The following is a 72,089-nucleotide window of genomic DNA, read 5'->3' on the forward strand; positions in this document are numbered from 1 at the left end:
TATCGATCTTGGTTGCAGTTCCATTAGAATTCCACTGGAGGTGATCGCGGGCGAGTGCAGACTGAATGGGAGTCTATGGGGCTAGACGGCTAAATGTGTCTCTTTCACCCGATTCCCGTTGAGAAATCTCAGATTTTATTGTAAGTTTTGCAAGTTCAACATGGGTTATAGGTCGAAAGTTGAATGAACGAGTACTTATTTCTTTTCGATTTCTTACAGGTTGAGTTGTTGTTGCCCATAACACGCTAGCATTCTGCTAATGACGTCAGCATTCTGACGTCATTGACATTTTAAAAGACTTTTTAAACCAAATAAGTGACTCTAAAAAATCTAACACCCAGCAATGTGTAATTTCTTTGCATATCCTTTCGAATACAACATTCAAATTACTAGACAAAAAATTATATCCTGAGAAAAGTGGATTTTGAGGGTTTTTCGCCATAGACCTCCATTCATTCTGCACTCGCCTGCGAGCGCCCCCGCATGGACAGAGACGTGTTACTGCAGCCAGTCCAGAAACCGGAAGTAAGCAGAGAGTGCCAATTCTCTTCCTATTAGACATTCTCTGGTAAAACCTTGTCGCAGCAGTAATGCGCCGCAGGCGTGTGCAGTGTAAATGAGGACTGGCCGCACTGTAGGGCTGTTGGAACGAATTCCGAAATTCGAATATAATTCGAATATTAAAAAAATCAATTCTATTCGAATGCTGAAGTTCCTATTCGAATATTGCTTTTTTTAATGTATATTTTTACATTTTTTGCAATCTTGCCTTTCTCGCCGCCTTGGCTTGTTTCCTGTGATGAATAAAGTTTTTGAATCGTAACATAGTTGTGCACGTTATCCACGCTGTATCATCTATCTATAAATTACAGAAGCGTCTGTCTGTGTGTGTGTGTGTGTGTGTGTGTCTGTTAACCACATATCTCACGAACCGTTAGTCCGATGGATTTCAAACTTGACAGGTGTCTCGCTACGGGCACGAGTAAGTGCAGTGCCAAGTTTGACGTTGTTTGGATGAGAAATGCTAAAGATATCATTAAATATATCATTTTTAAAAGGTTGTGGTTTAAAAATAAACATTCTGACATTAGAGGGTTGTATTCATAGATATCATATAAAGGCTAGATGCCTCGTCCGCGCTGCTGGCCAATGGAGCTCGACATCCGCACACGGCGGCCATCTTACCACAGGGTGCTCGCTCACTCATAACATGGTGCATGTACTTTTAAATAACCATAACTTGCTCAATTTTCTACCGATTTTCAAACGGTTTGGTTTGTTATAAACGTCAGAGATGTAGCTATTATACTGCATACATATGAATAATTATGTTCAAAATGTTTAAGCATTCAGAATTATAGCCACGTTAATGTTTGTAAGAAACCAAACCGTTTGTAAATCCGTCCAGATTTCAGCGAGATAAGAGGATTTGTGTGCGTGCTGCTCACTCACCTTAATTCACAGAGCCCTGTGGTAAGATGGCCACCGGTGATGCCGGAAGTGACTCCGCCTTAAGACATCTAGCCTTTATATGATATCTATGGTTGTATTGGTCAAAGAAGCCCCAAGAAGGTTGTGGTTTAAAAATAAACATTCTGACTTAAACACTCAGTCAGCTAAACTGTTAACTTATTATATTTTTGTTCCAGAACTGATAAATCCATTTTGATTAATTTAAGTAAAAATGTGTTTTCTTTACCAAGAAAGTGGCAAGATGAAAACCACTATTTTCTGTTTCAAACTTTCACATAGCATCTTTAGATTATAATTACATAAAAAAAAATCAAATCCTGATTTTGATTTTCAAAGATCTATTATAAAAACGGATTATTTTTCCCCAAAAATGCAATAAATTCATGACATTTTTTTCAAAATGCAATTAATCCATTGAATCAATATAAAAGTTCTTTTTTATCATATTGAAACTGTTGAAATCAGCCATCGCTAAGAAATATCTCCTGAACTTTTTTGACGCCGATCAGCTCACAAAAACTGATTTTGCACAGGCACTTTGCACTGCTCCCTGAATCGACACACGCTATTCATTTGTGGATGTTAACTGAATCTGTGAGTCAGCTATGCTGTTTACTTCTGAATATTATATTTCATTCTGGTGCGGGTAATGTTATCGCTGCTGTGTAATAGTAGCCTATGCTGTTCACCAACTAAACATATCCTATTCAATGCGTTCACAGTCTCTTTCACGGGCATCATTTGTAGTTGCCTATTCACAAACTGTTTGCTCAAGCATAGCGTTTTCTCAGAGTTCACTGTGTGCTTTCTACCATGCACAAATAAAAATGTCACTGAACTTTTGCTGTGTAATTGTAACAATGAGCACTCAAACACATCAAACCAACAATTACTAAAAACACACACAAAAACTGATTTTGCACGGGCACTTTGTACTGCTCCCTGAATCGACGCGCTTATTCATTTGTGGATGTTAACTGAATCTGTAAGTCAGCTATGCTGTTTACTTCTGAATATTATATTTCATTCTGGTGCGCTTAACGTTATCACTACATAATAGTAGCCTATGCTATTCACCAACTAAACATATCCTATTCAATGCGTTCACAGTCTCTTTCACGGGCACCAAACCAACAATTACTAAAAACACACACAAAAACTGATTTTGCACGGGCATTTTGCACTAGTAATGTAAACACACAGATTATAGCCTATATTTACTCCAGAAACTAACTATACAAACATGGAAAACAATGATAGATGGGTCTCTAAACCTTTATGCTGAAGAGAAAATCCAACGCAACTTTGAGGGGACCAAGCCAAACATGATTATGTTTATCTGCCCAGCCAGCAACACTGGACATCAACCACACTGCATAGGCTAATAAACTTTTTTATATACTGTCTACCTTCTATAACAGTTCTATCAAATAACATATTAAACAGTACTGTTAGACATATCACTAACTAATAAACACAGAGAATGCGAGCATTGTTTGCTCTGGCGTTCTCAGCGCCGCCAAAATAAAGGTCCGTCGCTCCGTCAAAATAAAAGTCACCGTGCTTGCGTCACTCCCTTACCCCTCCTACCAGTTCCTATGGCCACTTGGCCAGTGCGAACGCAAACAGCAAAACCGAGTTTGGGGGAGGGTAGTTCATATAACTATTTAGAAGTGGACCGTTCCTAGAACTAAGTTCCTGTAACTACTTGGTTGGAAAACGGCTGAGACGTGGTCTGGTAACCATATGTTAATTTTCTCGTATTTGAGGCGTGGTTTACGAATGCCCAGAGCCGTTTATTGGGCGCTACGAATGTCTATCAAATGCGCCTGTGTAGCTCATAGCCAATCGTTTCAATTATACCAGATGACGTATGTAGAGCGACAGAAATTCGACGATGAAGAAGACGAAATAAACTTGCGTTCTGAACACTATCTAAGGCTGCATCGAAAGGTAACTTCGGGTCTGCTGCCATGTTGGATCCATAGATATAAACAAACTGCTTCGGTGTGTCGCATAGACTTCGCCATCGTCTTGCTGCTCCCTCCCCGTTCTGTGATTGGTTCCCTTTTTTAGGGGAAAATCTGGTCCATGATGTCCAGGCTGCCTAGCAGCGTGAATAAAATCGCACTGCGATCAAGGCAGCATGGGGAAACCCAGGCTATCATTAGTATTAGGGGTGATGCGGACATGGACAATTCTGAATCGATTCACAAATATAAAATAAAAATAAAAATAAATTATAATAACGTAATATTGACGGAACGCAAAAGGCGGAACTCCTGGATTTCCACCAACTGCGGAACGGCTGCAGAACAGCTCCGCTGCGTGTCGGCTCCGTGCTCCGCTGTCCTGCACTACCCACCAGTTCTGGATTTGTTGCGGAACGGCTGCGGCCATGACTAACAGCTGAAATCATGAGGACCCACGAGATCTCGCAAATTCACGTATAGCCTCGCGATATAAGCGCTGAATTGCTGCGGTGCTTTGGCACACGTGCAAAAGACTAAATACAATTTGCCACGGGTCAGGGTGTGTCACCGGTTCTTCTCTGTTGTTTGTTTCGGTCCTGTCATTTTCTGCAGCTCATGGTCTGAGCAATTCCCAGATGTGTCTCCCCCTTGTTTTCAGCTGATCATATGCTTTGTCCCATGTCCTTCTGTTGCTTACCTGCTGGTATTTGTGTTCAGGAACCTAAGACAAGGGGTTTGTAAGCAAGGCCATCTCACTTGCTGGACCCGGGATTCGTCATTTCTATTACCTGTGGTTACTGATTACCTGTGCTAAATGCAGGGCCATTTGTAACAACTTCTTAACATTCTTTCATCGTGTGAGCGTTCACATGCAAAATGATCCATTCAGTGAAGTCAAATCTGTCAGAAATGGTATATTCCATAAATATTTATGAGTATGACATTTACTGTTTGCTAAATTGGCAAATGGCCTGCCAATGTAATGAAATAGGGATCACAATCTTATCAACTAATCAAGTTTGGAAACTATATACTGTAGTAGCCTATATGGAGTTTGCTGACAGCACAATCACCACCATTTTGAACATGGAGGAACATCACAACTTTGAACAGCAGAAGCTACATGACTACTGTAAATACATTTGTATTTTACAGTAATTTCTTTTCTAGAAATTAAATGCTTTTTCTAGTAAACTAATGCTAACTTACATGTGTAAAGTGTGTAAAAATGAACAAACAACTGAGAATTTTCATTTTACATGTAACACATTGCTGCTAAAATAAATATATGGTAAAAATACAAAGTTTTTTCTTTCTTTTAAATTTTTTTTCTTTTATTTCCCTTTTTGTGTACTACAGTGTTGACTTTTCCCAGTCATTTCTGTATTTACACAGACAAAGCTGACATTCTTTTACAGTATAGAAAGCAGATAGTCAACAAAAAACCTGAAATTTGTATATAACAAATATTTCCATGGTGAATAAGCATCTAAACATTTTGACCCGTGTGTCTCAATGATAAAAACACTTTTTATTTTGGTGGAATTGACCAGTTTTCTGACCCAATAACTAGGTTTTGAAGCATGAATTAAATGTTTTGGGCGAGTTATACGTTTTGCAGACATGCCATAGAGTTCTGATGTTCCAGCAAACAGTTGTGACAATTGAGCTTACAGTTTTGAAAATGTTAAGATGTGCCAAAGCGATTGAGAAAAACTGTAAAATACTTACAAGTTCACATGTAGTACAGATGCAGTACAAATGAGAATTGTAGTTGTGACCTAGTTGTGCACTTAAAGTTTACTACTGTTACATATAGTACACTTAAGCGTATACTTTTATATACTAAAAAGTGGGCCAATTTAGTCCCAAGCAGTATTGAAATACTTATGCTTACAAGTTTACTACTAGTACATTGGTATTAGTACACTTACTACATAAAATATACTTAAAATATACTTTAACATTACTTTAGTTTCATAAAATGAACATGAAGTATACTTCTTTTTCGTAAGGGTCACAAAAAACTATGTAAAAGTAAAAATTTAAATGATACATACAATTTAAAGAAAAACGGTAAAATAATTGGGCAAAAGCAAAGTTAATTGATCATATAAGTCAGTTTTATTTCAAGCACATAAACAATTAAGCAAAAACTGTGGCACTGCTGCTCTCATGTGGTGAGTGTGAAATATAAATGATGAGGTGAAACAAATATCCATTTCCTTCTTTAGATAGATAGATAGATAGATAGATAGATAGATAGATAGATAGATAGATAGATAGATAGATAGATAGATAGATAGATAGATAGATAATGCTTGTTTTAGCCTACTTTATGTTTTGCCCCACAATTAAAACTACTTTAATCCTAAAACTAAGCATCATCTTACTGAAATAGTTTTGGGAGATATAGATTGGCAACTGAAATTTCTAAGCATTTTATTTAAGTACTGTTATAAAAATATCAATGATTTACATTACAATATTTGTAATAACTCTGAATAAACGTTTTTATTTATTTATGTAAACTTTTAAAAAATATTTAGTATATTTAATAATCTGTTCCATTTCTTACTGTCAGTTGGTATGTCAGGATTTACAGATTTATTTTATTATCTTAAAGCTTAAAGAAAAATAGTCCGCCCTAGTGAAAAAAGCATAGTTTACTGTATTTGAAATATATTCCCATTAGCATCACAACTTTTAACACACTTTAAAATAATTGTACTATAGTATATTTTCTAAATATATATATATATTAGAAAAATATAGTTGACGAATTTATTTGCACTTTACTTAAAAAATATATTTTTAACTGTGTGCTGAAAATGATCATAGTAACAATGAATTCAAAGTATACTTTTTAAAACACATTATAGTATACAATAGTTTATTGTACAAAGTATAGCTAATATTTGTTTATTAATTAGCATTTGTTATTAAAGACAAAGTGTGCAATTTGTAGTATTTGGAATAAGCTATATTACTGAGCATATACTTTTTAGTAAGTAGGCCAAGTAAAATTTATTTGTATAGCACATTTCACAGATAAAAATCACAAAGTGCTTCACAACAAAAGGAAGAATACACTATACACAACACTTATAAATACATTACAGCACATAATCAAATTAACAGAAGTACACATAAGACCTACCCACCAAGTACACCAGCCTAACCACCCTACAGTCTAGTTAAAAGCCTCTTTAAAAAGAAGAGTTTTCAACTGGGTTTTACAATTTTCCACACAACCCAAGCAGCGTATGGAAGGAGGCAAAGCGTTCCACAACCTAGGTGCCACAATTTCAAACGAACGGTCCCCTCTAGTTTTAAAATGTGTAAGGGGGGCAACTAAAAATCTCTGGCCTGTTGATCTCAGACTATGCGTGGATGTACGCAGCTTGTAACAATTTCCCTTGCACTATCAAAGCAAGGAAAAAGTACTGCACGCAAAACATAAGGTAACGGGCGGATCTGATACCTACTGATATAAATAAAGCCAGTAACAGCTTACTTTCGTTAAATAAACACTAAAGAAAAAATATATAGAATACAATTGACATGTATGTAGACTTGAATTAATTATATATTAACGAAAAAACAATGAAACACAAGTTCAACCAAGTGTATTGAGAGATATATTACATTATAATACCCAGACGGGCAGCAATATGCGCTTATTTCACAGCTGGAGGCACGGCCGCACTCCAACACAGCAAACAAACATTCTCAAATTACCCACACACATTTAACCCTCAACACCCCAATGTCCCAAGGTCCTGGCCAGCAGACCGAAAGTTCATTCAAGCAACATAAATTGTCCGTACGGAACGACAATGTACTCCGCGAGAAGAAAAAGACACCAAACAAAAATGTAAGGCGAAGCGTGGCGAGAAGCCGCAGTCAATATATCCCCGTGGACTTACGCAATCTCGCCACAGTCTGTTTAGCCGATGGGAAGATGTAGTAGTCCAGAAAACAATTGTCACGTAATCCACAAAAATAGGGTATTAGTCCCTTTGATGAATTCTTCATGCAACTCTTACACAGAGCCCGCTAAACACAGACCGCTTTCCCCGTTTGAACTCCGGAGTCCTCTCTCGACGTCACTTCCACTTCTCCTTAAAACCATATTGCGTGACATAACAATGACGCGAGGACAAAACAAAAACAAATAAAAGTCCATATAATAGTCCGTGATTACACCACAGGCATCTGATACAACAGTTAGCTTTTTTCATGTGAAGAAAAAAAAAAACATACAACAAAGCATGTTTATCATCACCTCAAAAAGCTGTACATAAAGGCAGAAATAGGTGACTATTACATTCCCCCCCCCCAGCCAGCGGCTTATTGGGACCATAGAATGGTTTCAAGTCGACCACATTTACGTTATCCACCTTCAGTTTATCAATTAGCCAACGAACACGGTAGTTTACTGGACCTAGTTTTTTCTCTACCCTAACAGGCCCTGACCATTTGGGTGCAAACTTGGCAGAGAATTTAGCTGAGGCTTTAGACAGAGGATGTGACCTAACCCAGACCAGATCCCCAACAACAAAGTGTACATCTTTGCGTCGTGCATTATAGTACCTGGCTTGTCTGGCCTTTGCCATTCCCACATGTCGTTCGACCTCCTTCAGTAATAATGTATGTGAGTGTACTGTGTGGTATGTAGATGTATTGGGTGCAGGAGACTTGTGAATAAGGCGTTCTAACGGGCCTTTAAGGCTGCGCCCCAATGCCAGCACAGCAGGGGACACCCCAGTGGTCTCGTGCACGGCAGTGTTGATAGCCAACCGGAACTCGGGCAGCCACCGATCCCAGTCCTGATGATGTTCGCCTACAAAGGAGGCCATCATGGTCTTAAGGGTCCTGTTGACCCTCTCCGTAAGGTTTGTCTGGGGATGGTATGCTGTCGTGAGCTTTTGGGTAACACCCCATGATTCACAGAGGCTGGATAATAAGTGACTAGTGAATTGAGGCCCCCGGTCAGACACAAGGAAGGCAGGTACCCCCCAGCGTGTAAAGATGTCATTCTTCAAGATCTGGCAGACCTTTGGTGTCTTGGCATCCTTCAATGCAAACAGTTCCACCCACTTACTAAAATAGTCGACAACCACCATTAAAACTGAATTCCGGGCTTTACTGAGAGGGAATGGCCCCATAAAGTCCACTCCTATCATCTCCCCTGGTACTGTGACTTCGGTCAATTGAAGAAAACCAGCTGGCTTTTCATTCGAACCCTTGTACTGTTGACAGATATGACAAACTCGGACATGGGTCCAAACATCCTTGCGAACTGTGGGCCACCAGGCCACCTCCAGGATCTTCAGGAGGGTCTTCATCCTTCCTAGGTGACCTCCCAACGGACTGTCGTGGAAGTACGACAGAAACTCCGCAACTAGGTTAGCGGGAACAACCAGCTGGTAATTAAAGCCACCATACTTAGACAGTACACCCCGGTATAACACTCCCTGCTGCAGCTGGTAATGGATGCGATCAGGTGAGTGCTGACCAATAGTGTGAGCAAGATCTTGACACAAGGGGTCTGTCTGCTGAGCTTTTCCGATGTCCTGAAGCGACTTGGGTAGGTCAGACCAGTAAGACTTTGCGACAGCCACACATACCCTCCCATCCTGTGGTAGAGGAACTCGGGACAGAGCATCAGGAACTACATTACAGCAGCCTTTTTTATAGTGCACACGGAAGGTGAATGCCTGTAGACGCAAAGTCCATCTTGTAAGCCGTGATGACGTCTTGGGACAGTTGAATGCCCAGGCCAGTGCGCTGTGGTGTGTATACACATCAAATGCCTCTCCTTCAAGGTAATGACGCCACTTTTCCACCGCCCATACAACAGCCAAGCACTCTTTTTCTGAAGTGGAGTATCTCAGCTCAGCGCCCTGGAGGGCTCTTGAGGCAAATGCAATGGCTCTGTCTTCACCTTCAATTGTCTGCATCAAAACAGCCCCCAAACCCACATCACTGGAGTCACAGTGCACCTGAAAACCAGACTGTGGCTCTGGCTGAGCCAGCACTGGTGGGGACTGCAGCAACCCTTTAAGACGTTCAAAAGCAACCTGACACTGCCCATTCCACTCCCACTTTACTCCTTTTTTCTTGAGGTTATTAAGAGGAGCAACAATGTCTGACAGCCGAGGAATGAATTTATGGTACCAGCCCACCAACCCCAGGAATCTCTGGAGACTTTTCAGATCTGTTGGGGCTGGGTAAGCTGTAATGGCCTCCACCTTTGCCGTTTCCATCTCCACGCCTTTACCTGAGACCACATGTCCTAGGAAGGTAAGTTGAGTTTGCATGAGGTGGCATTTTGCAACATTCAGAGTTAGGCGGGCCTGATGAAGTTTTTTAAACACTGCCTCCAAGTCATCCAGGTGCTGCTCATGAGTCTTGGAGAAGACAATAATGTCATCTATGTAGACGAAACAGGTTCGGCCCTTCAACTCCCCCAGAACATTCTCCATCAAACGTTGAAAGGTGGCACCAGCATTTCTCAGCCCGAAAGGCATGACCTTAAATTGGAATAGGCCTAGGTGTGTGATCATAGCTGTTTTTTGTTTGCTTTCCTCATCCATGGCCACCTGCCAGTACCCACTCTGAAGGTCAAGCGAGCTAAAATATTGTGCTCCGTGCATGGACTCTAAGATCTCATGAATCAGTGGCATTGGGTAAGCATCATGGTGTGTTTTGGCATTAAGTCCTCTGAAGTCCACACAGAAACGGAGCGTTCCGTCCTTCTTAGGTGTCAAAACCACTGGGGAGGCCCAAGCAGAAGTGGAAGGCTCTATGACACCATTTTTTAGCATTTTCTTCATCTGTTCCTCAATAACCGCTTGCTTTTGTGGTGACACTCTATAAGCTCTCCTCCGTATTGGCAGCTCGTCGGTAGTCAAGATCTTATGTTTTATGACGTCGGTGGCACCGGTGGAATCTGTCCAAACTGTAGGCCACTTCTGCAGCAGTGGTCTAACCAGCTCAGGCTGTGCGTCAAACAGCGGAACTGGAGAAAGTTTGTTACCGACCTCATCCATCACTGCCATGTAAAAATTAATTGTAGGCTCTGCATGTCTCCACCACAGGGCCTCCCGACCCTTAGGCAAGAACCGATACTCTTTGCCGCCTGGCATCACATACTTCCTCAGGTGGGGCTTCAGAACAATTTGGCTGGCACACATGAAATCTAAACCCAGGAGTAAAGGCATGCAAAGTTGATCATCACTGAGTACATGTATGCTGACGGTGATATGGGCATCATGAAGGGAGAGGAGTAAGGTGGTTGTCCCCATAGCTTTACTCTCTTGACCATTTGCCATAATGAACCTTGGAATTTCACTTGCACTCAGTGTCTCACCTGCCTTTTTTATGTTGTTCCACAGAGTTTTACTCATTAAGGAGTACGTGCACCCTGAATCAAGGACAGCATCACCACTGGACCCTCGGATGGCTATTGGCACCACCAGGAGGGTTGGAATACCGAAAACGGTGGCCACATCCGCACTATGACCCCGGCCTTGTCCGTGTTCAGGTTTTTTGCTAGGTTTTTTAGAAGAGCGGTCTGAAGGGTGGGATTGTTGTACATGACTCCAATAATCCTTAGAGTTACTCCAATCCTTCTCAATAAGCGACCCCACCTTGACCACCTGTTCCACGGTAGACACGATACCCCGCAGACCACTGGCCAGCCTTGGATTACATGCACTAAGGATGCGCCGCACAATCTCGTCTTCCTCCATATCTGGTCTCCACTTCAGACAGAGTGCCCGATGATCGTAGGCAAAATCCCGAATGCACTGGGAGGGTGACTGCACCTGTGAGCGGAGCTGATCCTCAATCTCTGTCTGGTAATCAGTGGGAAGGAAAGCCTCAAGGAAAGCACTTTTAAATTCTTCCCAGTTGGAAATCTTGCCGCGGGAAGCCAACCACCAGCTCCGTGCAGGACCTTTAAGAACAGCATTGAGTGTGCCTATGAGCTCAAAGTCACTCAGTGGTCTGAGGGTGAGAAAGTTTTCACACTGCTCAATGAAATCAGTAACATCCGTAGACTCCCTCGACTCCCCAAACTGGGGAAACTCCATTCTAATAGGGGGCTTGTTTGTAGCTGCACCAGATGATGCAAGGGTGACATCCCCTTTAGACATATGCCGATTAGCAGATGATAACCCAGCAGGTGTGGAGAAACTAGCTGGCCTCCAAGAGGAACGATATTTATTGCGAGTCTTTTCCAGTTCTTCACCCCACTGCTTATCTCTTCGCTTTAAGCAGTCCACCAACACCTGATCAAATCTCTGCAATTTAATGTCAACATACTCTTTAGCCTCCTTAAGCATTGACTCAATAGATGCTCTGAGACCCTCCTCCCTGTTGAGTGTGCTGTCGTTTGAGTCTTTGAGACGGTTTTCCAAAGTCTCCATCTTAAACTGAAGTTCCTGGATTTGTTCCCCCATCGAGACTCCTTCAGCATCCTCAGCCTCATCCAGCGGTGGTTGTTCTTCTGCCGGTGGATCTAAATACAGAGAGTCCAACAAGGTGGTTATTTCTGTGACACCACTTTGGTTGTGTCTAGTGGTAACGTGGCGATATGGGTCAACTTTCTCAGAAGGGATGGATTCGGCATCCTCTTGGGGCCCATAATTTACCACATTAGTCCCCTGCTGGCTTGGGGCATCCATTAATGACGTGAATAATTAAGTCAACAAGGGTGTGTAAATAATGCAATGTAGCAAATATGCAAAGTAATTAACGTGCCTTGAGCGAATGTGCAAAGACTGTGCAAAAATACATATATATATTGACTGAGGTAACCTTAGTAAGCTACTATATAGGCTATTTCTCCTTTTTACACTGCCTACGCGTTTAACTCAACAGCAAATAAAAAAAAATCTCAAAAATCTGTGTATGTTTCTTTGCTATCATTATTCTCCCCTTTCCCCGCAGCATGTATCAAAAGTATTTGTAATGAAAACCCAGAGTAGACAACTTAGCAATATTTTACAGTAGGAAAAAACGGGTATACATTCACAACAATACCAAAAACAAAATCATCCAAGATCCCCGTACGGGCCACCACTCTGTAACAATTTCCCTTACACTATCAAAGCAAGGAAAAAGTACTGCACGCAAAACATAAGGTAACGGGCGGATCTGATACCTACTGATATAAATAAAGCCAGTAACAGCTTACTGGCTTTATTTATATCAGTAGGTATCAGATCCGCTAAACACAGACCGCTTTCCCCGAGAGGACTCCGGAGTTCAAACGGGGAAAGCGGTCTGTGTTTAGCGGGCTCTGTGTAATAGTTGCATGAAGAATTCATCAAAGGGACTAATACCCTATTTTTGTGGATTACGTGACAATTGTTTTCTGGACTACTACATCTTCCCATCGGCTAAACAGACTGTGGCGAGATTGCGTAAGTCCACGGGGATATATTGACTGCGGCTTCTCGCCACGCTTCGCCTTACATTTTTGTTTGGTGTCTTTTTCTTCTCGCGGAGTACATTGTCGTTCCGTACGGACAATTTATGTTGCTTGAATGAACTTTCGGTCTGCTGGCCAGGACCTTGGGACATTGGGGTGTTGAGGGTTAAATGTGTGTGGGTAATTTGAGAATGTTTGTTTGCTGTGTTGGAGTGCGGCCGTGCCTCCAGCTGTGAAATAAGCGCATATTGCTGCCCGTCTGGGTATTATAATGTAATATATCTCTCAATACACTTGGTTGAACTTGTGTTTCATTGTTTTTTCGTTAATATATAATTAATTCAAGTCTACATACATGTCAATTGTATTCTATATATTTTTTCTTTAGTGTTTATTTAACGAAAGTAAGCTGTTACTGGCTTTATTTATATCAGTAGGTATCAGATCCGCCCGTTACCTTATGTTTTGCGTGCAGTACTTTTTCCTTGCTTTGATAGTGTAAGGGAAATTGTTACAAGCTGTATCAGGTCAGAGATGTATGGGGGCGCCTGTCCTTGTAGGGCTCTAAAAGTTAGAACCAAAATTTTGAAGTGCATTCTAAATTTCACTGGTAGCCAATGAAGTGAAGCTAAAACAGGAGTAATATGTGCCCTTTTACTGGTGTGGGTTAAAAGCCAATAGCAGCAGAATTTTGGACAGTCTGGAGACGACAAAGATCCTTCAGCCTGGTCTCATTCATTGTTAATACGTAGGTATTCATACGCAATTTTCAAAGATAGAAAACATACTTTTTTGTAAGTTCGGATATGCTGACACGTATAATCACAATAATTTATTTATTGAAAAAATGTCAAAGCCGGTACCAAAAGTCGTTCACATGACGATGTGTCGCAGTCCTCTCTGGCAGTAGGCTATATAATAGTTACAGAGATAACGTTACAGAGCAGAATTTAAGTTATTAATCCATGAAAATGTAAATGCGGTTCTCTTACGAGAGTTTCTCTCGTACTTGTGTAATATCTTACGCTAGGGGAAAACCTCTTTTCCTCGAGATACTGAAGCCAAAAAATTATCCTTAATTTTGCAATAATGTAAAACGCATTGCAGCAGCATGCAGACATGGGCGAGACAGCTCGCGCGCCCATTGGCTGCTCTGCGGCAACTGCACCAGCCTATCGAGAGAGGCCCCTCATGACGTCAGAACCAATGAGGGCGCTTCGCGCCCGATTCGTCATGTCCCGCCAAAAGAGGGTGGGGCTCAGCTATAAATATAGCCTCGAAGGGCTGGTTTGACCAGTTTTTTCTCTCTTCAGCGAATCTCACGCATCGCTGGATCCCGAGAGGAAGAAGCCGCGCCGTCTGATAGAAGCACTGAGCGGGATTAGCGCCACATCTGAAGCTGCTGGACGACAACTCGCCGCCTTCAGTCGCCGTTCCTGCGCACGCTTTCCGGCGTACATATCCTTTTCTCTGCTACTGTGTTTTGTGTATGTGTGTGTTGTTCGCCGCCGCGACACACACTCCCTTTGCACTAAAAGAGCCGGTCGTCTTTATCAAGACACCCCTTTTTCCTGGTAAGGATCACGCAGCTCTCGCGCTCGCTGACGGCGCTGCCCTCAGCGAGCTAATGCCTACGGTGACTCTGAGGACTTGCCTGGCATCCTTCTCCAAGACTGCACCTCCGCAACCTCCCCCACCCCGCAAAGCTTGCCGGTGCGCCCGCCTGCTTCACCTGCTTCGCTGAGTCTCTTCCTGATGGACAGTGGCCGCCGCGTGCCGCCGCTTCCGTCGTGGATGTAGACCAAGAAGCCGCGTCTGTGGGGGATGGTATCTGTTCTCCCTCTGTTCGAGCCACGCAAACTGCGCCATTCACAGGGGATGTTAGGAGCGGACGATCACGGGCTAGCTTTCTCTCTCCCTCTGTTCGAGCCGTGCAAACTGCGCCGTTCACAAGGGAGACCGGAAGCGTACGGTCACGGGGTTAGTTTTTTCTTTACGTTATAAGAAAAGCTGCCCGCCCTAGTTGCGCCCCATTCATAATATGCCGTCAATGCTTCGCTCTGTCAGTTCCCTTAAAAGGCGACTGCAGATGTGTATTTTGCAGCCAACGAGCGCGTTGTACAACCCGCTCGCCTGCACCCATTCAAGCATGTTGACGCTGTCTTATATGGTCGTGCTAACTGAAAGCATGTGTATTCTCCCCCTGTGGCTCAGTGGCAGAATCTTAGGCTTTCGCATGAGAGAACCGTGTTCGAATCCCGGGCCTGCCGACACATAAAATTATGCCGTCAGTGCTTCGCTCTGTCAGTTCCCTTAAAAGGCGACTGCAGATGTGTATTTTGCAGCCAACAAGCGCATTGTACTACCCACTCGCCTGCACCCAAACACTGTTTCTATGGCAACACAAAGGATTCCTAGCCGCTGCGGCCGGACTCCCACCAAAACTTCTCGCTCGCTCAGTTCCAGTAATTGCGACTGTTCCAGCGTATTCTGCAGTAAACAAGTCGGCAACACAGCCCGCTTGCCTGCACACAAACGCCGTTTTTACGACGACCCAGATAAATCCCATAAAGAGTGTATTTTCTGGTATTCCGGCCACGGCCTATGGTGTTAGGAGTGTAGTAAAAATGCCCACTGCCCAGTGCCCATTCCTACACACAAACATGGCCCGCCACACACGGCCCGCACAAATAAAATCGACTCATGTCGATTGTGCACCAAATGTAGTGATTGTGCTTACGTCCCAGTGCCCGCAAACACTACACACTACATGTCTCACGGTTTCTGTAAAAACGAAACCAACGCACATACAGTCTGCACAAACAGACGGTGTTCTCAGCGTTTTGCATGGGCCCGATGTCCCGCGCCCTCATTCGCTCACAGACATAATAAACCCCATGGGGTTCGCCCCGCTCGCTCTCTCTCAGCACACCGCTGTAGGAGAACTGAGCGCGGGCAGGCTGCCCGCTCTGATCAGCGCACCCCCAGTCTCACACGCTGCAAGCGTGGCGCTCATGTTACAGCACACCGGTGCTCTCCGCTCGCCACTCGCGACCAGAGCCCAGATATCATTCTACTCTTAGCCACTCACGCGAAAGCGTGGGCAGAGCTTCCCAGGGTATCAAAGTGGGTGCTGAACACTATAGAAAGAGGCTATTCGCTACAGTTCGGTCGACGCCCGCAATGCCAAGCGGCGCGAATCGAAACTACGGTGAAAGAGGAAGTAGCACACCTACTTCGAGCCGAAATAGCGAAGTTACTGAGCAAAGGGGCTATAGAACCCTTATCACAGGCTCAGAGCGAAGGGGGCATGTACAGCAGATATTTTCTGGTACCCAAAAAAGACAGGGGTCTCAGACCCATTCTAGATCTAAGACGGCTAAACAAAGCACTTCTGAAAAGACGGTTCAGAATGCTCACGACCAGGAAAATCCTCTCGCAAATTTGCCAAGGGGACTGGTTCATGTCAATAGATCTGAAAGACGCTTATTTTCAAATACAAATAGCGTCACGTCACAGGCGATTTTTGAGATTCGCCTTCGAGGGCCAGGCATCAGTACACAGTCCTGCCGTTTGGCCTATCCCTGGCACCTCGTGCATTCACGATGTGCATGGATGCAGCGCTCGTACCCCTCAAACTCCGAGGCATACGAGTGCTGAATTATTTGGACGATTGGCTGGTTCTAGCTCGATCACAGTCAGAGCTCATAGAACACAGGACCATATTACTCGACCACCTCGAGAATTTGGGTCTCAGAGTCAATTGGGCGAAGAGTTCGCTGTCTCCCAGTCAGAAAATATCCTTTCTGGGTACAGAACTGGACTCGCTGTCTATGACAGCGCAACTGTCACTGCAGCGCAGGCTGAGTATTCGGCGCATGACAGAAACTTTTCGCCACGGCACTTTAGTCCCGCTCAAAAGGTTTCAGAAAATGCTGGGTCTCATGGCTTCAGCATCTTCAGTGCTTCAGCTGGGTCTGCTTCGCGTGCGCCCGCTGCAGTACTGGTTAAAACCACACGTTCCGCGCAGAGCGTGGACATCCGGTCTCTTGCGCCTCAAGGTCGATCAGAAATGCATCGCAGCTCTGAAACCTTGGACAGTGACCGATTGGTACCGGTCAGGTGTAAGCCTGGGGACTTCCTCGAGTGTGAAGGTGGTGTCTACGGATGCCTCAACCTCGAGATGGGGAGCGCTGCTAGAAGGCAGACCGTTCTTCGGCCTGTGGTCAGAACGGGAGAAGCTTCTACACATAAACTGTCTGGAAATGATGGCAGTCGACAACGCGCTGAGGCGTTTTTGTCCCCATATAAAAGGACACCACGTCCTGGTCCGTTCGGACAACATGTCAGTGGTGGCTTATATAAATCACCAAGGAGGTATCAGATCCAGAGCCCTTCACAGGCTGACGGAACGCCTCCTGGTTTGGGCTCAGCACAATCTGCGCTCGCTCAGAGCAGCGCAAGTGCCCGGCCACCTGAATGTGAGACCAGACAGACTGTCCAGGAACAATCTTCCGGCAGGAGAATGGTCTTTACACCCGCAGACAGTCAAACTGCTGTGGAGGACATTTGGCATAGCGAAAATAGACCTATTTGCGTCTCAAGAGAACGCTCACTGTCAGGAATTTCTCTCCAAGAGCAGGGATGCGCTGGCCCGCGTCTGGCCCCGCTGCCCGCTCTATGCGTTTCCCCCTGTCACGCTTCTGCCCCAGGTGTTAGAGTGAATCAGGGAAAGCGGGTGCTCGGTGCTACTCGTCGCCCCATTATGGACGAACCAAGCCTGGTTTCCAGTCCTGATGCAGCTGACGAGTACCGCCCCGTGGCCGATACCGGTGAGGAGGGATCTCCTCTCGCAGGCGAACGGCTCGATATGGCATCCTTGCTCGGAGCTTTGGTCCCTGCACGTGTGGGCCATCAACGGGTACCCGTTAACCTCCCAGCGGGAGTGTTAAACACGATCACGCAGGCTAGAGCTCCATCTATGAGACGGCTCTATTCCTCAAAATGGTCTGTGTTCACTAGCTGGTATACAGCGCGTGGCACTTCACCCTCACACTGTGGGGTGTCGGAGGTTCTTTCCTTTTTACAAGAGCTTCTGGATAAGGGCAGAGCCCCATCCACGCTCAAAGTTTATGTGGCGGCCATAGCAGCGTTCGCTGAACCAGCGATTGGCCAGTCATTAGGAAGGAACGTTCTGGTCATTCGCTTCCTTAGAGGAGCTAAGAGGCTGAATCCTCCCAGACCTCCCTCGGTTCCCGTTTGGGACCTTTCCACGGTTCTGGTTGACATGAAAGGTGCCCCATTCGAGCCAATACAATCAATAGACCTAAAACACTTGTCTCTCAAAACAGTGTTTCTTCTGGCTCTCGCTTCAGTGAAGCGCATAGGGGACTTGCAAGCGCTCTCAGTGAGCGCAACGTGTATGGAGTTTGGACCTAATGACTCGAGAGTCATACTCAAACCAAAGCACGGATATGTTCCTAAATCCCTCAATACACCGTTTAGGGCACAGGTGATCTCCCTGTCGGCCCTGCCCGTGTCTGAAGAGGAAGGGGACGCAGGCTTCCTTTGCCCGGTCAGGGCGTTAAGAGCCTATGTGTCCTGCTCATCCGTTTTCAGACAGACGGAGCAGCTCTTTGTTTTGTTCAGCGGACGTTCTAAGGAACTAGCCGCATCAAAACAGAGTTTATCCAGATGGATAGTTGATGCTATAGCGCTAGCTTATACATCTAAGGGCCTGCAATGCCCGTTAGGTGTCAAAGCGCACTCCACGAGAGGCATGGCTTCGTCGTGGGCTTGGTCTAGTGGGATTGCCTTGCAAGATATCTGTATGGCGGCAGGCTGGGCCTCCCCGTCTACATTTATAAGTTTTTATAACCTCGAGGTTCCCGCTTTACAAGCTAAGTTGCTCTCGGTCTAAATTTTCAGTATGGCCTGCCCGATGCTATCGGCCCAGGATGCTGAAATTACTAGAGCGTCGATCACTGATCGTCTGTATACTTCTGTGGGCAGTGTGTAAGTCCCCCATGTATATCAGTCCAGGCCGAGTTCGCCCTGGCTGTGTGGAACACTTGATATAATCTGCTCTTATTAGAGCTCTATATTACAGGAATGATGCTATTCTAGCCCCTCTTCCCGGATTCTCTGTGAGTCCCGTGTGATTAGGCACTGTATGAGCCCCGGGCACCTGCCCTTGGGACTTTAGTGTTGTATCTCAAGCACGCACGGCGTTTTACACTGTGTTCCCCTAGCGTAAGATATTACGCAAGTACGAGAGAAACTCTCGTAAGAGAACGTACTCGGTTACTAACGTAACCTCGGTTCTCTCTAGAGAGGGAACGAGTACTTGCGTATCTTGCCGTGCATGCATCACGCTCCGGTTCGCTTCGGCGATAAAAAACTGGTCAAACCAGCCCTTCGAGGCTATATTTATAGCTGAGCCCCACCCTCTTTTTGCGGGACATGACGTATTGGGCGCGAAGCGCCCTCATTGGTTCTGACGTCATGAGGGGCCTCTCTCGATAGGCTGGTGTAGTTGCCGCAGAGCAGCCAATGGGCGCGCGAGCTGTCTCGCCCATGTCTGCATGCTGCTGCAATGCGTTTTACATTATTGCAAAATTAAGGATAATTTTTTGGCTTCAGTATCTCGAGGAAAAGAGGTTTTCCCCTAGCGTAAGATATTATGCAAGTACTTGTTCCCTCTCTAGAGAGAACCGAGGTTACGTTAGTAACCGAGTACGTTTCGTTTCGCTGTTCGCTCTGTGAAGGCCATACGTGAAGGCGCGCGCGCTTCTCCATTTCAAATGTAGCCATAGGGAATGTAGCCATATAAGAATGTAGCACACCAACTTAAACACGGCATGTCACAATCTGTGACGAAGCATGCGAGAACCAATGAGCGTTTGATATCACTGCCGTAAAACATGTTGTAATGCTTCGGGCGCAATTTTTGAGTGCGAAGGTGCAACCCTGGTGATGTTTACGTATTCGTCGGAAGAGGAGCTTGTTTGAGACATAGCTGCTAGTATGCTGCAAAACTGTCAATGGAATGAGGTGAGCAGGGGCGTAGCAACCGGGGGGGGGACACTTTTAGAAAATGGTGATTCTGTCCCCCGCATTTTTTTTTTTTTGACCCAGTGCCAATAATACCGCCCGTGTTCTCTGATTTGTTACTTAGACTTGAGTGAACTAACATTCAGCCAATCACAGCGCGAATCATCTCTTGGGCATGTCTGCCATGAGCTTCAAATCTCTTGTTGCTCTTGCGAATTTTTGTTCGTTGTGTTTAGTTACTTTGCTGTTTGGCCATCTGGGTTAAAATGAACCCCAGAAAAAAGCAGAGGACGATTACATCCTTTTTTCAAACACGCACTGTAAGTATGTATGTCACGATGACATGAATCACACATAAAGTTTCCTTGTTGATTTAATCAATTGTAACGCAGAGTAAGACCGTCTATGAGTGATACGTGTAGGACAACAGAACCTGTATGGACCTTTTAATATAAAAATAAAAAATAACCAGGGAATCACCGAAAACATGAGGATGATTCTGTTTTATTTAATTTGATGTAAGTGGCGATTGATAGCCTATAGCTAGTTGATAATAATATAGGCCTAATGTGTGCTGTTGAGGCTCGCGCAGTTATAACATATTTTAGTTAAGAAACAATATATAGCCTAGGCTACACACTACCAGCTGTTTTCCTGAATGCCATCAAGATTGAAACCGTACTGGTTTCATAAAAGTTCAATAAACAAATAATTAAAATTAAGACACTTACATTTGAGACGCAATGACTGTTTTTGTTCTGTTTCAGCAGCGAAAATAGTTCCAAACAAAGATCACAGCAGAACCACCGCGCATCTCACAGCAACTCAGCCGTGTTTCATTTCTGAATGATTCAGCATTTTGAACGAATTGGTTGAGTAAAAGATTTAATTACCCATTCATAAACGGCCTCATTCTGAATAAATCAGCCATTTGAACGAATCTTTTGAATGAATGACTCAATGAGTCGCTCATTAAGACGGTCGCCTGCCGCCTCCTACTGGCGGTTTAGTTTCATAAAGTATCATTCTTTTCAACATTCCTTATTTGTATATTCAAAAATATTTAAAATAATCCAAATTAATACAGTTATATTTTTTTCAATGTAAATTATTTAATTTGATTGGTAACAGCCTACTGTCTTATTATTTTAATTGAATATATTGATTAAATTTAAGAATTTGAAATGAAAGATGCATACATTTAGGCTAATAAAATTAGGGGGTAAATGCCCTTTTTAAAGGTACAAAAATTAGTGTTTTCAAACAGTGATGTAATGAAACTGACAATTTAAGTTTGAAGGGAGTAAAGCCTCTGTTTATGCTATTAAGGAAATGCAATTTTGCCAAAAGAAGAACTTTTATTTTAAATAAATGTTCATTTGAAATCAGCCTACTTCAGTGTGATATGTTACCATATTAACATGCTTAACACTGAGAATTTGAATAATTGTAATGTGCATGATCAGATGCAGATATGTAAATCAGAGAATATCATCGGGCGGTTTGCGGGTGGATTATTTATTTTTAACAGTGACTCAAAGTGCACCAGATTAATGAATTTATCTTTAAAATGTAAAAAAAATTCTTCCGGGGGGGGGGGGGGGCATGCCCCCGGACCCCCCTAGAGGTACCGAGCTCCACCCACAAAAATAATGTGGGAAACACATATGATGATCTACAAAAAAATACACATTTGATTATCTTATTATTAAAATACATTATTAGGATTTTACCACCTCCGCCTCATTTTGAGCCAGGAAAAACCCTGTAGGCTATATGAACATCACCTTTGGGTCACATCCTATATTCACATACAGCTTTTGTCCCCCCCACTTTTATAATGGCTGCTACGCCCCTGGGTGAGACTGCTGAGTATATATACACTTCTTATCATTGATTGCTGAGTGCTCTCCACTTGTGTTAATTATCTGAACGTGCTCCTCTAATATAACATCATTTCATGTGGAAAAGGACTTTCATCATATAAAACAAAAAAGATTATATCAAACATATTAAGTAATTTTACCTTGCTGGAGAAATCAGGTTATGCCATTATGCTTTGTAGTGCTTCAGTTTTTCTGGTTGGTTGAATTCAGTAGGCCTAATACCCTAATCGTTTTTTCTAAGTTGAAGCGACAACATTTTTCCAGGGTGTGTCTGCTGAATATTTCCCCTATTATTCGTTAGAATTTGACATGCGTTTTGAAGCCATCGTCTGTGCCTGTCATGAATAAGGTATTCGGCTTCGGGGCACATCCGTAGTTCTGGCTCCCCGCAGCTTAGCCTAGGGGGAAACGAGAGGCGATTAACCTCTCCCGACCGGCAATCGGATGGTCGGATGAATTTCTGGCATGTTAGAAATTTTGGTCGCTCCTCGTGACTATATCGCACAGGTGAAGCAGAGCTACGAACCGATTGCCCTAAACTCAGTGTTTTTTCCCTCACTGCGCCTGCGCGAAAAGAGAAGTTTCATCTGCAGCAAAAATGTTTTACTTTCAAAGTTACGCACACTCATCTATGGCGCGAGCCCTCCACAGCTTTCAAGCGAAACATAACCAGGGGCACGTTCAAGTTCAAAACGTTGCGCAATGTTTTGGTTTCCGGGTTGAACATTTCTGGAAACGGCGTGCCCGGTGTGCAACGGGGTTTGAGATACGTTTTCTCTTGTTTGGTGGGTGTGTCAGAACTGCAGTCCAATCAGCAGCAACATAGGCTAAAGCACGCGGTGGGTGCAAACTCGCACAATGGGTTCAAGGAAAGTAGTTCAAGGAAAGTAATTTACAAATGTGTTCGATGCAGCTCGGTATATACGCAACAACTGAGAATAGAAGACATGTTTGTCGTAAGTTTTATTGTAAAAATATAGGATATCAACATAATGATGCAGTTGTTTATATTTTTAGCGTCATTGCAAGTGTATGACATTTGGTATAGAAGTAAACAATGGTAATTAAGTGCTTTTCCTAAAAATGAGAAAGAAAATACAGGGTATTAAAACAGTATGAACTACAAATAAAGGCAGTATGAGGCTAAATAGATGTGTTTTACTCCGAATTAGGTAAGATGTGTGCTTCCATTTCAGTTTCCACAAATCTCTTCACTCGATTGGGATGTTCTCTTTTGTTCTGGTTGGCAAGTACAGTAACTGTAACATCAGGCATATTAGTATTAAACACATATTTATACCGACTTCATCAGGCTCCGAAAATTCTTCACAAAGAACACAAAGAATGGCCTTCTCAGCTGCCATAGTTGCAACTCTTGCGTCATCAGAACAGTGTGTTCAACGCATCACCGTTTCTGTTTAAAAAACGTTGTGCAACGTTTTGTCGGGGCTGAACGCAGCCCAGTTGTGTCAAACTCTGGGCTGGGGGCGGGACTAAGTGACGACTCACCCACCACCGATAATTCACAACCCACCAATAAGAATGAACTTACTGAGCCTTTTCAACACGATCGTCTTGGAAAATTATCCGTGAAAATCTTGAAATAATACTCAGATGCCTTGAGTCTCTCCAAACAGCCACATCCCTGCCACTGGAGTCCTGCCACTCCCCTATTCACCTGCCGCTCTTCACCAGGTAACAACACCTCGGAAAATCTTTAAACATGGCTTTATTTTGACGCTTAGATTGCGTAATTTGAGGTTTTAGCGATTCATTTTGATATAGAACGTTTTATGCATAAATATATAGCCTATATAATTGAATCTTGACAGATTTAATCATGCCCAGAGTCAGCAAAACTTTATTCATCGTCATCGTTCTTTTAACGGGTTTGCTGATGTTCTTTTATTTTGACGAGAAGGTTTGGAGTAAAATTTCAGCACAGGTATTAAGGTATGTGTCACTTTATTGTCTTTCCTACATCACTCTCTGTAGCCTACCTGAAATGACCATTACAATTATTTTTGTAGCGTTCCTTATATGGGGCGCCGTCAAGGGCGTAACTTTGGGTCTACCATTGGGGGGGTTAAACTCGCTGCATATTTATTAATTTATTTATTGAATAATTTTCTTGTGTAAAAGGTAATTTGCCGTTCCTGTTTTAGAAATACATTGTGATACTTTTACTGATTTAGGCTACTTAACGTAAATGCAGTTGTTCACTTGACTATTTATGCCATAATGACACAGTGTTTAAGCACTAGCCAGCAGTGGCAGCTTCCAATTGATTTTTTGTGTGTTCAATATCTTATAAAAAAAAAAACTAAAAAAAAAAAAACTTAAAGATTAATCAAATTGCATCACTGTATTGGCACCTACATGCAGCAAATGTATTATGCACAATTCAACTCTCAATATTACAATATAGGGTGGCACACTGGAGTGCAGCTTGCACCTTTATTCTGAACAGATTTCACATATTGGTGGGCATCACCAAAACTCACCATCCACTAACAAAATCTTTAAGTTTATCTGTTAAAATGTATTTTATTAACATCACATTTTAAAAACTTAACATGAAATAACAGCATTAAAAACTTTCAAAGAGAGAAAATGAAAGTGCAATTATATTATCACTTTGCATGAAATAAGACTCAAAAGTAGATAAAAAAAATTGTGTTTGCATTTAGCCTCTGATAACATCAAATTCAGAAACTGGGAAAGTGTGGACTAGTTGTGCTTTGATTCATTTTGTCACTTTGCAAACTGCAAAAATAACAAAAAAATTATAAAAAAATAAAAATAATGATAATAATCTCAAATTGAGCCGGAAGTGGTAAATTCCTAATAATTTACGTATTTTTGTTTTTAGGTATTTTAAGATAACTTACCTAAAATACGTTGCGCATACAACTAACGCGATCGTTATAAAGGTGTTTAAACAACAAAACACATCCACTTGCACATATTTGACAATCGGAATATCAGATATATCCTGCTATAGCTAACAAATTTGTGAAATTTTGAATAAAAAGAAATAAAAGCAGATCATCAGTCATTCATTCAGCGCTATTGTGGCTGCGGTGTGACAAGCAATGAATGACGCGTCTCCATGGGAACCATAAAGTGATAGCCTAGCTACTACTTTTAAACTTACGTGTAAAAAGGTTCAGCAAGGCTTACATTTAAATGTGTCTTTGTTTTGTTTTGAGTGTATGGTCAATAAATAAAGGAATTAAAAAGATGGGCACAAAACCTGTTTGTCGCGCCCCATTTGTCATGTCTCTATTCCCCCCCAGCAGTGGGCCGCGCACGCGCCCGCGCCTCACACTTTGAGAAACGCACCTCCGTTTGGTCAGGATTTTTCCTCTTTTTGGCTGGTGTCGACCATAGACTGTAAAAAATGGTGTCGACCAACAATGAAAAATCGTTGTCTGGCTGCCTTTCAGTGTCCTTTTTCATCTTTCCATCCGTTAGCATGCACCGTCAGCTTTCTCCAACCATTCATCCCAGCGACTGCGCAATATAGTGAACAAACTTGGTAGAGAAAGCGGGTTGGGTAATACCAAGTAGTCGGCGGTGCGGTGGGCGGGAAGTACATTACAGATTATTTAAAATATGATACTATCTTTCTTGCTGGCAAATGAAATAAAGAAAACGAACAAAAGTATTCATTCGGAATATTTCATATTTATTTTAATATGGGGGGGGGGGGGTTATATTAGCTGGATCAGATTTTTGGGGGGGTCATAACCCCCGTAACCCCCGTGCAAATTACGCGCATGGGCGCCGTTTGTAAAGCGGCTCATGCTGAAAATAACAGCAACATTTTGTCACATTTAGCTTCAAACATCATTTAAAAAGCGTCACTTTTTAGCACATTTACAACAATATTTGTCAACTTAGTTATTTTAAATAGTTAAAACTAAATATTACATGTTACACCTAAATGTTAAATCTAAATGCTAAATGTTAAATCTAAATCTAAATGTTAAATCTAAATATTAAATCTAAATCTAAATGTTAAATCCAAATCTAAATGTTGAATCTAAATCCGGTTACTGGCATTTTGAATTTGCATATTAGTTAAATATTTAGTTTCACCCAAAACATTTAGATTCAACATTTAGATGTAGATTTAGATTTAACATTTAGATTCAACATTTAGATTTAACATTTAGATTTAACATTTAGATTTAACATTTAGATTTAGATTTAATATTTAGATTTAACATTAAGATTTAGATTTAACATTTAGATTTAGCATTTAGATTTATCATTTGACATTTAGGTGTAACATTTAATATTTAGATTTAACTATTTAAAATATCTCTAAGTTGATGTTGTAAATGTGCTAAAAAGTGACCGTCAAAAATTCATACCAGTTTTTTAAACATTGTTGAAGCTAAATGTGACAAAATGTTGCTGTTATTTTCACCGTGAACCGCTTTACAAACGGCGTCCCATATCCTAATGTGTTCCAATTGATTTTGTCAAATGAAATAATATTTTTGACTTCAGTTTTGACGTTATACCTCATGAAGCACATTTTAAATCAGGGATCTTAAAACGTTTTGAACGTGTCTGATATGATAATGACAATGCCCTTATATTTGGGCTACTGAAATGTTAGACAGAAATATTTTCATGTTGACCATAAAGAGCGTTTCTGTTTCCCCGCATCCCATAAAAACTACGTTGACAGTGACACTGATAAAACATTTACTGTAATAAAATATTAGAAATAGGAAAATGCAAAAGTCCTCAAAATGCAACATTTTAAATGCATTCCTCAATGTTTGAGTCTTTACGCAGCTAGTTTTCGTAAGCCTATAATCATGTCAATAAAATGCCTATTTACTGCTCCTACAGATATTGCTTTCACTTCATCAGGCTCTTAATGATTTATGTAAGAATAAGTAAAACACAGTGTAATCACCATGGGAAAATCTCAGAGTAAAACTGGAAGTTGTGAAAAATATGATACACCGGTGTTTTGCCAGATAAGTGTATTTATCATCTTTTTACTCTTAATTCACTTAATTCTGTACCATATATCTCTTTTAATTTATTTTATAACCGTTTTAATTTTCCTTGCTTTTATTTTGTGCTTATTTTAATTCCTTTCTGTAAAGCACTTTAAATTGCCATATTAGTGTATGAAATGTGCTATATAAATAAACTTGCCTTGCCTAATCTTTTTGGATATCAAAAGGCCAGGCTTTTCAAATATCAAACATCAATAGAAGAAAATCAAAGTGAAGTAGTTAAAGTTAAACTTCCCAATAAACTTGAAGTAGAAAATTCTGTCATACTGAAAAGGTTTAAATAATATAAAATACTTCATATCTGTGTATGCAAACAAGGAATTATGTTCATTATTAATTACTTGCAATTATCAATCTTTCATTTGTGGGTTATTATAAACAAACACACACACACACACACACACACACACACACACACACACACAGACACACACACACACACACACACACACACACACACACAAAAAAAAAAACATTATGTAACAAATAAATAAGATAAATCTCACTGAAGGAAGATGCCCCATTGATTCCCCTGAACAAATCTATTAACTTTCAACAGATGGTAAACATGTAGGTGAATGTATACTAAATTTTCACCATCTGTTGAAAGTGGCACCAGGAAAAACATCTCAATATCAACACAAATGAGGAATTTTGGAAAACAGTTTGCAGAAACACTTTTATCTTAAGTATATATATATATACACTCACCTAAAGGATTATTAGGAACACCTGTTCAATTTCTCATTAATACAATTATCTAATCAACCAATCACATGGCAGTTGCTTCAAGGCATTTAGGGGTGTAGTCCTGGTCAAGACAATCTCCTGAACTCCAAACTGAATGTCAGCATGGGAAAAAAAGGTGATTTAAGCAATTTTGAGCGTGGCATGGTTGTTGGTGCCAGACGGGCCGGTCTGAGTATTTCACAATCTGCTCAGTTACTGTGATTTTCACGCACAACCATTTCTAGGGTTTACAAAGAATGGTGTGAAAAGGGAAAAACATCCAGTATGCGGCAGTCCTGTGGGCGAAAATGCCTTGTTGATGCTAGAGGTCAGAGGAGAATGGGCCAACTGATTCAAGCTGATAGAAGAGCAACTTTGACTGAAATAACCACTCGTTACAACCGAGGTATGCAGCAAAGCATTTGTGAAACCTTGAGGTGGATGGGCTACAACAGCAGAGGACCCCACCGGGTACCATTCATCTTCACTACAAATAGGAAAAAGAGGCTACAATTTGCACGAGCTAACCAAAATTGGACAGTTGAAGACTGGAAAAATGTTGCCTGGTCTGATGAGTCTCGATTTCTGTTGAGACATTCAGATGGTAGAGTCAGAATTTGGCGTAAACAGAATGAGAACATGGATCCATCATGCCTTGTTACCACTGTGCAGGCTGGTGGTGGTGGTGTAATGGTGTGGGGGATGTTTTCTTGGCACACTTTAGTCCCTTTAGTGCCAATTGGGCATCGTTTAAATGCCACAGCCTACCTGAGCATTGTTTCTGACCATGTCCATCCCTTTATGACCACCATGTACCCATCCTCTGATGGCTACTCCAGCAGGATAATGCACCATGTCACAAAGCTCGAATCATTTTGAGTTCATTGTACTAAAATGGCCCCCACAGTAACCAGATCTCAACCCAATAGAGCATCTTTGGAATGTGGTGGAACGGGAGCTTCATGCCCTGGATGTGCATCCCACAAATCTCCATCAACTGCAAGATGCTATCCTATCAATATGGGCCAACATTTCTAAAGAATGCTTTCAGCACCTTGTTGAATCAATGCCACGTAGAATTAAGGCAGTTCTGAAGGCGAAAGGGGGTCAAACATAGTATTAGTATGGTGTTCCTAATTTTCCTTTAGGTGAGTGTATATATACATACATACACATATATACACACACACACACACACACACATATATATATATATATATATTATTTGTATGTATATGTATACACACACATATATATACACATATATACACACACACACACACACACACACACACACACACACACACACACACGTGTGCTAGACAGCACCCTTAGCTTCACATCAATAACATCACTCACTCAGCGTACTTCCACCTCATCATCCACCGTCTTCGCCCTGCTCTCACTCCTCTCTCCACTGCCGTTCTTGTCCATAGCCCCGTCACTTCCCGAATCGATTACTGTAACTCTCTCCTGTTTGGTCTCCCTCAAAAAACCCTCCATAAACTCCAACTTGTCCAGAATTCCAACAGCTCCATTGGCGACTGTTCTAGGCGACTGTTCTAGGTGCTGTCGGTGGGTGCGACTGACACGTACTGTCGGCATGGTCATTACAAACTTGGCTTTTTGGGTTGACTGGCCCCTCCCTTTTACCACCTTTACCACCTCATGTAAAATAAATATGTTGGATGGATGGATGAATGTCTGGGCTGGATGTGGTGTCTCTGGCTGGGGAGCTAACCGGTGCACACCAGGGTCCAAGCCACAGATTACCAAAAAAAAAAAAAAGTAGCTAATACATTTACCTTGTATTTTTATATATATGTATATTTATTTTAAAAATAAAAATAAATTAAAAAATAAATAAAGACATTTTGTCATTTTTATTCTCGCAAATTCGTGACAACCTGACAAATCCATGAATGAACCAACCTTATTACAAATAAAAATGTTATAGTTATCTCTATAGGTAACCCTAAAAGTAGCTTCATGCTGGTTTAGGAGGAAATTTGATATGATCATTCCTGCTTCAGTTTTATTTGGTTAAACTGCACTCAAATACACTTTTTTTAATCCACTCAGTTTTTCAAGTTCTCAAGGTCTCAAGGATACAGAGATTCCAGACTTTCCCAAAATAAAGTGAGTAGATTAATTTCACTTATTTGTGCAACCCAGAACCTGTATCTTCCTTGTTTTTGTTTTTTAAGGATTTTTTTTGTGTGTGTGTGTGTGTGTGTGTGCTCAGTATAGGGCCTTTTCACAATGAGAATCCAATGCCCTGTACCTGCCAAAAGACTGATCCTGCAAACAGGTTTGTGCCAAAAGATGAGCTGGATGACTTGCAGAAACGGCGGGCAGAAGAGTTCAGACAATACCAGATCAGGTTTCTCACAATTTATCTGATCTTTTCACAGCTAGAAGAAAATAAATTACTTAACATTTTACATAAGACTAAAGTGGTTGCACTTTATTTTACAGTACAAGGGTTAAGGTTAGCTTGCTGTCATTTATAAATGACTTTGTCCTATTAGGGTAAATCATTTTTGGCAAATTGTCTGAAACTTCTCACACATTCAAATTCAAAGACGTCTGAAACGAGAAGCAGAAAATTGCTTGACGGATCCATCTTTAAACTCCTCTCTGCCTGCAACTGGCAGATCTCACCCATCGGTCGAAGCCTAGAATAGTTTAAAGGGTAACTCTCGCCAAAATGCAACCTAGGATCTTTTTTTTTTTTTTACTGTGTGTGTCAAGTTTTTGCTCAAAATACCCACAGATATTTTTATAAAATGTAAGAGGGGCTGTGGAACATAAGACGAAGCTCCAGTCTCTTGTAAATGGGTTCAACATATTGATGCATGCATACACGGAAATAAGGGACTCTACAGACTTCTTTTATTTATCAGAGCTCATCTCGTGAGACACACACTGCCGTCATCCGAGCTTCACTCGCGCACACACTTTTTCTGCGCATGTCCTTTTCAACACACAACAATAACTGCGCATGTCAATGCTCAAATTCCCCATATGTATTCATAACGTCACCACTGCATCACCCATGAACAGCAAATCAAATTACCCAATTTACGTACAAAATAATCACAAAATAAAATCTCACAATAGCATGTTAAAGAGTTGGGGGTTGAGGGTTAGCAAAAACACACCGTTTTGTGTCTGGCCCTTTAATTGCAAATATGCTGCTGCTCCCGACACAGAGGGCGGAGTTTGTGTGTGTGTGTAACCAGTGGCTCGCGACACCAGTTATAAAAACACTTGTCTGTGCTGTAGAAGACGGACACGGGACAACAGGAAGAGGCCAAGAGGAAGAGGAGGATCTAAGTGGCGCCTCCCACTATGCAGGGCAGTCAGCGGCAAGAGTCAAGCGACGCAGCCGAGCGAAAGGGAGGAGAGCGGGGGCTCTCCACAGGTGGAGGAAGCGGGGGCACCGAATTTCTCTCCCTGATGTCTGCCTGTCTAACGTGCCCTCCCTCAGTAACAAAATCAACGAGCTTAATCTGCTGTTACGGACCAACATGGATTTCAGTATGAATGCGGCTTTTGTCTTCACCGAGACCTGGCTGAATGTGGACATCCCGGATTCAGCTGTGTAATTAACTGGATTTAACTTAATCAGAGCCGACCGCAACAAAGGACTGAGTGGGAAATCATCAGGTGGAGGTCTGAACATTTTGAATTACATTAATTGAAATTGGTGCACTGATGTTTCAGTATTACACAAACATTGCTGCCCCTTGTTGGAGTTCATTGCCGTGGACTGCAGGCCCTTCTATGCCCCTAGAGAGTTTGCCTCTATTATATTTGCATGTGTGTATATCCCACCCGAAGTTAACACACGGGAGGCGCAGTACGCCCTAACGGAGCTAATCATAAACATCGAGAATAAGCATCCTGACTCTGTACTTATCGTTCTGGGGTGCGTTTCTCGAAAGCATCGTTGGCCAACTATGGTCGCAAGTTCATCGCAATGCCCATTGAACTCTATTGGTAACGACGGAACTTGCGACCATAGTTGGCCAACGATGCTTTCGGGAAACGCACCCCTGGGCGACTTCAATGCCTGCCATTTGAAACATGATCTTCCCAAATACAAACAACTAGTCAGCTGTCTGACTCGTGGAGAAAATATACTGGATCATTTTTATTCTGTCCACAAAGCAGCATATCGTTCACTTCCCCATGCCCCCCTCCGGAACTCTGATCATTGTTTAATTCAGATGGTCCCCACCTACAAACAAAAACTAAAACTAGCCAAAGCAGTTCAGTATACATCTAAAAGATGGACGATAGAGGCCATTGGGATGTTACAACTCCACTGATTGGGAATCCATGCGTGCCTCTTGTGACTCCATGGACTCATATACAGATACTGTGTGTTCATATATTTCCTTTTGTGAGCAAACCTGTATTCCCACCAAACCTGTGGTGAAATATAATGACAACAAACCCTGGTTCACAAAATCCCTCAGGCTGCTCAGGAAGACCAAAGAGCAGACCTACAGGGAAGGAAATGGAGATGAATACAGGCTTGCCAGACAAAAGTTAAATAAAGCCATTAGGAAATCAAAAGCTGCCTACAAGATGAGGATGGAGGAACAATTTGGCACTAATGACTCCTCTTCAGCCTGGAGGTCACTGAAGAACTTGACAGGCTATAAAAATAAAATACAACAAGTCACTCCATCTGCTAAACTGGCCAATGAGTTCAATGTATTTTATACCCATTTTAGGAGATCTCCATGCCCTCCCCTTTCCCCTTGCCCTTCCAGGTGGGATCTGGCTCATAATCATGAAGTCCCACTCAGGGAGGAGGAGAACATTGCCCCTCAAGATCAAGTCCCCTTTGATATTGAGGAGAAGGATGTGTACTGGCTATTTAGCCGGCAGAATGTAAGGAAAGCAGGTGGCCCCGATGGGATTTCGCCTGCCACCCTGAAGCACTGCGTTAGTCATCTCGCTCCAGTTTTTACAGACATTTTTAATCAATCAATTGTCTTATGTAAGCTTTCAAGTCATCAACCATTATTCCAGTACCAAAGAAAAACAATGCCATGGGCCTGAATGACTACAGACCGGTGGCCCTTACATCAGTGGTCATGAAATGTCTTGAGAGGTTGGTTCTGTTCCATCTCAAACCCATCACAGCTCCCCATCTTGATCCACTGCAGTTTGCTTACAGGGCAAACCGCTCAGTGGATGATGCAGTCAACTTAGGCCTGCATTGTGCACTGGACCATCTCGACTCTCCTGGCTCCTATGTAAGAATGTTGTTTGTAGATTTCAGTGCCGCCTTTAATACCATTCTACCCGAGCAGCTGCTGAAGAAGCTGTCACTGATGGGGGTGGAACCGTCTATCTGCCGCTGGATTATGGATTTTCTCAGCAACAGACAACAGCATGTGCGGCTTGGCCAGCACATGTCTGATCCTTGGACCACCAACATTGGAGCACCTTGGGGTGCGTGCTGTCACCATTTCTCTACTCACTGTATACCAATGATTGCACTTCCAACAATCGTTCCATCAAGCTGATTAAATTTGCAGACGATACCACCTTGGTCGGCCTTATTAAGGGCAACGACGAGTCTGCTTATAGGCAAGAAGTGTCTCATCTGGTTGCGTGGCGTTATAAGAACAATCTGGAGCTTAACCAAAAAAAGACAGTGGGAATGTGATAGATTTTTGCCAGAGCCCCCGCCTCTCTTCCACCCCTAACCATCAAGAGCTCTGTTGTTAAGGAGGTGGAGTCATTCAAATTCCTAGGCACTTTCATCACAAGCAGCCTGAAATGGGAGGAAAACTGTACCTCCATTATTAAGAGGGCTCACAGTGGAATGTTTTTCCTAAGGCAGTTAACCAAACTGAACGTTTCCAGCTCTGTTCGGTCTAGGTTTTACAGAGCCACTCTGGAAAGCCTTCTTTCAACATCTATTACTGTATGGTTTGCCTCAGCATCGGCCCAGGCGAAGAACTCCAAATTGTGTGATTTAAAGTTGCAATTGTGAGTTATCAAGTCATAATTGCGAGTTATAAAGTCAGAATTGTGAGATATAAACTCCCGAATGTGAGTTATAAAGTCAGAATTGTGAAATATAAAGTTGCAATTTTCGAGAAAAAAATGTCAGAATTGAGAGTTATTTAAAGTCAGAATTGCAAGATGTAAACTGAACATTATTTGGCCTATTGTCTTTTAAATGCTAATTTCTTAGCATAATTTATAAATGACAATGTCCCAAAGAGAGGGTTAAGAAAAATAGTGTCATGTGTCTCCCAGGACAGGGAAAGAAAACAATGTTCTTATTCTCGCCCCTGCCAACACCCCACTCCAGTATCCAATCAGAGGATTCAGAGTGACTCCCATGAGTAAAACACTCATTCCTGGTGAGTCTGATTTCTGCTGATCCTTTATTTGATTTCAGATGATCTCAGCTTTCTCAAACACGTCAGGTTACCGAGAGACATAGACTACCAGTCAAAGTTTTTGAAAGAAGTCTCTTCTGCTCGCCAAGGCTCCATTTATTTTTGATCAAAATTACAGTAAATATTGTGAAATATTATTACAATTAAAAATTAAATTTCTTTCTATTTGAATATAATGTAATTTATTCCTGTGATCAAAGCTGAATTTTCAGCATCATTACTCCAGTCTTCAGTGTCACATGATCATTTAGAAATCATTCTAATATGATGATTTGATGATCAAGAAACATTTCTGATTATTATCAATGTTGAAAACAGTTGTGCTGCTTCATATTTTTGTGGAAACCTTGATACACTACCATTAAAAAGTTTGGAGTAATTGAGATTAAAAAAACAGAAAAGAAATTAGAAGAAATTAATACTTTTATTCAGCAAGGGATGCATGAAATTGATCAAAAGTGACGATAAACACATTTCTAATGTTACAAAAAGATTTTTATTTAAAATAAATGCTATTCTTTGAAAGTTTCTACCTGAAAAAATATCATAGTTTGAAAAAAAGAAAGAAGCACAACTGTTTTCTACATTGCTTATAATAAGATCCATGCATAATTAATATTTGAGCACTACTAATAATTAAGCATAGTTAAGCATCAAATCATCATATTAGAATGATTTCTGAAGGATCATGTGACACTGAAGACTGGAGTAATGATGCTGAAAATTCAGCTTTGATCACAGGAATAAATTACATTTTATAGAAATAAATTACGTTCTATTTTGGAATTATAATAATATTTCACGATATTACTTTTTTAATGTAATTTGATCAAATTAATGCAGCCTTTGTGAGCAGAAGAGACTTATTGAAAATCCTAAGTATTGCAAAATGTTTACCAGTAGTGTACAGAATATATAAATAAAAATGTGTGTTTATTTAGGTTTTGCTATTGTTAAATATAAAAAAGTAATATGACATTAAAGCATTTCTATCTATATTAATTAAAGAAATGTATCATTATTAAAGGTCTAGCGCTGCAAACACAAAGAAGAGCAGTTTACAAGGTTTGTTCGGCTGAAAATGTTTTTCTTTTCTGTCTAAAGGTGGTGGGTTTTTTATACCTCAGTCATTGGTTTGTTTCAGACGGTCTCTGTATGGGGGTCTACTGCGTTTTTCCTCCTTTCATTCGATGCTTTGTGCACTTTTGATCAAAATTTGTTAAATGTGGGTGGATTTTTTAAAAGAAGTCATGATGTTAAAGAGAATAAAATGAGCTCATAGGATCTGAATCGTCTCCAGGTGTCTCTAAGGGTGCAGAAAGGGCTGCTCTCAGTGCTGGATGTTCAGGAGGGTGAGCAGGTGGACCGCCAAAATGAGAAACATCTGAGCATCTCATCCAGCAACCTTCAACAGCTCAATGATCTTCTGAGCAGAGTGACCTACACCAGTACCGTCTACCACATCAAGACCCAAGACCTTGGTATGTAATCTAAAGGGATAGTTCACTTACATTTAGTTATCATACTCACATGTCATTCTAAACCTGCTTGACTTTCTTTCTTCTGCTGAACACAAAAGGAGATGTTTTGATAAATATTGGGGTCCAAAAGACATTAGACCCCATCGACTTTTATTGTATGAACAAAAAACAAAACAAAGTTTTTTAAATGACATGGAGTATAGTGCCAGAGTCATAAGGACCACTTTGAGGATACTTTTTTAAAAAGTTTTTATTTTTAACTGAATGTACTGACTGGTTCATTTCCAGTTATATGTACAAACATTAATTTTATACATGTTTTCATGTCTTTAGCGTACTTCTCTTTTGAGAACCATGAGGTTATATTCCCGATTGAGATCAGACGTCTATCAGTTCCTGTTCTGTTTGACGTGGGAAAAGGTCAGCTCAAGTGTTAACACATTATTTAATATATTCTGAACAGTTTTATTTTAGTTATTTTTTTATTTTATTTTAAGTTTTAGTCATTTTTGTCAGCTTTTGTCATTTGTATTTAAATATTTCTATTTAGCTTTCATTTATTTTTATGTTTTAGTCTTAGTCATTTTAGTGCTTCAGCTTAAACTTTAAGTTTCCAAACAACATTTCTATTTTTTCCCCCCAGGTTTTTTAAGTTTCTGTTTTTTATTTAATATTTATAATTTATTTTACTTCAGCTTTATTTCAATTAATGATTTTTAATACATTTAGTTTTAATTAACAGTAGCTATGTTTCCATCTACCTTTTGCAATATTGCATAAAGAAAACAAAAACAAAATTATCCGATAAGAAGACATGCGCATAAACCACGATGGAAACACATTTGCTGAATAAATCCCTCGAGACTCAACAAAAAACTCATACTTACTGAATGTAACCGGTGCTACTCGACCCACTCCGAGCGGGATTCGAACTGGGGTCTCTGGCATTGGAGGTGCACACTAACAAGAACGCTAAAGACCGCAGCCTCTAGCATCAGCCGCTAGTGCCTCTTGAGGCCAGGGGAGTGAGGTTTACACGCACAGCTCGTACTGGCATACATCCGTTATACTCACCCCCTAAACCTCAATCCCATCCGGATCACTGCACCAATAAACTGGTTCTACTCGACCTGCTCCAAGCTGGATTCAGCCTCTTGAGGCCAGGGGAGTAAGGTTTACATGTACAGGTCACACTGGCCTACATCCGTTACACTCACCCCCAAACCTCAATCCCATCCGGGTCACGGCACCAATAAACTGGTTCTACTCGACCCGCTCCAAGCTGGATTCAGCCTCTTAAGGCCAGGGGAGTGAGGTCTACATGCTACATTACACACCTATGATTTACACTCTGAAATGCAATACATTTATAATATATGAAAACAGTGACTTGCAGCAACTTCCATTTTTATTTCAGATTTTTTCATGCCAGTTTCCCAGAAAGTGACGATTTTGTTCTCTGGAACGCATTAGAGATGGAAATGGTACTTTATCGCAAATGTTTTATGCAATATTCCAGTTTTGCGCAGTTAAATTTGCACCTTTGGATGGAAACATAGCTTGTAACAGCACTGCTTCTGAACAAATGACAGATCTAATCACAGATTCTTTATTATGTGAACACAATTACCACACTGACCTGTAATGGGCACATAATTCTCTCTCTCTCTCTCTCTCTCTCTCTCTCTCTCTCTCTCTCTCTCTCTCTCTCTCTCTCTCTCTCTCTCTCTCTCTCTCTCTCTCTCTCTCTCTCTCTCTCTCTCTCTCTCTCTCTCTCTCTCTCTCTCTCTCTCTCTCTCTCTCTCTCTCTCTCTCTCTCTCTCTCTCTCTCTCTCTCTCTCTCTCTCTCTCTCTCTCTCTCTCTCTCTCTCTCTCTCTCTCTCTCTCTCTCTCTCTCTCTCTCTCTCTCTCTCTCTCTCTCTCTCTCTCTCTCTCTCTCTCTCTCTCTCTCTCTCTCTCTCTCTCTCTCTCTCTCTCTCTCTCTCTCTCTCTCTCTCTCTCTCTCTCTCTCTCTCTCTCTCTCTCTCTGTAGACGTAACCTCCCAGGTGACTGTACTAATTAAAGCATTTTTGAGATATAAAGAACTAAATGTCCTCATCAATAGTATCCGTCAGCTCTACCCAAAAATAAAGATCATTATTGCTGATGACAGTCTGAAACCAGAGAAGGTGGTTGGGGACAATATAGAACACTATGTAATGCCCCCTGCACAGGTACAAACATCAGGTTGTTTTAACTGAATGTTATTGTAATTTGCTTGAAGTATAAAAGTTTATCTTTATATTGTTTGGCCTTTCAGGGCTGGTTTGCAGGCAGAAATCTGGCAGTGTCACAGGTCACCACTAAGTACTTCCTGTGGGTGGATGATGACTTTTTGTTCCTGAATGAGACGCGTATTGAGAGCTTTGTGAACATTATGGAAGCCGTTCCTGAACTAGATGTGGTAATTATGTCAATTATATCATCTTGATGACCTCAAATACATATAAAAGTTGGGGTCAGTAAGATCTCTTCTGCTCACCAAGGCTGCATTCATATGATCAAAAACAGTACAGTAGTAAAACAGTAATTTTATGGAATATTTTTTTTAAGTTTTAAAGAACTGTTTTCTATTAGAATATTTTTAAAATGTAATTTATTCCTGTGATACCCAGTCATCTTTTTTGTAGTTAGGCTATTATTCATTCATTCGGTCTCTCTCCATCAGGTTGGTGGTGAGGTAAAAGGAAATCAGTTCTTCTTTAAGCTGGAATATGAGGAAGGGAGCAGCGAGGAAGGCGGCTGTATCACGCGGGTATCAAATCATAACCACGCGCCTCTGCCAGGTTTTGACGGCTGCTTCTTCGTGGATGGAGTTGTCAACTTCTTCTTGGGCCGGACGGATGCTGTGCGAAGGGTCGGCTTTGACCCGTTCCTCAAAAGAGTGGCTCACACTGGTAGGTGGACTTTTAAGTGTTGATTGAAAACATCCATCAAATTAATTCACACGATGTGTTCTGGATGAAGTCTGTTGTTTAATTATTTCCTAATAGACCTGCAAAGTGAAACTAAGTTTTGACAATAATTTACAACATATTTTATGAAGAGATTAAAGGGTTAGTTCACCCAAAAATTTAAATTATGTCATTAATTACTCCCTCATGTCGTTCATTCTCGTGTTACGCATCACATTTGAGCTTCAGCAAGAACCAATGAGGTTTGTTCTCACACGTCAAGCAGGTTCAGTTGAGCTTCAGTTTATGTTCGCTGATCAATGTTTAAATGTGAATAAAAGCCTAAATTAAATCTGTTCATCATATAAAGCAATCGAGTCTCTTCAGAATTTGGACTAAAGCACTCAATTCAAATGGATTAATTTTACAATCTCTTTATGAACTTTTTGAAGCGTCAAAATAGTAGTGGCGTAGCTGTCAATGGAGGGACTGAAATCTCTCAGATTTCATCAAAAAGATTTTCATTTGTGTTCTGAAGATGAATGAAAGTCTTACGGGTTTGGAACGACATGAGGGAGTAATTAATGACAGAATTTTCAGTTTTGGGTGAGCTATGCCTTTAATGTTTACATGGTTTAGGTCATTGGTGATTTAAAACATGGACATAGTACAAACAATGCAGGCAATCTGGATTTACTTACCAGGAACAAAACCTGTTTATGACTCAGAAATTGATGTATCTTATGTTAAATGAGAATTGAGTTCATTCATGATCCATGGTGAACAATCTATGGACAGCTGAGATAATACGCATGTGATCAACAGCACCTTTAAAAATAAATGTTGTTTTCGAAACTTCTGTGGAATGTAAAGGTTCTTTATGGAATCATCAATGCTAATAAATAACCTTTAGTTTAAGAAAACAAGAATCTGTTTTAATTATTATTATTATTTTCAATTATATGCAGAATTCTTCGTTGACGGACTTGGAGATTTATTAGTTGTCACCTGCAAAGGTCTCAGAATTGGTCACCAAAAACGCAGTCACACAGACAAGTACGGTTCCTTCAGGCATCCTCCCGAAAGTGATTCACAGGCAAAAATGAATTACCATTTTTTCAAGAACCATCTAAAATGCATTAAATACTAAGGAAATCTTCAGGTGAAATATGCTTGTCCTTTTTTTTTACTCTTTCAATCATGGACACATCTGTTTGTTCTTTATAATGAATATTTTGGTCACACTTTACAATAAGGTTCCATTAGTTAAGGTTAGTTAATGCATTTACTAATATTAACTAACACTGAGCAATACATTTGTTACAGTATTTATTAATCTTTGTTAACGTTAGTAAAATACAACTGTTCATTGTTAGTTCATGTTAGTTCAGGTCCATTAAATAATATTAACAGATTCAACTTCTGATTTTAATAATGTAGTAAATGTTGAAATGAATATCATCTCAGAAAAATTAATGCTTTAGAAGTATTTTTCATTGTTAGTTCATGTTAACAAAGGAAACCTTATTGTAAACTGTTAACACATTTTTTTTTTTTTTTTTTACATTTTATAATAATAGCAAAGTAACACAAATGTAAAAATGAAAATGATGTAGTGAATAATGATCAAAACATTCATTCAACTTCATGCATGAATTGTCATCCTGTTTTGACTTTGACTTTCCTTCAATATTACTTTAAGTAATGCGAGTTGGATCTTGTAACTAAAGAGCATTTGAAATGTAAATGAGGGTAACGGGTAATGAGCTCAGGGTAATGAGTGTAAATTTTATAGTGTTATATACAGTATATTGCTCTTCTTAGAATGTAATTCATAGGGTTTTTTCATCTACTGCATACAAACGTATGTAAGTGTACACTACAGAATGTTAAAGTTATGCTGAACGAAGGTTGTTGAAACAAGTGTAGCCAAGTCAATAGGGGGCGACGTCATGGGGTTGCGCTTTTAAACTGCCCTTGAATTCGCCACTCCAATTTTATTTAGGTACGATTTTATTTATTCAGCGTCCACCGCTCATCCAGCTCAACATGAAAGCATTTAAGCACACATCTAAAATCAACAGAACTTGTTCTCCCAGAGACCAACAACCAGCTTGACTTGGCTACACAGGTTTACAAAACTCAACATGTTTACCTGTAGGTCATAGTGTGTCACTCAAAGCTCTAGCCTGATCATAACCCATCTTTTTCCAGTAATATTCCTCTGACCTTTTCTCTTTTGTAATGTCTCTCTGCCATTTTTTGGTAAAGCAAGCTGCAGGGTACTGATAATGTATTGCAAGAAACCATATTGCAATGTATTGTTTTATCAATTATTCTTCCCACCTCAACTGAAGTGAAACAATCACTAATAATCCTTTTGGAATTGGGCTTCATTTCTTTTTTTTTTTTTGAAATAAATAATTTTAAACATCTTTTGATGTCTTGTATGCCTGATTTGCTGATAATTAAAAATGTTGACTCATATCAACAGCACTAATGAACAGCTAAATGCACTGCTGACAAACAAATCTTATGATACTTTTGAGACAAATGAACAACAAGCACACCCATAACAAAATCTTGAAGCAATGAGGGTAAAAGAACAAATGAGGATTTGTCACTCAAAAGCACCACAGCTTTACAAAAAAATAAAGAGGACATGGTCGTAAACTGGTATAGAAAACAGTAAATTAGGCGATCTCTATGCATTTGCATCTATTAGGTGACATCTTACCCATGCATTTACATTTAATAATGGAAAGTGACCACTCCAGGGTGATCTACTACTCGGTCATTCTATGGAAATGTCATTTTTTCTGTCCCTATAGCCTTTACAGAAATATTACACTTAAAGGCACTTTAGTGTTACAATTTCTTTACATTTTAAAATAAAACATTATGTTATTTGAACAATTACACCTTATTAAGCCATCAATATGGGAATATTTGATTTTTTATTAATTATATAGAATTCCAAGCACCACAGAAGTGCTCGTCCCCTCAGTCATGTCCTTTATTTTTATGTCTATAACAGGGTTTTCCACCATTTAAAATACAATAATGCATACATAACTATCAAAAATATTATGTAAATGAGATAAAAAACAAAATGCAGAATAAATATTAGAAAATTTGTAATGAAAGTAGTGGTCCCCTGAGTTGTGTCACTGGTGTTAACGTTAAACAAATATCTCTTATTTTGAAATAAAAATCACACTGATGACATCACTTGATTTCCTTCTTCCAATTTCCTGAATCTCTATGAAGAAAAGCCCATAGTAAATCCACTGTCTCTTCTCAGTTATCAGAAATCTTCTCATTTATCTCATGATTTCATGAAGCTTTTAGTTAAACTCACTGATATGACCTACTTTATTGTTAGGGAATTGTAAAACACATGTTGTCAATCATGGTATACTAACTAAATTAAGTAAGTATACCATGATTGACAACATGTGGTTTAGTTGCAGCAGCCATTTTGTAAAATGAATTTTTCATGAAAATTGTCACTGGTGTTACTGTCACTGGTGTCACCTTTCTTATGGGTAACACCAGTGACAGTGACATTTATAGATAAACTTTATTTAACGTAACAATTTAGTCTCATCAACTTAAGAAAAATGATTATTATTTTTATGATTATTATTATTATTATTGAAGAATAACGATCTTTGTATGTCATTGGTGATTCATTGTGTGTTACTGTCTTTTTTTCTGTCACATTAAACAAAATATCACATGTGACAATAATTTTACTTCCATTTAATTCTGCATACACTCAAAAGTTAAGATTTAAAGGATTGCATCATTACTTGATTTTAACTGGTTTTCAAATATTTTCATTATTATAGCAAATAATGCACAAATGAACTAACATCATTCAACATACTTTTAACAAACCTGATTAAAATAAATAAAACAATCTCCTTATTTGTTGCATTATTATTATTATTCTGTAACTGTGACTATGCTGAGAGCTGCCTTGGACTCAGGAGTCGTTGACAGGCAACTACATTTGAGCTCTTCTTAAACATTTGAATATTATGGCTTTAATATGATTTTTTGTGTTCATTATACTTTTTTATTATTTTGTATGAAACAAACTAAAATTAATCTGGGAAATAAATGAAATAGGCTATTGGCCCCGGTCCGTGTAACGCTTTGCAGTTCTTTGTTCAATTTGAAATTTAATAATCAGAAATGAGAAAACGGCCCCTTTATTCGTTTTTTCGTTTTTCAAAAAAACGAAAAAACGAGATTTCGGCTTGATTTTTCGTTTTTTGGTTCACTGGCAAAAATACGAATAAATGACTTCAAAATTCGTTTTCCACATCTGGGCGGCCTGACACGCCCCCTTCCGCCGATTGGTCAAGCAAATCTGAGCATGTGACGTCATCAGTTGTCGCTCAGGTCTGTTCAACAAAATAATAGTCCTCTACTATGGCTACAAATTCTTAAACTGTACAGGGCAGGTCAGGTCCTATTGGGCTTTCTTCTGTGCAACTTTACACGTTTCACAGAAATCTTTACATCAGAAATATTAATTATTAGTCTGCCACCAGCCTGTTTTATCTAGCTGTGTGTGGTGAAGCTGCGCTTGCAGCGCCGAGCGGGAGAGGCTCACTGACCAATGTCCAGTCAGCAGTCAGAACTTTTCTTTTAGACGCTCCGTTTTGCCACGGGATGGTGATTGCAAATACTGTAATGCCAATCGGCTGAGGGTGGGTACCGATGATGGTGAAATACATTTTTACTGAAACTGTAATCATAGCCGCGACCCGCGAGAATGAGGCAGATGATTGACAGGACGATTGCGGAGGCAATTAAAGGCGCAAGAGAACTTCTGTTAACAAAAACATAAATAAAAAAAGTGTTTAACCATTTCATGCATGAATTGTGATAACCTCAGTCAGGATTTTTTTCCTATGTGTTTTTATTGCTCTTAGGGCATGGAAAACAAGATTTTATTTTTTATTTTTCATTTTACAGATTTTTCAAAGAGATTTTCAGATGTCCACTTGAAGGTTTAAACTGAAGAGATATTGTATTAAATATAATACAATAATCAAACAGATAAAGTATGTGTATTTAACAAACTAATCAATTAAATTATATCAAATCATCTGAAAACTATAAAATATATACAAAAATATATAAATGCAAAATATTGCAAAGGCAATTGAACTCCATACGTTTTCTATGCAGTATCCTGACATTTCATCTCTTTTTGAACGTGCTATCAATTTCACCAAGAAGAGTTCCAAAATGCTTTGAAAATGTTAATTGATCCTGTTCGAGTTCATGCTTAATAGTTTGCCTTACTGTCCTCTGAATTTACACAAAGTAGTTATTAGTAAAAATGGGGAAAACTGGATCAAGTTCCTGTGGAATCAATAAATGTTCTTGATGGCATGCATTGTTTCTCGTTTTTATTGTTTGATTATACATGCAGCCAGAACTGGACTTCTGTTTGGGTTCCACCAGTAAGTGGCATACCTTTACACACATACACACACACACACACACACACACACACACACACACACACACACACACACACACACACATACACATATATAGCCTATATATTTTTTTTTTCATGGTATAATTATGTAATCTGCTTATTGTGAGCCTAAATGAGTAAATTGGTATTCAATCATTATCAGGCTGCATGACTTGCTTTTTTATATATTGAAAGTAGTGTTTCATGTTGTCACTTCACATTTAATGGCCGCTTAGAATGAAATTGCTATGCAAATTCACAGTGCCTCCTTTGAGCTGCATTAGACAGTGTGTAATGTACATCTAAAAATGCAGGGTCAGATGCTGCTTCTGTGCCACCTATACTGCAAACCTGTGTGTTTGTTCATCAGACAGCCTCTTGTTGATTTATATTTTAAACAACAATTCGACATTTGCAATGTTTTTCTTTCAAAAAACCTCATCATTCTGCAGGACAATTGTCTATTACAGTATACAACACGCTTTAAGAAAAGTTTTTTTCCATCACACTGTAAAGTGTTTTTAAATATTACATATAGATTACATATACCAAAGATTTTACATGTTAATTATAGGCCTACCATGCGAAGTAGGGGTGCTGAGCGTGGAGCATGAAGAAATATGGTTGGGGATGATGAAAGTTTTCACAAACAAAACCAAAAAACTGGTGTTTTGCCTATAGGCATACATATTACGTGTGCTTGTTTTTATTTATGCTGTATTATAAAATACCCATATTATAACAAATAAATAAAATATATTTGGAAATTGCCCTTTAAAACGAAGGCTCAGTTTGTGGTTCACGATTATTTGATTAAAAACAACAAAAACAATAAAACAAAGACAAAGTCACTTATATTAAACAGTTTTTTATTTATGTTTTTGTTAACAGAAGTTCTCTTGCGCCTTTAATTGCCTCCGCAATCGTCCTGTCAATCATCTGTCTCATTCTCGCGGGTCGCGGCTATGATTACAGTTTCAGTAAAAATGTAGCCTATTTCACCATCATCGGTACCCACCCTCAGCCGATTGGCATTACAGTATTTGCAATCACCATCCCGTGGCAAAACGGAGCGTCTAAAAGAAAAGTTCTGACTGCTGACTGGACATTGGTCAGTGAGCCTCTCCCGCTCGGCGCTGCAAGCGCAGCTTCACCACACACAGCTAAATAAAACAGGCTGGTGGCAGACTAATAATTAATATCTCTGATGTAATGATTTCTGTGAAACGTGTAAAGTTGCACAGAAGAAAGCCCAATAGGACCTGACCTGCCCTGTACAGTTTAAGAATCTGTAGCCATGGTAGAGGACTATTATTTTGTTGAACAGACCTGAGCGACAACTGATGACGTCACATGCTCAGATTTGCTTGACCAATCGGCGGAAGGGGGCGTGTCAGGCCGCCCAGATGTGGAAAACGAATTTTGAAGTCATTTATTCGTTTTTTTGCCTGTGAACCAAAAAACGAAAAATCAAGCCGAAATCTCGTATTTTCGTTTTTTTGAAAAAACGAAAAAACGAATAAAGGGGCCGTTTTCTCATTTCTGATTATTAAATTTCAAATTGAACAAAGAACTGCAAAGCGTTACACGGACCGGCCACGTTTATGTACAGTAGCTTGTTCTAAATGTAGTCTTTTAACTTAGATAAAAATAGCCTTTTAGTCTTAATTTGTCTTTTGTAAGTAAAATTGAGTTATTTATTATTTTAATGGCTGGTGTTGTGTGGCAGTGTGTGGGTTTCCACAGATCATGATGAAATTGAGCGTGTCGCAGAAGTCTGGGGTGCGAAAGTTGATCGTCGCAGTCCTGAAGTTTCCAAAGATCATTCCAGCTCTCTGGAGACTAGTGTTGGGGGTACCGAAACCCGGTTCCAATAGGGAACCGGTTCCGATGTAAACGGTAGTAATGAGACCGAATGAACGAAACTTTTGGTGCCTGACGTTTTTACCGCCCCCTATAAAACATCTTGCGGCACGAATGATCCAATAATAAAACATCTCCAGTAAATCAGCAGAGCATTCATTTAGTTCGTTTGTTAAATAAGAGACGATCTAGCGCTGAAATGTGTTTTTTTAAAACAAGTGATCAAAGTGCTCGTTGCCGCTGAGATCAGTGCGGATACAGTGTTTTCTCTTGTGGCTCGCGCACACCGCACTGTCTTCACTCGGACGCGACCTTCAATACGTTGCGGAGATCGATCTATTTATGAGGCGCCGTCTATATGATTATGTGCGCGGAGAGTTTGTGTGTGCGTGCTCGTGTCTCAGATGAGTATGTGCGCGGAGAGTTCCGCGCGTCTCGTGTGTGTAGAGTTTGCGTGTGCATGAGCATTGTGCATTTCATATGTATTAGTTTGAGTATTCAGCAGTATACATGTAGTAGGCCTATGTGTGACTACTTAGTATATGTGTATGCAAGGGTTTCACTTGTACGTGAATGAAGTTTGATTTAATCCCTAGACGGCGCCTCATATCTATTCGTTCTGGTGAAATCACAAAATATAATGGACACAAAGTGTCCCTGCTTGATATATACAACCACTGATGAGCATAATCGGTAAAAAAAAAAAAAAAAAAAAAAAAAAAACTACGAATGCGGATTAGAACCCAAAACCTCAAGTTCAGCTGCCAGTGTTCCTCTTCGGGTAAGTCTAGTATTTTAATGCCAACTGCAAATCTTGCATATCAAGTATGAAGTAGCCTATATCAATATCAAGTATATTTATATGAGGCTATAGGCTACTGTGTGTGTTAAATATTTCGGATCAGTGTCAGATATTTCTCTGTTTTGTAAAAGTCATAATATGAAAAGAAAATGTTTTGATCTTAACTCAAGTGTTTTCGGCTACATCAGTAGCCTTTTAATCGGCACAATTTTTCATTTAATCAGAAATCAGAAAATCTTTTTCACACACACACACACACACACACACACACACACACACACACACACACACACACACACACACACACACACACACACACACACACACACACACACACACACACACACACACACACACACACACACACACTCCAGTTATGAATGCAGGCGCCCCCTTGAGGAGGGGATCCTTTATTTTTATATGCAATACCGCCTCAACAACAGCAGATGGCAGTGCAACTCCGTGGATCAGGAGTCACCACCAGTCCTATGACCTTGCGTTGGCTTAGTTCCCTCACTGCGTCTCAGGGCGATGGAGAGCTACAGGTTCGCTCAGGCTCAGGTGAGTTCGGGTGTCGGTTCCCCGTCCTCTGGACTCCCTCACCGGGCGGCTCTGATTCTGGCCCGGGGTGGCAGTAAAGGAATCCCTCTGAAGAACATCAAGAATCTGGCCGGTGTTCCTCTCATCGGATGGGTGCTGAGAGCTGCCTTGGACTCAGGAGTCGTTGACAGGCAACTACATTTGAGCTCTTCTTAAATATTTGAATATTATGGCTTTAATATGATTTTTGGTGTTCATTATACTTTTTATTATTTTGTATGAAACAAACTAAAATTAATCTGGGACATAAATGACATAGGCTATTGGCCACGTTTATTTAGCTTGTTCTAAATTTAGTTTTTTAACTAAGATAAAAATAGCCTTTTAGTCTTAATTTGTCTTTTGTAAGTAAAATTGAGTAATTCATTATTTTAATGACTGATGTTGTGTGGCAGTGTGTGGGTTTCCACAGATCATGATGAAATTGAGCGTGTCGCAGAAGTCTGGGGTGCGAAAGTTCATCGTCGCAGTCCTGAAGTTTCCAAAGATCATTCCAGCTCTCTGGAGACCATCCAGGAGTTTATCCGAGACAGACCCGGTGAGACAGACCTTCAGCATCATCTTTCATTTTATGCCTAAAAAATTATCTAACTTGCTGACATATGAGGTTTTGAAATGCCATCTAACATGGAGGAAGATGCACCTTAAGAACAATGTGGATTTACTTTTAAACTGTGACATATTTAGGTATTATAAGTTTAGTATTTGCTGGAAAATGATGCCTCAGCCAACGTGTTATTATAGGTAATAAATAGAAACGTTTGCTAATTTAGTTGTTATAGCACAAAATGTAAAATAGTAAAAGAGGGGTAAGATGGCCTAAGAAGCACCCCCTAAATACACTTTGACAGAATGTATAAATTACTTTTGATATAATTCTTATTATATAAAATAAACCTATGTTTTTCTAAAAGTCTCATTAATGTAAAATACTTAATCAACTATTTTATATAAAATTTTATTTTGACAATTTAGCTGATAATTATTGAATAACCAGTGGCAGACAAAGCAGAATCTCAGTAAAAGAGATTTGTCTGAAAGGTAAAATGACTCTTTACATATATTTAATTGCCCAATTTTAATTGAAGATATGTCATAATAGAAACACTGAAATCAAATTGAATGATTTCACTCATTTAACTTAGCAAAGATGTCTGAAATGTACATCTAATTCATGGAAATATTACAAAATAATAACCCATATATAATAATAATATATATATAATGCATAATAGGCTAATAAATATTTTCAAATCATTTAAAAATAAAATGTATGCATGAAAAAAAGAAAAAAGTGTTATTTGTGACAAACGGTGCGAGACGATTTAGGTGCTGAAACTTGTACAGAAAACAGAAGCATGTGAGATAGTAATAGTAATGCTTAAGCACCACGAATAATAAAGATTTTTAAAATAATAAAAAAAAACATGAAATAATGCATGTGTGAAGAATGTATAATACAACAAATTGTATCATTTTGAAATAAAAATGTCAACTGTAAAATAATTATGGAGGGTCAAATTGCTCAAAATGAGCATTAAATAAATGTTGAAATATTATTATTAAATTATTAAATTAATAATGAATTTAATTATTAAATATATAATTTAATTATTAATAAAACAAAAATCATTCAATACATTTTTCTTTTTTTTATAATTTGAAACAACAACAAAAATGTCCCTAAGCTATAAACCTTTCAAAATTTATTTATTTGGTCTTTCTAGTTTAGGCACATTTTGCACATCACAATTATGGATGAACAAGTTAAAGAGTAAAAGATCTGTTGTTGACCTTTATGGTTGAAGTTATTAAAATGTTGTGTGCGCGTTTGTGTGTGTGTGTGTGTGTGTGTGTGTGTGTGTGTGTGTGTGTGTGTGTGTGTGTGTGTGTTGGGGCCAGTGAAAATGTTAGTGAGGCAAGTAGAAATTCATAGTTTTTGTAATTTTAACAGAAAAAGAATATTCAAATGCTTTATTAAAAAATGTTTTTTTTTTTGTTTTTTTTACGTTTTTTTTTTCATAAATATATTTAATTTTAAATATTTTTAGGAAGCAAAAAGTATGAATTATAATTTGCTTAGAAAATTATATTTAATAAAGAAACATTTTTGAAATACTGAGATATTTCATAAGGAGCATGAATTTGTGCAACTTAAAGAGGAAGAACTGAAATATAGAGCAATTACAAACAGTTAAAATATGCAAAATATTTAAGGGTTTGCCCTTATTAAAACCAGTGACAAGAAAAATGTCCCTAAGCTATAAACCTTTCAAAATTGATTGATTTGGTCTTTCTAGTTTAGGCACATTTTGCACATCGCAATTATGGATGAACAAGTTGCAGTAAAAGATCTGTTGTTGACCTGTGTGTGTGTGTGTGTGTGTGTGTGTGTGTTGTATGCTTTTGTATGTGCGTTTGTGTGTGTGTTTACAAATGGTTAAAATATGTAAAATACTTGAGGGTTTGCCCTTATTAAAACCTGTTTTGTCGCTGTGTTTTAGAGGTGGACATCGTCTGTCATATTCAGGCTACGTCTCCATGTCTGCATCCTCATCATATCAGAGAAGCCCTACAGATGATCACGGGACAGGGGTGTGATTATGTGTTTTCAGTGGTGCGCAGACACCAGTTTCGGTGGGTGGAGGTGGATGAGAAAGGTACAGGATCACGAAAACATCTCACAAACTCCAATAAGGAGACAATTATAGATTTTTGCTTTGTATGAATATAAGGCAAATAAGGACTTTCCATTTGATGTTTATGCACAATCCTTTATGATCACTGTTTTACTGCATGTTGTAAAACCAGAAGTGTCACATTAAATATACTTTGATATAATATTATAAATCTCTATGTCCCCTAACCCTGTTTCTATGAAAAGGTTTTTTGTTTAGTGACAGTCATAATAAAAGCTTGAACTACATCTGAAGGTTTATTAGAGGGTAAGAATCCGACTTCTCCGAACATTGATGTGGCGCACAGACCTCGACGCCAAGACTGGCCTGGGGAACTCTATGAAAATGGCTCTTTCTACTTTTATAAGAGAAAGGACCTGGAAAACGGCCTTAAACAGGTGGGTAGTTATCAAAATATGGTGAAAAACCTGTTCCTTGACTAAAAGTCATGGATTCCTTGTGTTTTAGCTGGGCAAGATCGCTTACTATGAAATGCTGCCTGAGCACAGCGTTGATATCGACGTGGACATCGACTGGCCTGTCGCTGAGCAGAGAGTTCTGAGGTGAGTATTTCATCAAACTCTGTTTGTGACAAAACACAATAATGCAGATATAAATGCTGCCCTGTTCTGCAGGTTTGGCTACTTCGGCCGAGAGGAGAAAGCGGCGGTCAGGCTGTTTCTGTGTAAAGTGTCTGGCTGTTTGACGAGCAGTAAGATATACATGTCGGTTTCTGGAGAGGATCTTGTGGCCATTAACGCTCGAGACGTGGCAGGCGTACAGATGCTAAAGAGAGAAGATATAGAGGTACAGTTGTGTAGCCTGGGACAAATAATGGGGCATAGTACCTTTACACTGTAAAAAAAGAAATCATTTTAGCAGTATAATACTGTAAAAATACTATGGTAAACACCTGATCATTTATTAATGGGAAGTTCCCTTACTATAGTAAAAAAACTGTAAATATAACAGGACATTTTAAGTAAAATACTGTCCAATGTACAGACTTTGATTTTCCATCCACCTATATTTATGAGTGATGTTATGCAAATTGTGGGATATGCATAAATGGGATACCATACACACACAAAAAAAAAAAAGTTCTGGCAACCACAGCTGCTGTCACACCTATGGCCATTCACAAATCATTTAATTTGTTCATATATCTATTATTGTCAGTAGCATGCAACATTAAGAGCAGAAGAATATGTATTAAGAAAGTAAACAGGGATCATTTTGATTTCATGTTTCCTAACTTTCATCAGGTGATCCTCATATCCAGCGTGAACGAGCCGCTGTCCAGGGGTCTCCTGGAGAAAGTGTCCCAGCAGGCCGGATGTGGCCTCAGGATTGGAGAACAGCAGAACGGGTTTGATGTGGAGCGGCTGATGAAAGAGAAGAAACTGCGCTGGGATGAAGTGGCCTTCATGGGTGAGTGTCATGTTCAAAATCCAGCGAAACCAGTTTTAAACAGGTCAAGTAACAGGTCAAGTTATTTATATAGCACTTTATATGCAATACAGATTGTTTCAAAGCAGCTTCACAGTAATAAACAGGGAAAAAACTGAATTAATGAGGAAGACTTCATCAAATATGAGACAAATTCAAATTGTGCTAGAAAGGCAATAGTGTCATTATTCAACTCAGTTTAATGTTGATTCAGTTCAGTTCAATGTCGATGTTGCAAAATTCATCAAAGTTATCATGAAATCAAATATACAATTCTTATTTTTATTGAATATTGCAGCATTTATTATAGTTGATTTTTAAGGCAATATTTTAACTCTCACTATATTAGATGCAACACATAATATAAAAAAAATTAAATGCATTTTACTCTGCCTTGTATTGTATGGTATAACTATGGTAATATTTACTTGTGAAATCACTAAAATAAATGGTAGCTCTTTATTAATTAATAATCTAGATTTTAATAATCTATGTATCAGGCTGTCAGTTAAAGCTTCGATCTAGAGCATTTTGCAGTGTTTTACACTGGAAGACACGGGAACGTTCAAACGAAGAGTGTAAATAAACCTGGAACCAGATACAGAATAATATTTTCTTATTGAGCGGTCTGTGATGTTTTCCCTCACAGGTTCAGAAGCTGAAGACGTAGAGATCCTGTCTCAGGTGGGGCTGAATGGCGTCCCATGTGACGCACCTGTGGCAGATCTCATCGCAGCGAAATACACCTGTCAGAGACCCGCCGGCCACGGAGCCGTTCGAGAGTTTGCCGAGTACATTCTGCACTTAAGAAAAAGCTTGTCACACGTGGACCAGGATCGCATTGACAGGGCTCATTTTTAAAGAGTATTCCAGTTTCAGTTTTAAACAGTCAGTTTGTTTAACATGACACCGGATCTAATTTGAATTAATAAAACACCTGTGCGTGACTGTGAGCAATTAAACAGTTGTTCTAATTTATCTTTTTACTTGATCTCTCTCTCTACATATTTACTTATTTCTTTAAATTCAGCATTCACTTATTGCATATCATTTTATGGTTTAATGTTTAATCTTCTGCTATGTGATAAGGAAAAATGTCCTGTCAATCTCATCAGGGAGAGTCTTGTGCAGACGTATAAGTCACTTATAAGTTATTAGTTATTATTACATGGCTTGGTTGAATTCCAATGTAGAATGCGGTGTGTTATTTCTTGATAACAGACCACTGCTAAGTATAACACACCGTTGCCATGAAAACAGAGCGTTGCTATTGACGCAGGATTCTAACCGTAGAGACGGAACGGACTATTTTCTTTAGCAGAAGCAATACAATCGTTTTTAAATCAATAAACTCCTTTTTAAATCAATATTTTGTGTCAAAATATTGATTTATTTGGTGGGTAGCCTGTAATAAGCGGGATATTGTAGAGCGAGGCAGTTGTTATAGCGAATACAACCCCTTCAGGCTGATTCAAGATTCGTTATAACAACCGCCTCGCTCTACATTACCCCTTACTTAGCTGTGTGGAATCCACGTGTACCAGATCCTGGCCGACACTATGTTCCCTGTCCCCAGCGGCTACACGACATGCAAATGTTCTACTTCTAATAAAACACACCTGATTTATCGTCTCAAACTTAGGGAAACATTCGATATTTGTACTATTGCAGTGTCACCATAGGGTGGGCAAACACTGCAGCAAAAAATGGCCCACTGTTCCGGATGTGTGTGTGTTCACTACTCACTGCGCCTTATGTGTGTTCGCTCATTTGGATGGATTAAATGCAAAGAACAATTTCTGAATATGGGTTACCACACTTGGCCTTCACATGACGTTATGAGGACTGTGAAGTAAAAGTACAAAAGAAACTGAAACTTAATTAAAACCATTAAATTTAGAATATGTAACTCAATTCTCTTACCGGTACATTTGAAACAGAAACCCTTTTAAATTCTAAAAGTAACAGATCTCCCCCTAATGATCTTGTGCAAAAACTATAATATAAAAAAATAACAAGTAATTTCTAAATTTTTACTCTCCTTACAGAGTTTTAAGCAGTGCATGCTGGGAAATAGAAATCTGTTGTAACTGTTGGAGAATTTTCCTTGATTCATGTCTAAGTATGGTGTAATGAAAATGACAAGCATGAAAAAATAGGTCTGAAAAAGATGAGAGAATGGAAAAATACCCAGACATGCAACGTGTCAAAATACTTTATGAAACAAAGCACCATTATGTGGGGTTTGACCAATAGAGAAGACATGTCTAACTGTGTCAAGGTCACCAGGGGTGACAGAGGGGAAGAGATAGATTTGAGGGCGCCCATTGGGCACCTAGCGATAAGAAAAAGTATAAGACATGAACACTGGCCATTGTAACTTTAGATGTCCGGATGGCCAGCCGGCTTCTCACTTTGTTGCTTGTCAATAAAGTGAATTCATCTGACCTGGAACCTTGACTCTGAGAAACTTCTTTGAGACCTGAACCAAAAAGAACTATGAATTTGCCACAACATAACACATTCTGTTTGAGTTATACTTAACATAATAAGTCATTGAATTTGGGTGCATAGCTCAAGTAATAATCTCATCATACTTCCCCAATTGATTGATTGCATTAAGAATTGCAAAACATTTTTGTAATACAAGCTTTCTGAAATATTACGTTTAAATGTGCAGATGTGCATTCATTTGCACTAATTTGCATACTTTCCAGAACAGAAATGTGAATGTTGGATAAAGACAGGTTCAAAATTTTGTTGATACTAAGGTCAGTAGCTATTTTTATATATCTTTTGATATCACTTCGTAAATCAGAAAATTCTGTCAACAGCCCGTAGAGAAAAAAAAATAATTTTTAATTGATAGAATGTTTAAAATTGAACAAATGATATATGAACAAACCCCTCTGGGAAAAAAAAATGAAATGGAGAAATAGGAATAAAAATGTAAGTGCTGCTGAAGTGTATTTATGGTTCAGTGCAAAAGAAAAACTCATTTAGAGAAAACGGCTTTTAAAGAAACTCTGTAAAGAAAAGTAAATAAATAAAGCAACTTTAAAATCTTTTGAGTTTCAAATACTAAGAAATGCATTTTTTAAACTACATAAAAACCTTTTTGCCTGTAGTGTTTTGTCTTAAAGTGTAAATGAACTTGTTTCATTGAATAAAAAGGAAAGACAGGTGAAGGAAAGAACACCAAATGCGGGAAAACAATTGGTAACTGACTTCTTTTCAAAGAATGTTGAGCACAAACTAGAATACGAAATATATAGTGCTAAACTGCTTGAATATCTCCGCGATTGTTAGTGCTAAAAATGAACAGAGACAACCCATTGAAAGAGCAGAACATACACTTTCAGATGATAATTTGGTTATACATGTAATCTGAGGTAAAGGCTAAATAAATAAACTGTACACTAACGATGTTGTTTGCACAACAGACCATTATTATAGCCTAATTTGAAACATGTTTAATTTTAAATCAATAGGCTATAATATCTAAAATGAACAATAATAGGCTAATCAGTCTCATAGCTTGGTAGCTCATTGGTAGCTACATATCATGTCAACATTATATTTATGTCAGATTTAGTAGAAGCAGATCTTAACATTGTGAAACACATGGCCCTCAGTTTCAGAAACTGTCACATCAGGGAGTGGAGCAACAGACCCTTCATCCTCCTCTTTGGATTTGAGGGACATGGGGGGCCCATCAGGACTGCCTGCATATAGCCCGGGATCTTGTGCTACGCCCCTGCTGAGGTGGGTATTTCATCAAACTCTGTTTGTGACAAAACACAATAATGCAGATATAAATGCTGCCCTGTTCTGCAGGTTTGGCTACTTCGGCCGAGAGGAGAAAGCGGCGGTCAGGCTGTTTCTGTGTAAAGTGTCTGGCTGTTTGACGAGCAGTAAGATATACATGTCGGTTTCTGGAGAGGATCTTGTGGCCATTAACGCTCGAGACGTGGCAGGCGTACAGATGCTAAAGAGAGAAGATATAGAGGTACAGTTGTGTAGGCTGGGACAAATAATGGGGCATAGTACCTTTACACTGTAAAAAAAGAAATCATTTTAGCAGTATAATACTGTAAAAATACTATGGTAAACACCTGATCATTTATTAATGGGAAGTTCCCTTACTATAGTAAAAAACTGTAAATATAACAGGACATTTTAAGTATAATTTTACATTAAAATACTGTCCAATGTACAGACTTTGATTTTCCATCCACCTATATTTATGAGTGATGTTATGCAAATTTTGGGATATGCATAAATGGGATACCATACAAAAAAAAAAAAAAAAAGTTCTGGCAACCACAGCTGCTGTCACACCTATGGCCATTCACAAATCATTTAATTTGTTCATCTATTATTGTCAGTAGCATGCAACATTAAGAGCAGAAGAATATGTATTAAGAAAGTAAACAGGGATCATTTTGATTTCATGTTTCCTAACTTTCATCAGGTGATCCTCATATCCAGCGTGAACGAGCCGCTGTCCAGGGGTCTCCTGGAGAAAGTGTCCCAGCAGGCCGGATGTGGCCTCAGGATTGGAGAACAGCAGAACGGGTTTGATGTGGAGCGGCTGATGAAAGAGAAGAAACTGCGCTGTAATGAAGTGGCCTTCATGGGTGAGTGTCATGTTCAAAATCCAGTGAAACCAGTTTTAAACAGGTCAAGTAACATTTATTTATATAGCACTTTATGCAATACAGATTGTTTCAAAGCAGCTTCACAGTAATAAACAGGAAAAAAACTGAATTAATGAGGAAGACTTCATCAAATATGAGACAAATTCAAATTGTGCTAGAAAGGCAATAGTGTCATTATTCAACTCAGTTTAATGTTGATTCAGTTCAGTTCAATGTCGATGTTGCAAAATTCATCAAAGTTATCATAAAATCAAATATACAATTCTTATTTTTATTGAATATTGCAGCATTTATTATAGTTGATTTTTAAGGCAATATTTTAACTCTCACTATATTAGATGCAACACCTAATATAAAAAAAATTAAATGCATTTTACTCTGCCTTGTATTGTATGGTATAACTATGGTAATATTTACTTGTGAAATCACTAAAATAAATGGTAGCTCTTTATTAATTAATAATCTGGATTTTAATAATCTATGTATCATAGGCTGTCAGTTAAAGCTTTGATCTAGAGCATTTTGCAGTGTTTTACACTGGAAGACACGGGAACGTTCAAACGAAGAGTGTAAATAAACCTGGAACCAGATACAGAATAATATTTTCTTATTGAGCGGTCTGTGATGTTTTCCCTCAGGTTCAGAAGCTGAAGACGTAGAGATCCTGTCTCAGGTGGGGCTGAATGGCGTCCCATGTGACGCACCTGTGGCAGATCTCATCGCAGCGAAATACACCTGTCAGAGACCCGCCGGCCACGGAGCCGTTCGAGAGTTTGCAGAGTACATTCTGCACTTAAGAAAAGCTTGTCACACGTGGACCAGGATCGCATTGACAGGGCTCATTTTTAAAGAGTATTCCAGTTTTAGTTTTAAACAGTCAGTTTGTTTAACATGACACCAGATCTAATTTGAATTAATAAAACACCTGTGCGTGACTGTGAGCAATTAAACAGTTGTTCTAATTTATCTTTTTACTTGATCTCTCTCTCTACATATTTACTAATTTCTTCAAATTCAGCATTCATTTACTTATTGCATATCATTTTATGGTTTAATGTTTAATCTTCTGCTATGTGATAAGGAAAAATGTCCTGTCAATCTCATCAGGGAGAGTCTTGTGCAGACGTATAAGTCACTTATAAGTTATTAGTTATTATTACATGGCTTGGTTGAATTCCAATGTAGAATGCGGTGTGTTATTTCTTGATAACAGACCACTGCTAAGTATAACACACCGTTGCCATGAAAAACAGAGCGTTGCTATTGACGCAGGATTCTAACCGTAGAGACGGAACGGACTATTTTCTTTAGCAGAAGCAATACAATCATTTTTAAATCAATAAACTCCTTTTTAAATCAATATTTTGTGTCAAAATATTGATTTATTTGGTGGGTAGCCTGTAATAAGCGGGATATTGTAGAGCGAGGCAGTTGTTATAGCGAATACAACCCCGTCAGGCTGATTCAAGATTCGTTATAACAACCGCCTCGCTCTACATTATCCCTTACTTAGCTGTGTGGAATCCACGTGTACCAGATCCTGGCCGACACTATGTTCCCTGTCCCCAGAGGCTACACGACATGCAAATGTTCTACTTCTAATCAAACACACCTGATTTATCGTCTCAAACTTAGGGAAACATTCGATATTTGTACTATTGCAGTGTCACCATAGGGTGGACAAACACTGCAGCAAAAAATGGCCCACTGTTCCGGATGTGTGTGTGTTCACTACTCACTGCGCCTTATGTGTGTTCGCTCATTTGGATGGATTAAATGCAAAGAACAATTTCTGAATATGGGTTACCACACTTGGCCTTCACATGACGTTATGAGGACTGTGAAGTAAAAGTACAAAAGAAACTGAAACTTAATTAAAACCATTAAATTTAGAATATGTAACTCAATTCTCTTACCGGTACATTTGAAACAGAAACCCTTTTAAATTCTAAAAGTAACAGATCTCCCCCTAATGATCTTGTGCAAAAACTATAATATAAAAAAATAACAAGTAATTTCTAAATTTTTACTCTCCTTACAGAGTTTTAAGCAGTGCATGCTGGGAAATAGAAATCTGTTGTAACTGTTGGAGAATTTTCCTTGATTCATGTCTAAGTATGGTGTAATGAAAATGACAAGCATGAAAAAATAGGTCTGAAAAAGATGAGAGAATGGAAAAATACCCAGACATGCAACGTGTCAAAATACTTTATGAAACAAAGCACCATTATGTGGGGTTTGACCAATAGAGAAGACATGTCTAACTGTGTCAAGGTCACCAGGGGTGACAGAGGGGAAGAGATAGATTTGAGGGTGCCCATTGGGCACCTAGCGATAAGAAAAAGTATAAGACATGAACACTGGCCATTGTAACTTTAGATGTCCGGATGGCCAGCCGGCGTCTCACTTTGTTGCTTGTCAATAAAGTGAATTCATCTGACCTGGAACCTCGACTCTGAGAAACTTCTTTGAGACCTGAACCAAAAAGAACTATGAATTTGCCACAACATAACACATTCTGTTTGAGTTATACTTAACATAATAAGTCATTGAATTTGGGTGCATAGCTCAAGTAATAATCTCATCATACTTCCCCAGTTGATTGATTGCATTAAGAATTGCAAAACATTTTTGTAATACAAGCTTTCTGAAATATTACGTTTAAATGTGCAGATGTGCATTCATTTGCACTAATTTGCATACTTTCCAGAACAGAAATGTGAATGTTGGATAAAGACAGGTTCAAAATTTTGTTGATACTAAGGTCAGTAGGTATTTTTATATATCTTTTGATATCACTTCGTAAATCAGAAAATTCTGTCAACAGCCCGTAGAGAAAAAAATTTTTTTTTTAATTGATAGAATGTTTAAAATTGAACAAATGATATATGAACAAACCCCTCTGGAAAAAAAAATGAAATGGAGAAATAGGAATAAAAATGTAAGTGCTGCTGAAGTGTATTTATGGTTCAGTGCAAAAGAAAAACTCATTTAGAGAAAACGGCTTTTAAAGAAACTCTGTAAAGAAAAGTAAATAAATAAAGCAACTTTAAAATCTTTTGAGTTTCAAATACTAAGAAATGCATTTTTTAAACTACATAAAAACCTTTTTGCCTGTAGTGTTTTGTCTTAAAGTGTAAATGAACTTGTTTCATTAAATAAAAAGGAAAGACAGGTGAAGGAAAGAACACCAAATGCAGGAAAACAATTGGTAACTGACTTCTTTTCAAAGAATGTTGAGCACAAACTAGAATACGAAATATATAGTGCTAAACTGCTTGAATATCTCCGCGATTGTTAGTGCTAAAAATGAACAGAGACAACCCATTGAAAGAGCAGAACATACACTTTCAGATGATAATTTGGTTATACATGTAATCTGAGGTAAAGGCTAAATAAATAAACTGTACACTAACGATGTTGTTTGCACAACAGACCATTATTATAGCCTAATTTGAAACATGTTTAATTTTAAATCAATAGGCTATAATATCTAAAATGAACAATAATAGGCTAATCAGTCTCATAGCTTGGTAGCTCATTGGTAGCTACATATCATGTCAACATTATATTTATGTCAGATTTAGTAGAAGCAGATCTTAACATTGTGAAACACATGGCCCTCAGTTTCAGAAACTGTCACATCAGGGAGTGGAGTAGCAACAGACCCTTCATCCTCCTCTTTGGATTTGAGGGACATGGGGGGCCCATCAGGACTGCCTGCATATAGCCCGGGATCTTGTGCTACGCCCCTGCTGAGGTGGGTATTTCATCAAACTCTGTTTGTGACAAAACACAATAATGCAGATATAAATGCTGCCCTGTTCTGCAGGTTTAGCTACTTCGGCCGAGAGGAGAAAGCGGCGGTCAGGCTGTTTCTGTGTAAAGTGTCTGGCTGTTTGACGAGCAGTAAGATATACATGTCGGTTTCTGAAGAGGATCTTGTGGCCATTAACGCTCAAGATGTGGCAGGCGTACAGATGCTAAAGAGAGAAGATATAGAGGTACAGTTGTGTAGGCTGGGACAAATAATGGGGCATAGTACCTTTACACGGTAAAAAAATAAATAATTTTAGCAGTATAATACTGTAAAAATACTATGGTAAACACCTGGGCCCGTATTCATAAAGATTCTAAGAATCCTCTCAGAAAACTCTTAATTTAGCTTAAAAACTTTTACGTAGGAGTCTTAGCTTAAGAGCAATTCGGGACTGATCTGAGAGCAACTCTGAGTAAGGAAAAGACAAAAACTTTTATCTTAGTAAGAAGGTGGGGTTGACCCCGTTGCTATGTATGACACAATCTTTTGAAGACTGTGATTGGTTGGTTGTCCAAGAAGGGGAAAAAAGTGATTTTAAGTATAGGGTCTATTCTAAGCCTTCACTTTGAAATTACATGCGTAATCGTTCTCACACACACACATTATATATATAAATCCTAATTTTATTAACCATGCTGTTGATTTCCTATAAGGTATTTGCTTGGCTTAGAATGATAAAAATTGTTCCACTCTTTCTAATTACACTGATTGCTGGCATGTCTATTTAAATGGTGGTTTGAATGTTGGTTTTAATGTATCAAACATGGAATTTTCCCAGTTGCCAAATATCGTAATGTAGTGATTACTTTCATTTCGGGCGCTATGGCATTTCTGTGCTGTGTTGGAGATATTAGCGTGTCTCTAAAAAGATCTGTCACAAACATGATCCCTGCATGATCTAATTTAAAGCGTCTTATTAACTCACTGTCATCCATTGTCTGCAACACATTTCTTCTCCTTCTTCGTCTTTCTGCCATTTTCTCCTCTGCTAAAGAAACTCTTAAGCCTCTTAAAAGTCCTCGTCCGTGCTCCTAAAAATTTTGACCTTAAGACCTCTTTTAAGGGTTAAGATGCTTTCTGAATTACTTTTTTCTTTACTAGGATTTTTTCTTTAAATTTAAGAGTAAACGCCCACATTTCTAAGAATTTTCTTAGAATTTTGTCACCAGGAGCTACTCTTTGCATTAAGATTCTTTATGAATACGGGCCCTGATCATTTATTAGTGGGAAGTTCCCTTACTATAGTAAAAAACTGTAAATATAACAGGACATTTTAAGTATAGTTTTACATTAAAATACTGTCCAATGTACAGACTTTGGATGTAAAAAAAATCATCTTATAATTTCCATCCACCTATTTTTATGAGTGATTTTATGCAAATTGTGGGATATGCATAAATGGGATACCATACACACACACAAACACACACACACAAAAAAAGTTCTGGGCCTGTATTCATAAAGAATCTTAATGCAAAGAGTAGCTCCTAGTGACAAAATTCTAAGAAAATTCTTAGAAATGTGGGCGTTTACTCTTAAATTTAAAGACAAAATCCTAGTAAAGAAAAAAGTAATTCAGAAAGCATCTTAACCCTTAAAAGAGGTCTTAAGGTCAAAATTGTTAGGAGCACGGACGAGGACTTTTAAGAGGCTTAAGAGTTTCTTTAGCAGAGGAGAAAATGGCAGAAAGATGAAGAAGGAGAAGAAATGTGTTGCAGACAATGGATGACAGTGAGTTAATAAGACGCTTTAAATTAGATCATGCAGGGATCATGTTTGTGACTGATCTTTTTAGAGACACGCTAATATCTCCAACACAGCGCAGAAATGCCATAGCGCCCGAAATGAAAGTAATCACTACATTACGATATTTGGCAACTGGGAAAATTCCATGTTTGATACGTTAAAACAAACATTCAAACCACCATTTAAATAGACATGCCAACAATCAGTGTAATTAGAAAGAGTGGAACAATTTTTATCATTCTAAGCCAAGCAAATACCTTAGGAAATCAACAGCATGGTTAATAAAATAAGGATTTATATATATAATGTGTGTGTGTGAGAACGGTCAAATAGGAAAAATTACGCATGTAATTTCAAAGTGAAGGCTTAGAATAGACCCTATACTTAAAATCACTTTTTTCCCCTTCTTGGACAACCAACCAATCACAGTCTTCAAAAGATTGTGTCATACATAGCAACGGGGTCAACCCCGCCTTCTTACTAAGATAAAAGTTTTTGTCTTTTCCTTACTCAGAGTTGCTCTCAGATCAGTCCCGAATTGCTCTTAAGCTAAGACTCCTACGTAAAAGTTTTTAAGCTAAATTAAGAGTTTTGTGAGAGGATTCTTAGAATCTTTATGAATACGGGCCCTGGCAACCACAGCTGCCGTTACTTTCCCCTTTTTATAGTGTAGCAACACCTATGGCCATTCACAAACCATTTAATTTGTTCATACATCTATTATTGTCAGTAGCATGCAACGTTAAAAGCAGAAGAATATATATTAAGAAAGTAAACAGGGATCATTTTGATTTCATGTTTCCTAACTTTCATCAGGTGATCCTCATATCCAGCGTGAACGAGCCGCTGTCCAGGGGTCTCCTGGAGAAAGTGTCCCAGCAGTCCGGATGTGGCCTCAGGATTGGAGAACAGCAGAACGGGTTTGATGTGGAGCGGCTGATGAAAGAGAAGAAACTGCGCTGTAATGAAGTGGCCTTCATGGGTGAGTGTCATGTTCAAAAATCCAGTGAAACCAGTTTTAAACAGGTCAAGTAACATTTATTTATATAGCACTTTATGCAATACAGATTGTTTCAAAGCAGCTTCACAGTAATAAACAGGGAAAAAACTGAATTAATGAGGAAGACTTCATCAAATATGAGACAAATTCAAATTGTGCTAGAAAGGCAATAGTGTCATTATTCAACTCAGTTTAATGTTGATTCAGTTCAGTTCAATGTCGATGTTGCAAAATTCATCAAAGTTATCATGAAATCAAATATAGGCTACAATTCTTATTTTTTTTTAATATTGCAGCACTTATAAATTATTTTTAAGGCAAGATTTTAACTCTCACTATATTAGATGTACTGTATAATTTATTTCCATTATGAGTATATTCAAAAGTACGGAAGCACACATAATATAAAAAAAATTAAATGCATTTTACTCTGCCTTGTATTGTATGGTATAACTGCTAATATTTACTTGTGAAATCACTAAAATAAATTGTAGCTCTTTATTAATTAATAATCTAGATTTTAATAATCTATGTATAATAGGCTGTCAGTTAAAGCTTTGATCTAGAGCATTTTGCAGTGTTTTACACTGGAAGACACGGGAACGTTCAAACGAAGAGTGTAAATAAACCTGGAACCAGATACAGAATAATATTTTCTTATTGAGCGGTCTGTGATGTTTTCCCTCACAGGTTCAGAAGCTGAAGACGTAGAGATCCTGTCTCAGGTGGGGCTGAATGGCGTCCCATGTGACGCACCTGTGGCAGATCTCATCGCAGCGAAATACACCTGTCAGAGACCCGCCGGCCACGGAGCCGTTCGAGAGTTTGCAGAGCACATTCTGACGCTGAAAAAGAAGAGCTCGTCACACGTGAACCAGGATCGCATTGACAGGGCTCATTTTTAAAGAGTATTCCAGTTTTTATTTTAAACAGTCAGTTTGTGTTATATGACACCGAATCTAATTTGAATTAATAAAACACCTGTGCGTGACTGTGAGCAATTAAACAGTTGTTTACTTTATCTTTTTACTTGATCTCTCTCTATATATATTTACAAACTTCTTAAAATTCAACATTCATTTACTTATTGCATATCATTTTATGGTTTAATGTTTAATCTTCTGCTATGTGATAAGTAAAAATGTCCTGTCAATGTCATCAGGGAGAGTGTTGTGCAGACGTATAGTTTTAAGTCACTTATAAGTTATTAGTTATTATACCATGGTCTGGCTGCATACTCGATTCTGATTGGCTGCAGGGTGTCCATTAAAAAGCGATAGAGGACACCTATAAAGGAGTTCTGGTGAAACTGACTGTTTACTGTTCAAAATTAATAAATAAATGCGCTGGCTACATCAGCTGTGAGTAACCATAGCAACAGGCAGTCAAAGTATCAATACGGACTATAAATCGAGCGGACTATAATTATCTCCGGTTGCTAAATAAACCGTCAGGTGTAACTAGGGAAACCAAGTTATTGTTTGTAAAAACTTTAGATTGTGATTGTAAAACTAATTAAAATATAAACTAATGTTTTAAAAATGTGTTATTTGGCAAGTGACCATGGTATAAGCGGGTTAATGCCCTTCGATGTAGGATTCTAACCGTAAAGACGGAACAGATTTTCTTTAGCAGAAGTAATACAATCGTTTTTAAAACAATAAACTCCTTTTTAAATCAATATTTTGTGTCAAATTATTGATTTATTTGGTGGGTAGCCTGTAATAAGCGGGATATTGTAGAGCGAGGCAGTTGTTATAGCGAATACAACCCCTTCAGGCTGATTCAAGATTCGTTATAACAACCGCCTCGCCCCTTACTTAGCTGTGTGGAATCCACGTGTACCAGATCCTGGCCGACACTATGTTCCCTGTCCCCAGCGGCTACACGACATGCAAATGTTCTACTTCTAATCAAACACACCTGATTTATCGTCTCAAATTTAGGGAAACATTCGATATTTGTACTATTGCTGTCATAGGGTGGGCAAACACTGTTTTAAGCAATGCATGCTGGGAACTAGAAATCTGTTGAAACACATTCTGTTTGAGTTATACTTTCCTGTTATGCTTTCCTGTAGCTCAAACAGTGGCGTGTTGGTGTGGCATGGGTTTGATTCTCGGGGAAAGCAAGATCTAATAAAAAATGTAAATGTGTGCCTTGGAATACAATGCAAGTCGCTTTGCATAAAAGCGTCTGCCAAATGCATAAATGTAAATGTACTTAACATAATCAGTTATTGAGTGCACAGCTCGAGTAGGTTATACTAATAATATCTTCATACTTCCCCAGTTGATTGGTTGCATTAAGAATTGCAAAACATTTTTGTAATACAAGCTTTCTGAAATGTTACGTTTAAATGTGCAGATGTGCATTCATTTGCACTAATTTGCATACTTTCCAGAACAGAAATCTGAATGTTGGATAAAGCAAGGTTCAAAATTTTAAGGTTTTTACAGTAGGTATTTTTATATCTTTTGATATCACTTCGTAAATCAGAAAATTCTGTCAACAGCCCATAGAGAAAAAAAAAAAAATAATTTAAAATTGAACAAATGATATATGAACAAACCCCTCTGGAAAAATAAAAATAAAAATAAAATGGAATAAAAATGTATGTAAGTGCTGCTGAAGTGTATTTATGGTTCAGTGCAAAAGAAAAACTCATTTTGAGAAAACGGCTTTTAAAGATATGTAGGCCTACTCTGTAAAGAAAAATAAATAAATAAATAAATAAATAAATAAATAAATAACGCAACTACAAAATCTTTTGAGTTTCAAATACTAAGAAAGGTTTTTTTTTTTTTTTTTTACAACATAAAAAACTTTTTGCCTGTAGTATTTTGTCTTAAAGTGTAAATGTACGGAGCCCCTAAAGGGACGTGGTGGTGGGAATTTTTTTAGAATGGGAGAAAAAATTTTTTTCCAAATATTTTGCGTTCCCTCGCAAACCTTTTGCGTTCCCCCGAGAAACTTTGCGTTCCCTCAAAAAGGTATTTGCGTTCCTAAGTTGAAGTTGGCAATATTCACATAGGCTATTCGAACTTCCCTATTCTTGAGCTAAACTATTTACAATCACAGTAACCTAGACAACGAGCTACAACCCAATTCTCATCAAAACAAGCTTTTATAATACCGGTAGGCTAAATTGATCTCTATGAGCAGGTGGCTGAGAGACAAGTTCAAAGGGACCGTCTGCAAAGTGCAATACAACCCAAAAAACGACTACAGCATCAATTCATAGTCAAAAATACAAAAATAGTCATTAACTTCAATGTTACAAACTGTAGTGCCACCCAATTCAGTTTACACATCAATGGTGACCCACTGGTCATACTACACTGCTTTTGCACATTTTATATTATGAAAAATATTCAATAACTTCACTGTAGCACACCAAATTTAGTTCACACATCACTGCTCTAATTTTGGTTATAGGCCTACAACACTTAGTTTGAGAAGTAATTACACATAAAAAAAAAGTAGGCCTATTCTTTACACAAATTATATTGGTACTGTACGCAGATTTTGCATTATATTTGCTTACTGAATTGTATGCCATTACACTGTATAACAGTGTGAAGTTATTTAATATATTTTTTTTCTATAAAGGGGTAAGTTATTGATTTTATTTCATAATAAATGATTAATGAGGATAGGAGCAGGCTTCACTCAATTTTAATAATACACTTTTTAGAGTGCTGGCCTAAAAATATAATACATAAGAATAGGACAGAGGCCGCACTATGCATAAACGTTTTTTATTCGTTGCACAAACGCGTTTCGGCGTGTGCCTTCTTCAGTGTGCAAAGACACACACTGAAGAAGGCACACGCCGAAACGCGTTTGTGTTATGCATAGTGCGGCCTCTGTCCTATTCTTATATTTCATAATAAATGATCATAAACATTATGCATTTTTTATCAAACTAAGTAATGTTGTATAACCAGCAGGAGAGCAGTGATGTGTGAACTGGTGACAGGCGTCAAAGTGAAGCTAGCCTACTGAATATGTTTAATAATATAAAATGTGCAGAAGGGTTTTGGGATTTGCACTTTGCAGACGGCCCCTTATTTGGACTTGTCTCTCATTCGTCTTTAGAGACAAATTAATATTATAAAGCTCGTTTTGATGAGAATTGGGTTGTAGCTCGTTGTCTGTTGTGATTGTAAATAGCTGTCGTTTGTGTTTTAACAACGTTTAGCTCAAGAATAGGGAAGTTCAAATAGCCTATGTGAATATTGCTAACTTCACTGAATTCCTGACCGCATTTCTTTATATTTGAGTCCAAGTTCAAACACTATGAAACGCTCCATTAACGTACGGAGCTCTGAAACACTGCCAGCTGGACATTAAACAGGAAGTGTCTGTCCGAACAGGTTTTGCGTGGGAACACAAATATCTCTGCGAGGGAACGCAAGGTTTCTCGGGGGAACGCAAAAGATTTTGAGAAAAAAAAAAAATTCTCCCAACCTAAAAATATTTCCACCACCACCACGTATAGGGACTCCGTATCTGTGGGTCTGTAAAGGTGCTGGTGGATGTGGCACTGCTAAATAGTTGCTGCTAAATAGGCTACATAATGGCCTTATGTGATCAAAATTCAACGACATCTGAATTAATTCTTGGCTTCTTAATCCGGTTTAACATCTATATAAATGTATAAATATATAGGCAATTTGATATAGGCATATATGCGTTTTGTGGGTGGGAGTTGGCAGCGGTTAGGGTGGAGCTCTTTTCTTTAAATGGCAGTGTGACCTTCTTTTCGGCCTGTTTGCTTGATGCCAGAACGCTAGTGATCACATCTCCAACCTCTTAATCATAAATCTGTTGAACAATTAGTCTATAGGATGTCTGCAGAGTTTGAACTTTGTCCTGGAAGAAAAATCGGGGGCTCCAACCCCTGTTTCATCATCGCTGAGATTGGACAGAACCATCAGGGAGACTTAGAAATCGCCAAAAAAATGATCCGAATGGCAAAGGTAAAGTACAGCTTTATCAGATGTGAAGTCTGATACCTTGTTGATGTCGGTTCTTTTCATGGGTGGGGGTGGGGGGTATAGATTTCAACGTTAGCAGGGAAACCCCAAAACCACGGTTTGCATATAGAAAAAAAAATACAAATTAATTAAAATTTAAGAAAATAAGAGTTTTTTTTTTCATTTCTTTTATTAATGACTTTTTTTCTAAACAGAAGAAATGACCTGGAAACAGGATAGGCTATATCCTGAGGCCGTTCACACAGAGCAAGTTTTCCATTCCATTGAGCTACTTTCCCTTTGTTTTTTAATTTAAACACGACGGACATGTTTGACCATTTGCAGCGTTTTTAACAACAAAAACGTGTTGTGAGCCGGACCAAATTTAGAACCCCAAACCCCATCTGTTTAGAAACCATGGTAATTTCACTCTAGAAATTAATTTTTCAAATATCAGGTCAATAATTAAGAGGGGACATTTCTGTAATACAGCTCCTGAGCTATCTAGCCTAACTCACACATTGTATTACATTAAATTAAATTTTAGATTTCTTATATGGTGAAATTTTGTTGTCAACCAAATCCACTTCTGCTTCCTACTTTAACTCCACACAGGACTGTGGAGCTGATTGTGCCAAGTTTCAAAAGAGCGAGATCGAACACAGATTCACCAAGCTCGCTCTGGAGCGTCTCTATACGTCCCCTCACGCCTGGGGCCCGACCTACGGGGCTCATAAACACCATCTGGAGTTCAGTCACCAGCAGTACAGAGAGCTGCAACAGTTCGCCAATGAAGTTGGCATCTTCTTTACTGCATCAGGGATGGATGAGGTGAACAAATGAAAGAGGGTCTCAACGTTTCCCTTACGAAAAAGAAGTATAATTCAAGTTCATTTTATGAAGTATACTTAAGTAATGTTCAAGTATATTTTTAAGTATACTTTAGGAAGTAAGTATACTAATATCAATGTGTACTTGTAGTAAACTTGTAAGTGTACTATTTCAATACTGCTTATGACTAAATTGGCCCACTTTTAGTATATGAAAGTATATGTTTAAGTGTACTAAGTGTAAGAGTACAGTAAACTACTTAGTTTAATATTTTAATACAAAAAAGTATATTTAAAAGGCTACTCGATCAAAAGGGTTAACACAACTACAAGCCAAGTATACTTTGAATACTTAATTTTAAATATATATCGATCAAAAGATTGAGTAGGCTACAAGTACAGGCCAAATATACTTGGACTTTCCTCTCAGTATAAGTCAAGTACACTGAAGTGTAATTTTAAGTATATTTCTGAGGAGTACATAAAGTATATTTTTGAGAAGTATGTAAAATGTAGACTTAAAGTATACTTCCTTATTTTTAGTTTAAAAGAAGTATTATACTAATGGAACACTTGAATAAACCTTTTTTTCGTAAGGGTTATTATATATCAAGAGAATATGTGCATATTAAACCCAGTATATTGAAATGCATTATATAACTTTTCCTCTTCCTACCTCAACCAGATGGCTGTAGAATTTCTTCATGAAATCAATGTGCCGTTTTTTAAAGTTGCCTCAGCTGACACCAACAATATCCCTTACCTGGAGAAAACCGCCAAAAAGGGTAAAACTCACTTACGCTGACACACATTTCAAATGAAAAGTCCAGAAGCTGTCGTTACATTAACTTTAAAGTGTTGTTGCTGAAAACTCGTTCTATGTATTTGTCAGATTCACTGCCAAGGTCACAGTGTTCCTCTATTTACACAACATTTATCAGACACTATCCAGTGACTCGCAAATGAGAAAAGTACAAGCCCAACCGAGAACTGAATCTGAGAAGCTTCTCTTGTGCACTTGAAGTCAGTTATTCTGGAGCACTGAGACATTAGGTAATGACAGTGCTGATTGGCCAGAGAGCAGAGCCAATGAAACCTAGAAATCCTGGTGTGGATTTTCTGGAGTTTCATGTCGCTGGCTTTGAGTCTAGAGAATTTGGCATGTGTGTAATGTGATTATGACTAAAACTTTGACCTGATTTTCTCCCAGAAGCAGCCATGTCTTGAAGCTGATGTTTTGGTGTATTTGTGTAGGTCGTCCCATGGTGATTTCTAGTGGAATGCAGTCTATGGAGACCATGCGCTGTGTTTACCAAACCGTCAAGCAGCACAATCCCAATTTCACGTTCCTGCAGTGTACCAGTGCTTATCCACTGCCAATAGAGCACGTCAACCTCAGCCTGATCCCTGTAAGACACAATCACTTTACTCACATCTTCATAAACTCCATAAAATGATTGTTTACGAAGGCATTTTTAGCTGAGTAGTTTCGGTTTTGCTTAGAATCTTTCGGTTTCCTTTTTCCTACACAGGAGTTCCAGAAGGAGTTTCCGGACATTCCCATCGGCTACTCTGGACATGAGGCGGGCATCCATGTGTCTGTGGCCGCTGTGGCACTCGGGGCAAAGGTCCTGGAGCGTCATGTGTCCCTGGATAAGAGCTGGAAAGGCAGTGACCACGCAGCATCACTGGAGCCGGCGGAGCTGGCGGAGCTGGTGAAAGCCATCAGGACGGTTGAGATGGCAATGGGTTCGCCGGTCAAACAGATGCTGCCCTGTGAGGCTTCCTGTCACAGCAAGGTCAGATAAAACGCTCATTCTGACAGATTATAAAACCAAAAAATTATCAAACGTCATTCAACCAATAGTTATGTTCTTTCTTGCAGTTGGGTAAGTCAGTGGTGGCCCGGAAACCATTGAAGAAGGGTGAGACATTAACTCTCGACATGCTGACAGTAAAAGTGGCCGAACCGCACGGCATGAGACCAGAGAACATCTTCAAACTGGTTGGCAAGAAAATCACTGTGGACCTGGAGGAAGATGCCATCATTACTGATGCCATGATAAAAGACTGATGATATCTATGCATCTTATCAGTCATTATTAAAATGTATTTTTTAATTGCATTATTGTTTTGACATCAGAAATATGTGAATATGGCATCTTGTATTGATTTTGCAAATGCCTAATGTCCTGTCATAAGTTTGCTTTATGTTGTAACCAACTGCTATGTTGCAAACTATATTGTGAACAAACACTTTGTCCAATAAAATGTCTCTCTCTCAATTAATTTCAGCTCAACTTTGACTCTTGGGTCTTTGTTCATATTGGTCTCTCAAGCTATGTTTCCCAAAAGCAAGATGTTTTGTCCTATAATTAGTTTAAACCACACAATGTCTGTTAAATCATTTTAACCAGATAGCCTGCGTTACAGCATGAGTTGTGTTTTAAAACAGTCACAGGCAGTGGACATTAAACCCTTGATAGAAGCTGAAGACAAGAGTATCCAGATAAAGCAATAACACAAAAACATTGCTAGAAAAAAAAAAAAAAACATGTAGCCTAACATGTAGCCCTAGTGACAAATAAAACAAGCAGGCAAACTTGGATTGTTTAATAATTATTATTGTTTCTAATAATCGATTCTAATTGCTTATTACATGGCTTGGCTGAATTCCAATGTAGAATGCGGTCTGTTATTTCTTGATAACTATAACAGACCGTTGCCATGCAAAACAGCGCGTTGCTATGGACGCGGAACGGACTATTTTCTTTAGCGGAAGCAATACAATCGTTTTTAAATCAATAAACTCCTTTTAAATAAAGAATTTGTGTCAATTTATTATTTATTTTGTAGGTAGCCATGTAATAAGCGGGATAATGTATAGTGAGCCGGTTGTTATAGTGATTAACAACCCCTTCAGGCTGGTTCAGCCTGTCGGGGTTGTTATTCACTATAACAACTGGCTCACTATACATTATCCCTTACTTAATTTATAATAGGCCTACTAGCATATATTTTATCTTTTGCCGCGTGTCAATTTTGTTTTGATACTTAGGCGATGTTGTAGCAGCCCTGGTGAAAACAAAATAGGTCTACTACGCTATAAGTATACACTTTTGGGTGACCAGATGAAATTGGCTGAAATTCGGGACGGGACGGGACGGGGTTTGCGGGATGGGGGGCTTCTATGATATTAGACTGCGTAGCCATATAGGTGATAGGTGCGTGACATATCGATATATTCGACATGGGGAGAGAGTTGTGGAAGGCCTAATGTTAAACATAAATACAGGTGCTGGTCATATAATTAGAATATCATCAAAAAGTTGATTTATTTCAGTAATTCCATTAAAAAAGTGAAACTTGTATATTATATAGACTCATTACATGCAAAGTGAGATATCTCAAGCCTTTATTTGTTATAAGTTTGATAATTATAGCTTACAGCTTGTGAAAACCACAAAATCAAAATCTCAGAAAATTAGAATATTACATGAAATCACACAGTAATTACACAGTAATTCCATGGTCATTGAACCAGCTTTTGGTTATTTTGGCAGTGTGGGCCGGTGCAAATCCTGCTGGAAAATGAAGGAAGCATCTCCATAAAGCTTGTCTGCTGAAGGAAACATGAAGTGCTCTGGAAATGTCCTGGTAGACGGCTGCGTTGAGTGGACAGCACAGTGGACC

At 39.0% G+C, this 72,089-nt stretch overlaps 4 protein-coding genes across 7 annotated transcripts; all 4 read left to right on the forward strand.

Annotated features, from left to right (window-relative positions):
• The first annotated feature begins 22,736 nt into the window (after window positions 1–22,736).
• Window positions 22,737–39,624, forward strand: LOC308684426 (beta-1,4 N-acetylgalactosaminyltransferase 2). 4 transcript variants are annotated; one of them, XM_081355632.1, is made up of 12 exons: window positions 23,397–23,525; window positions 23,663–23,783; window positions 29,690–29,746; window positions 29,853–29,990; window positions 33,899–34,005; window positions 35,072–35,109; window positions 35,345–35,525; window positions 35,859–35,945; window positions 37,558–37,739; window positions 37,826–37,969; window positions 38,234–38,462; window positions 39,428–39,624. In XM_081355632.1, the coding sequence occupies exons 2-12, from the start codon at window positions 23,671–23,673 to the stop codon at window positions 39,607–39,609; spliced, it is 1,458 nt and encodes a 485-aa protein (XP_081211758.1). In that variant the 5' UTR covers window positions 23,397–23,525; window positions 23,663–23,670; the 3' UTR covers window positions 39,610–39,624. The 4 variants fall into 4 exon arrangements, with proteins under 4 accessions (XP_081211761.1, XP_081211759.1, XP_081211758.1 ...); XM_081355634.1 differs by having other exon boundaries at window positions 23,752–23,783; XM_081355635.1 differs by lacking the exons at window positions 23,397–23,525; window positions 23,663–23,783 and adding an exon at window positions 22,737–22,786.
• A 7,537-nt stretch (window positions 39,625–47,161) lies between these two features.
• LOC308684248 (N-acylneuraminate cytidylyltransferase B-like) lies at window positions 47,162–63,489 on the forward strand (the record flags this gene model as incomplete). Its single annotated transcript, XM_081355364.1, has 15 exons — window positions 47,162–47,361; window positions 47,626–47,768; window positions 49,735–49,890; window positions 50,164–50,306; window positions 50,377–50,471; window positions 50,544–50,715; window positions 51,174–51,339; window positions 52,007–52,195; window positions 54,993–55,122; window positions 55,195–55,271; window positions 56,657–56,755; window positions 59,646–59,778; window positions 59,851–60,022; window positions 62,401–62,566; window positions 63,275–63,489. 15 exons carry the CDS (start codon window positions 47,162–47,164, stop codon window positions 63,487–63,489), a joined length of 2,256 nt encoding a protein of 751 aa, XP_081211490.1.
• Window positions 55,278–56,317, forward strand: LOC308684965 (N-acylneuraminate cytidylyltransferase B-like). The gene is made up of 2 exons (XM_081356348.1): window positions 55,278–55,366; window positions 55,832–56,317. The coding sequence occupies exons 1-2, from the start codon at window positions 55,283–55,285 to the stop codon at window positions 56,105–56,107; spliced, it is 360 nt and encodes a 119-aa protein (XP_081212474.1). The 5' UTR covers window positions 55,278–55,282; the 3' UTR covers window positions 56,108–56,317.
• Window positions 63,490–67,282: 3,793 nt separating the features above from the next.
• Window positions 67,283–70,694, forward strand: LOC308684963 (N-acetylneuraminate-9-phosphate synthase-like). Its single transcript, XM_081356346.1, has 6 exons — window positions 67,283–67,569; window positions 68,182–68,397; window positions 69,082–69,181; window positions 69,651–69,805; window positions 69,929–70,195; window positions 70,282–70,694. The coding sequence occupies exons 1-6, from the start codon at window positions 67,438–67,440 to the stop codon at window positions 70,468–70,470; spliced, it is 1,059 nt and encodes a 352-aa protein (XP_081212472.1). The 5' UTR covers window positions 67,283–67,437; the 3' UTR covers window positions 70,471–70,694.
• Window positions 70,695–72,089: the final 1,395 nt, after the last annotated feature.

The sequence above is a fragment of the Scardinius erythrophthalmus genome (assembly GCF_964197995.2).
Source record: "Scardinius erythrophthalmus genome assembly, chromosome: 24".
Lineage (NCBI taxonomy): Eukaryota > Metazoa > Chordata > Actinopteri > Cypriniformes > Leuciscidae > Scardinius > Scardinius erythrophthalmus.

What these genes read in the sequence shown, in the direction of transcription:
- LOC308684426 (XM_081355632.1), top strand. Translation starts at nt 23,671, where the DNA reads ATGCCCAGAGTCAGCAAAACTTTATTCATCGTCATCGTTCTTTTAACG. An exon ending in CATCAAGACCCAAGACCTTG is followed by an intron (nt 35,526 to 35,858) that starts GTATGTAATCTA and finishes TCATGTCTTTAG; the next exon opens with CGTACTTCTCTTTTGAGAAC. An exon ending in TCTGTTTGACGTGGGAAAAG is followed by an intron (nt 35,946 to 37,557) that starts GTCAGCTCAAGT and finishes CTCTCTCTGTAG; the next exon opens with ACGTAACCTCCCAGGTGACT.
- LOC308684965 (XM_081356348.1), top strand. Translation starts at nt 55,283, where the DNA reads ATGTCGGTTTCTGGAGAGGATCTTGTGGCCATTAACGCTCGAGACGTG. An exon ending in TAAAGAGAGAAGATATAGAG is followed by an intron (nt 55,367 to 55,831) that starts GTACAGTTGTGT and finishes AACTTTCATCAG; the next exon opens with GTGATCCTCATATCCAGCGT.
- LOC308684963 (XM_081356346.1), top strand. Translation starts at nt 67,438, where the DNA reads ATGTCTGCAGAGTTTGAACTTTGTCCTGGAAGAAAAATCGGGGGCTCC. An exon ending in GGAGAAAACCGCCAAAAAGG is followed by an intron (nt 69,182 to 69,650) that starts GTAAAACTCACT and finishes GTATTTGTGTAG; the next exon opens with GTCGTCCCATGGTGATTTCT. An exon ending in TCAACCTCAGCCTGATCCCT is followed by an intron (nt 69,806 to 69,928) that starts GTAAGACACAAT and finishes TTTCCTACACAG; the next exon opens with GAGTTCCAGAAGGAGTTTCC.